We start from the raw sequence: 54,535 nt of genomic DNA on the forward strand, positions 1-54,535 counted from the left end.
ACATGTGTCGAAAAATGTGAAATAAGCCAGATATTTAATTCTGAAATCGAAATATGTCTGTACAGTCGAATTCGCCAGTATGTATAACATGCATGTACGATGTGAATCTAAATTTAGTTTAACGGTTTATTTCAAATTTCTGCAACGACAGTGCTCCAGCTAGGATTTGAAAAGGGCAGGGGGGGCTTTTTTGTCAAAAGGGCACTTTCGACGCGCAGAATTTTGTGAAAAGGGCACTTTCGACGCGCAGAATTTTGTGAAAAGGGCACGTTCGAGCGCGCGGGTGTTTCTGGAATGTTTCCTATTGCATGTTAATTTATATGTTATAAATAACTGTATTATTCCCATTATTATTAAACCATTCAAATATAATGTCTACAATGAGGATTAAAATAATTACAATGATATAAGAGATTTATGAATTATCATATGTAAAAAAAAAAAAAAAAAAAATTTTTTTTTTTTTTGAGAGTGTGGGGGGGGGGGGGCAGGGCGGGACTTCGGGGGGCAGAGCGGAGGTTCGGGAGGGCAGGGCGCGGCGCCCTTCGATTTATGCCCAGCTGGAGCACTGCAACGATATATATTCATACGACACACGAACACTTACTCCGTTCCTAATAAAAAGACGAATACTTCGGTAATTGTAGGAAAATATGTACGAAATATCTCCGTCACAATCGGCTCGGAGCGCTTATTTGTCTTTGCTGCATTTTATGAAATTCGTCTTCAATTTATAATTTTTCTTGCCTATTCTGTGTTCTTATAACATATATAGCAATATATTACAATTTGACACATATAAAAATCGTATAATCTCGCTTTAATTGTTGCTGATTTTCTTCTATATTGATGCAAACACACTCATTTGTTTTATACTTGGCTTTTGATATATTTGATAAAAACAAGTAATAAATTACACTATTTGATTTCTTGTTATGATAAGTTATCGTTACAGATACAGAATATATATTTTATTCTTCGATGATGGTGTTATTTTGTTAAATTGCATGTAGAATCCGGTAGATTATGAAAGATACGTGTAAACTCCGGCGTTTCCAATGATCCGTTCGGGTTCGTGATCAAACGTGATACATCGGCTATCTTCGGACTCCTCCGTAAGATTGATTTATGGAATGAATCGTCTGCTGCATTCTATACATGAATGGTGACGTCACTACGTTAAATTGTCACAGATCGTTTGTTGACACATTGTCGTCTGCTGATCCAGAGTGGTTCGCGATCTCAATATTTGGTACCCGGCTTTGCTTAAAAAAATTGGCTTGCCGAGAAAAGCCGAGTGGAAGAACAAAATGTAAATAACAACATGAGCACTATGAGTCATTAGTTATGGTTTGATCAGTGACATATTCCATTTTGGTAAGTAAATTTATGAACACATATTAATGTTCTTGAATGCATCTTTAATACTGACTTCATTTCTGTCACCATACATTCTTCCCCAGTAGTTCAGCTTTTAATTTCACACGAGACGCCAGACATGCCAGGCGGATTAGCTTTCTTTAGTCTGAATTAGCTTTGCTAACATTACAGGGACTTGCTCACAGATTTTGCTTTTTTGAAGTTTGTTATTGAATGTTATAAAATAATAGATGGAAATGTTAATAATAAACTCAGGTATAAATATATTATTATTATTAGGGACATTATTAAAGAAAGAAAAATAGTACAACAAAGTCTCATATAATATATTATTAAATAAAAGTTTTAGTTAGTTTTCCTATGCAGCTCTATGGCTTCAACCAAAGTAAACACAATATTGACAACTTTACAACACGTGATTATCAATTTAAAAGTATTTGTGAAAAAAAAATCAAATACACCAATTTCCCAATATGAAGAGATCACAACACAAATTCTCAAATATTTTTCCAAATGGGCTGATACATGTAGATCTACTTTTCCCAATTGGGCAAATAAAATTGCTGATATTGCATCTTGTATTTTATTCTGTATTATTACATGCAATTCATGTGCTGTCACAAAATTAAAGAAAAACAACAGAAACACTTCAAAATAGTCCATGACTTTGTAGTTTAAAGCGGGTATATACGATTTTGTCAAATATTTATGAATTTAAATAACATGTGTAAAAAACTTATTATATATATATTTAAATATAAATTAAAACAAAAGTTAAGAAGAACATGTGTCGAAAAATGCGAAATAAGCCAGATATTTAATTCTGAAATTTAAAATGGCTGTACAGCAGAATTCGCCAGCATGTATACCATACATGTACGATGTGAATCTAAACTTAGTTTAACGGTTTATTTGAATTCCTGCAACGATATCTATTCATACGTCACACGAACACTAACTCCAATCCTAATACAAAGACGAATGCTTCGGTTATTGTAGGAAAATATGTACGTCACTATCGGCTTGGGGCGCTAATTTGTCTTTGCTGCATTTTATGAAATTCGGCTTTAATGTGTAATTTTTCTTGCCTATTTTGTGTTATTATAACATATTTTATCAATATATTACAATTAAACACATATAAAAAATCGTATATACCTGCTTTAAAGCAATATAATAAACCAATAAAATCATCTCGTAAAAGTTTAAACAAATTGGAATTTTCAGTGTACCTCATACATAATTTGAAATATTTTGCACCGTTTTGTTAAGCAATCTTTTATATTTTGAGCATGCACCAAACATTTGGAAAATTTTAATTTCATCAATCAGTGATCAAGTCTCTTTAAGCAGTGCCAGATAAGCACCGTTGAGGTCCATAGGCAGTGAAACTTTTGGGGCCCACGTCCTAGTGCATGGTGCCTAATAGAATGCCAGTGCCAAGTGGTTTTTACTTGTTTAAATTACATGACATTATAATGTGACAATTTTCCTTTATAGGTATAAAATGTCATTATAATCATACATGCCATAATTTTTCAGACCAATTCCGGGACATTGAGTTAAATTGTCCGGGACTTTTGCCGATTTTCCGGGACATGTAAAAAAATGTAGCGATATTTATAGACATATGCATTTTTGGTACGTTTTTTTTTTGTTTCGCATCGTTAATTGCAAAAGTTCGAAAGCCTATCCGAAATACACTGGATCTATTAACGTCAAATTTAACATTACTACTTCCGTTACTAGATACAAGCCACGTGTTTTCAGTGTAAGCGTTCTAAACATAGATGGTGACGTCACTGCGTTATTGTTATTAAGACCGGTGTCGCGTGAGAATTGCAAGACCGTGAATTTCTTAAGATAAACCGGAAGTCTTGCATTTTTCACGTTACCTCCGTGAGAATTACAAACCCGCTGACCGTGAAAACATTAAGACCGATGTCCGATACAAGTAGCACTTATTTAATTTGAATTTGTAGTAGTTTTGTTAATATTAAAAGTACAAAATGACTTTTTACATCAAGAATGCAAAAAACTACTGTTCGGATTGTTGTTATTTCCGGACATTAATGGTGAAAATTATTGCTGGTAAAAATTAAACGGTCCCGAGGTAAAACGGCCTGACAGGTTAAAACGGTCACTGTTTAAAATCAATGTGCTTACAACCGGACCCAAATTTTTATGAATATGTTTATACTGAAGTGTTACCACAAGTGTACTTAAAACGTTTAGATATCGCACATTCTGTGAACGCTTATATGTAGAAATTATGGTTAATTCTTAAGGTATTAAGTGTCTGTAAGTGTTTAGATTGAATTATAATGATTTGTTATCTTGGTAATTTTTTTTTTTAAATCCTAACAAAATTACTTAAGATATGGGAACCAAAAAGTGAATATTGTTTTATTGTGTAATACATTTACAGTTATTTCATAATTTGTAAAGTTATTAACCAAAATAATTGTGCTGGTGTTGGAAATATTTTATATTTCTAATGGCTATTTCTAGCTTTTTCCCACTTTTTTTATTTCCAAAATATTGTTTCAAATTATAATTGTGGTGATGTGTTGTATGTATTGTCTATAGCTAGTAATACATTTATTATAATATATAATTACATTTGATTCATGTAAGACTCACTTTAATATTGACTGAAATAATGATATTGGTAACTTGGTAGCAGTGTATTATATTTTTCATTGCTTGCAAAAATATTTGCCTTTTAGATTTGCAAAACCAACATACAAACTGGCATTACCAGCTGATAATAATTGTCCTTGAGAAGTGCAAAACCTAGTAATTGTCTGAAATAATGATATTGGTGGTGGTTGTGTCTTATATTTGGCTTAAAAAGCTAATACTTATTGCACGTGAGAAGTGCAAAAACAATCATTTGTGTAAAAAAATATAATTGGTGGTGGTTTTGTCTTAATTTGCCATAATTATCTTATACTTATTGCCAGTGAGAAGTGCAATACCAAGTAATTGGCTGGAAAAATGATGTTGGCATTGTTAATGTGTCTTATCTTTGGCTTGACCAGCTGATAGGAATTGCCAGTGAGAAATGCAAGACCAATTATTTGTCTGACATATTGATGCTGGTGGTTCTGTTTTATATTTGGCTTGACTAAGCTGATACAAATTGCCCCCCCCCCCCCGAAAAGTTCAAGACCAAATAATTTTCTGAAATAAAGTTATGTTGGTTGTGGTTGTGACTTATATTTGGCTTGACCTGCTGATACTTATAATGGATCAGATGTGAGAGACAAAGTTGTTGCCTGAATTAAGGATGATGGTGGTTTTGTATTAAATTGTGCTTGACCAACTGATACTTACTTTCATTAGAAATGTGCCAGACCAACTAATTGTCTGATAATGATGTTGGTGGCAGCCGTGTCTTATATTTGGCTTAAACATCAGATATGTATTACCCATGAAAAGTACAAGACCAAGAAATTAATAAAATCATGATGTAGATTGAGGTTGTGTCTTTTTACTCTTATGTGACGCTTGACCAGCTGATACGTATTGCCCATGAGAAGCGCAAGACCAGGTAATTGTCTAAAATTAGAAATTAGTTGTGGTTGTTTCTTATATTTGGCTTGACCAGCTGATAGGTATGGCCCATGAGGAGTGCAAGACCAAGTATTTGTTTGAAATAATGATGTTAGTGGTGTTGGTGTCTTATTTTTGGCTTGACCAGCTGATATGTATTGCCCGTGAGAAGTGCAAGATCAAGTATTTGTTAGAAATAATGAGGTTGGTGGTGGTTGTGTCTTATATTATTGGCTTGAACAGCTGTTATGTTTTGCCCATGAGAAGTGCAAGACCAAGTCATTGTCTAAAATCATGAAATTGGTTGTGGTTGTGTCTTATATTTGGCTTGACCAGCTTATATGTATGGCCTGTGAGAAGTGCAAGACCAAGTATTTGTTTCAAATAATGATGTTGGTGTTGATGGTGTCTAATCTTATGCTAGACCAGCTGATATGTATGGCCGTGTGAAGTGCAAGACCAAGTATTTGTTTGAAATAAAGATGTTGGTGGTGATTGTGTGTTATTTTTGGCTTGACCAGCTGATATGTATTGCTCGTGAGAAGTGCAAGACCAAGTATATGTTAGAAATAACGATGTTGGTGGTGGTTGTGTCTTTTTATAATTGGCTTTAACAGCTGTTATGATTTGCCCGTGAGAAGTGAAAGACCAAGCAATTGTCTAAAATCATGAAATTGGTTGTGGTTGTGTCATATATTTGGCTTGACCAGCTGATATGTATTACCCTTGAGAAGTGCAAAAACAATTAATTAATAAAATCATGATGTTGATTGAGGTTGTGTCTTATGTGAGGCTTGACTAGCTGATATGTATGGCATTTGAACAGTGCAAGACCAAGTAAATGTTTTGCAAGACCAAGTATTCGTTTGAAATACTGATGTTGGCGGTGTTGGTGTCTTATATTTGGCTGACCAGCTGATATGTATTGCCCGTGAAAAGTGCAAGACCAAGTATTTGTTTGAAATAATATGTTTATGGTGGTGGTGTCTTATTTTTGGCTTGACCTGCTTATTTACCTATTGCCCATGAGAAGTACAAGAACAAGTTATTGTTGGAAATCATGAAATAGGTTGTGGTTGAGTCTTATATTTGATTTGACCAGTTAATATGTATGGCCCGTGAGAAGTGCAAGACCAAGTATTTGTTAGAAATAATGATGCTGGTTGTGGTTGTGTCTTATATAATTGGCTTAAAAGCTGATGCCTATTGCCCGTGAGAAGTGCAAGACCAAGTATTAGTTTGAAATAATGATGTTGGTGTTGGTGGTGTCTTCTCTTGTTCTTGAACAGCCGATATGCATGGCCCGTGAGAAGTGCAAAACCAAGTATTTGTTAGAAATAATGATGTTGGTGGCGGTGGTGTCTTATCTTTTGCTTTATCAGCTGATATGTATTGCCCGTGAGAAGTGCAAAACCAAGTATTTGTTAGAAATAATGATGTTGGTGGCGGTGGTGTCTTATCTTTGGCTCGACCAGCTGATATGTATTGCCTGTGAGAAGTGCAAGACCAAGTATTTGTTAGAAATAATGATGTTGGTGGTGGTTGTTTCTTATCTTTGGCTTGAACAGCTGATACCTATTGCCCGTGAGAAGTGCAAGACCAAGTAATTGTCTAAAATCATGAAATTGGTTGTGGTTGTGTCATATATTTGGCTTGACCAGCTGATATGTATTACCCGTGAGAAGTGCAAAACCAAGTTATTAATAAAATCATGATGTTGATTGAGGTTGTGTCTTATGTGAGGCTTGACCAGCTGATATGTATTGCCCATGAGAAGTGCAAGAACAAGTATATGTTTTGCAAGACCAAGTATTTGTTTGAAATACTGATGTTGGCGGTGTTGGTGTCTTATTTTTGGGTGACCAGCTGATATGTATTGCCCGTGAAAAGTGCAAGACCAAGTATTTGTTTGAACTAATATGTGTGTGGTGGTGGTGTTATATTTTTGGCTTTATCAGCTTATACCTATACCTATTGCCCATGAGAAGTACAAGACCAAGTAATTTTCTAAAATCATGAAAAATGTTGTGGTTGAGTCATATATTTGGTTTGACCAGTTAATATGTATGGCCTGTGAGAAATGCAAGACCAAGTATTTGATAGAAATAATGATGTTTGTGGTGGTAGTGACTTATATAATTTATTTGAACAGCTGATACCTATTGCCCGTGAGAAGTGCAAGACCAAGTATTAGTTTGAAATAATGATGTTGGTGTTGGTGGTGTCTTCTCTTTGTCTAGAACAGCTGATATGTATGGCTCGTGAGAAGTGCAAGACCAAGTATTTGTTAGAAATAATGATGTTGGTGGTGGTTGTGTCTTATCTTTGGCTTGAACAGCTGATACCTATTGCCCGTGAGAAGTGCAAGACCAAGTATCAGTTTGAAATAATGATGTTGGTGGCAGTGGTGTCTTATATTTGGCTTGAACATCGGATATGTATTGCCCGTGAGAAGTGCAAGACCAAGTATAATTTGGAAATATCGATGTTAATGGTGGCTGTGTCTAATCTATGGCTTGAACAGCTGATACCTATTGCCCATGAGAAGTGCAAGACCAAGTATTAGTTTGAAATAATGATGTTGGTGGCGGTGGTGTCTTATCTTTGGCTTGAACAGCTGATACCTATTGCCCGTGAGAAGTGCAAGACCAAGTATTAGTTTGAAATAATGATGTTGGTGGCAGTGGTGTCTTATATTTGGCTTGAACATCGGATATGTATTGCCCGTGAGAAGTGCAAGACCAAGTATAATATTGAAATAATGATGTTGATGGTGGTTGTGTCTTATCTTTGGCTTGAACAGCTGATACCTATTGCCCGTGAGAAGTGCAATACCAAGAATTAGTTTGAAATAATGATGTTGGTGGCGGTGGTGTCTTATATTTGGCTTGAACAGCAGATTTGTATGGCCGTGAGAAGTGCAAGACCAAATATAATTTTGAAATAATGATGTTGTTGGTGGCTGTGTCTTACATAATTGGCTTGAACAGCTGATATGTATGGCTGTGAGAAGTGCAAGACCAAGTATAATTTTGAAATAATGATGGTGGCGGTTGTGTCTTATCTTTGGCTTGAACAGCGGATATTTATTGCCTGTGAGAAGTGCAAGACCAAGTATAAGTTTGAAATAATGATGTTGGTGGTGGTGGTGTCTTATCTTTGGCATAAACAGCTGATACCTATTGCCCGTGAGAAGTGCAAGACCAAGTATTAGTTTGAAATAATGATGTTGGTGGCAGTGGTGTCTTATATTTGGCTTGAACAGCGGATATGTATTGCCCGTGAGAAGTGCAAGACCAAATATAAGTTTGAAATAATGATGTTAGTGGCGGTGGTGCCTTATCTTTGACTTAACCAGCTGATACCTATTGCCCATGAGAAGTGCAAGACCAAGTATTAGTTTGAAAAAATGATGTTTGTGTTGGTGGTGTCTTCTCTTTGTCTTGAACAGCTGATATGTATGGATTGTGAGAAGTGCAAAACCATGTATTTGTTTGAAATAATGATGTTGGTGGTGGTGGTGTATTATCTTTGGCTTGGCCAGCTGATATGTATTTCCCGTGAGAAGTGCAAGACCAAGTATTTGTTTGAAATAATGATGTTGGTGGCGGTGGTGTCTTCTCTTTGTCTTGAACAGCTGATATTTATTGCCCGTGAGAAGTGAAAGACCAAGTATTTGTTAGAAATAATGATGTTGGTGGCAGTGGTGTTTTATATAATTGGCTTGAACAGCTGATACCTGTTGCCCATGAGGAGTGCAAGACCAAGAATTAGTTTGAAATAATGATGTTGGTGGCAGTGGTGTCTTATATTTGGCTTGAACAGCGAATATGTATTGCCCGTGAGAAGTGCAAGACCAAGAATTAGTTTGAAATAATGATGTTGGTGGCAGTGGTGTCTTATATTTGGCTTGAACAGCGGATATGTATTGCCCGTGAGAAGTGCAAGACCAAGAATTAGTTTGAAATAATGATGTTGGTGGCAGTGGTGTCTTATATTTGGCTTGACAGCTGATACCTATTGCCCATGAGAAGTGCAAGACCAAGAATTAGTTTGAAATAATGATGTTGGTGGCAGTGGTGTCTTATATTTGGCTTGAACAGCGGATATGTATTGCCCGTGAGAAGTGCAAGACCAAGAATTAGTTTGAAATAATGATGTTGGTGGCAGTGGTGTCTTATATTTGGCTTGAACAGCTGATACCTATTGCCCGTGAGAAGTGCAAGACCAAGAATTAGTTTGAAATAATGATGTTGGTGGCAGTGGTGTCTTATATTTGGCTTGAACAGCGGATATGTATTGCCCGTGAGAAGTGCAAGACCAAGTATAATTTTGAAATAATGATGTTGGTAGTGGTGGTGTCTTATCTTTGGCTTGAACAGCTGATACCTATTGCCCATGAGAAGTGCAAGAAAAGCTGATATTTATTGCCAGTGAGAAGTGCAAGACCAAGTATTTGTTAGAAATAATGATGTTGATGGTGGTTGTGTCTTATATAATTGGCTTGACCAGCTGATACGTAATGCCCATGAAAAGCACAAAAACCAGGTACATGTCTAAAATCATGAAATTAGTTGTGGATGTGTCTTATATTTGACTTGACCAGCTGATATGTATGGCCTGTGAGAAGTGTAAGACCAAATATTTGTTTGAAATAATGATGATGGTAGTGGTGATGGTGTCGTATTTTAGGCTTGACCAGCTGATATGTATTGCCTGTGAGAAGTGCCAGATCAAGTATTTGTTAGAATTAATGATGTTGGTGGGGTCTTATATAATTGTCTTGAACAGCTGATATGTATGGCCTGTGCAAAGTGCAAGACCAAGTATTAGTGTGAAATAATGATCTTCGTGGCGGTGGTGTCTTATATATGGCTTTAACAGCTGATATATGTTGCCCATGAGAATTTGAAGACCAAGTAATTACTAATCATAATGTTGGTTGTGGTTGTGACTTATATTTGTCTTGTCCAGCTGATGCTTATAATATCTCAAGTTATGAATGAATGTGAGAAGCCAACAATGAATATACATTCATTATTCATACGTTCAAGCAATACAAGGTATGTGTAAGATTCGCGAGAAAGGAATTGAATTACTGAAATTTACTCAAGTTGTTATAGAAAGTATTTCTGAAATATTTTATAACATATTTTATATGCCAGGCGCATTGGCAATATTGGTGTGTTCCCAGGTATGCATAGGTGTGATTAAAACACGGGGGACATGTATATCAGTAAGTAACAAACAAGAGACAAAAGATGGTCCATATCTTGAAATTTAATTGTAGATCAAAAATGTTAATAAGTAGGTGTTCCTACATTTAATTCTTTATACACCTGATATGACAAACCTGATATGACAAATTTTAAGATAAACATAATAACATTGCAATTGATGATGATAACAATTGGGCGACTTATATGAGTATTATTTATACAAAGCAAAGTCTCTTAACGTTGTTTGGTGAAAAGAAAGTTGTTCTTTTTTGTTTTAACAACTTCAAAAATATGCTTCATTTGTTGTTTTTTTACTTGGTTTTATTTTTTTGGATAAAGACATTTGTAACTGATTTCAGCATAGTAAATTTTTTGTTTAAAGTCATTTGAATACAGTGGTGAAATAACATAATTAGCAGAAGAAAATGGAACTTCTTTTTTCCAATAAATAAACAACTGCTTTGTGTAAATTTTTAAGCATCTTTGGATATGAAGGAAAATAACAATTGTAATAAAAATACAGCATACATTTTGAATGGTCAGTCATTCTGAAAAAAACAAACACTGTATTTATTGGGATCATTAACAGAGGTTAAGAATAACAAAATGCAATGAAAGCAAATTATTGAACATTTGGTAAGTACATGTAAATTATAAGAACATGTGTTTTATGGATGAATTTTTTTCTTTATCTTTTGCTTTCACAAGTTGATTAATCATCAATACAGTGTAAATTATATGTCAGGTATTATAACTAAGTAATCATTGATTGTTCTAACCAAAATATAATAAAATATGTAAATTAAATGAAATATAAAACCTAAGATGCTATTTAAAATACAGATAAATTCCTCACTGATATCAGCCTAGTTTAACTGCACATTGTGTTAAACAGTATTATAAGGTAGTAGAAATTTATATATTGAAACAATGAATAATTATTTAAATAATACACTGTCTCCTCAGAACAATACATGTTTCATAAAACAAATAATAATAGATATTCTAAAAAAATAGCAACAACAAAAAGTTTGTTGTGAACACAACAGTCAAGTTATAATGTAGAGGCATGACTAACAAAATCAGATGGTGAGTATTTTTAAGTATACTTTTCCTGTAAAATAGCGTGGTACTTGTGGAAAAAAATGCATTCAAATAATAAGGCTGAACATAAAACAATATTAAGTCTCTTGAAAGTATTGTCTTCAATACAAAAAGAGGCAAAGTACTATCAGACAGCAACCAAATATATGGAACTAATGATTCCCTGTTGTAATATATATTTACATAAACACCAAACAGCAACATTTAAACAGAGCTTAATTTCTTACTACAATTTGATACTTTTTTTTGGAAAATATTTTATAAATCATTCAAACGATTCTTGTTAAAATATTTTCATGGAATACATTCTATTAATAGTATCAAATGTCTGGGTTTAATATACAGACAAAAAGTGATTGAGTATTTTTCTTTTTTAATTATTGAACTGTTGTTTATTAACCAGAAAACAGAGACTTTAAGGTCTACCGGTAACCATCTGTTTGTTGAATGATATGATGTACAGGCAATAACTATGCAACAATGTGTATTTTACCCTTAAAATATAAGTTCATGATTGCTTCACTACAAAACTCACATGTTTCACTGATGACTTACAATAAGTAGTTCTAAACGGATTATCATTAACAGTACAAAAACAACTTATAATCCTATCAACATAGATATTACAATGGAACAATATAACATCATAAGTTACAACTTGCTGTAACGGTAACTTCTTTCAAGAAAATAATGAAACACTGTAGACTGTTATACTTTGATATAAAAACTGTAGCACACACAATAAAACAATAAAATAAAATATGTACACGCCATTGCTGCATAACTAGCAGTTTGATACTTATTATGAAGTCATGAAGTTTAACACACTTTCAAATTCTTACTTATGATTGTAAAACCATCATATATAAATGCCTCTTTCGAAGTATCAACTGTAATCAGTATCTTATCAACTGTACTGGACATTGCAAATGTCACATCGAAAGCCTTCAGTGTCCAAACCAGTTCCAATGCACTTCTCATGCACCCAACGCCCACACACATCACAGTTCAGCCACTTAAGTTGTCCTCTGGGGTCAATACACTGCAGGGCATTACATAAATATGTGTGCCTGTCCCCAGAGGCCAACAGACGTCCCCAAACATAGTTCCGGAAAAATACTACGTGAGACTGTCCTAGTGTCAGTGCTGGGACATTCACAAGACATTCAGCCTTCTGCAAAAGAAATATTAAAGATTTTGATTGAAATCATGGATCGTCTTTGATAAATATCTTATACAATTGATGATCCAGTTATTCAAAATAATCATTGTCAATCAAATTCACAAGTGCCAAATTTATTTCATTTTGCATTTCAATGAATTGAATAATTACTTTCAAATAATTATTGCACTTAAGTTTGAATTTAAACTTTAACTTTAAAATCAAGAGGTAATTTATTATACTAAAACAGATACCTCTCTAACTGTGTGAACTGACAATGCAAGGAAGAGGTTTCTCTATTTGTATTTACTCAAATTGTTCCATTTTGTTTGATCGAATTTCTCCTGTTTTCAACAATACTAAGTTGAATTACACTTATTTTACCAACTCGTTTTTTAAGAACTTTCCTACTTGATTTTAAAGTGGAAAACAATTGTATGGCCAATCCCTGTGAAAGTGATTAGCCTTGGCTTAGGATTAATACCTTAATCTTCTGATTTGTAGTTGAGCGTTCTACTCATTGAACAAGCTTAATTTATTTAAATGGTAAATTAAATATTATTGAATGAATATCTTGGAAAACTTAATGAGATACTAAAAATACAAATATCCATACCATCAAAGTAAAGATGCCACAGCTTGTTCCATCAATATCACAAATGTGGTAAAAATAAACGGCTATTTAAGACCCAGACACAAGGAAATCAGGGAAACTGCCTTAAAAGCACACATTGTTATTTTACGGAACATAGTATATTGTCAGCCATTAGTAATATCAATTAACGAATTTGCTTGTTTTTAAAATATTTTTAAATACCCTGAATGAAAACATTCTCTTTTCTCCAGGACACCAACTGTCTGTCGACTGTCTTGACAATAGTTTCAAATATGCATTGACTATCTGCAAAATACCATTGAAAGACTTATCAGATTTAGCTACACATTAAAACTTCATATTATATATGTTTATTAAAGGAATCCTGACAGAAACAAGCAAGTTCGTAGATTCGATATCCTAGCAAAAATTCAGTTTGTTAATAGATGGTTGCAAATCCCTGGATATATGGTATAATCTTTCAAAAATATTTAAGTGTAGGGTTATTGTTGTTATGCAATGCTATTCTCCTCATTAATAACTATACACCCATGCAGTTTCATATTGAAATCTAGTAGCATGATAAAGCCCTGAAAAGTGGCACAATATAAACCAACAAAGAACTCTTGTGAAGGGTTTTGATTCACGGTCATGGTACTTCTTCTCAACAATATCTATACATCAATGAAGTTCCATGTTGATATCTTAAAACATTTGTGAGATATGGCCATTCAAACTTTTGTGACAGACGGACGGACAGACTGTCGCCGATTGACAGACGTCAAAAGGCAATATATCTATATATTTTATGTAAATTACCTGATCATCTACCCAGTTGTTGCCTTCCAGAGTTTGGAGATTTGTCTCTTCAACCCCTTCACCACACACTGTCAATCTTTCTCCTTTGGCAAGTGGTATAGGGTCAGATGGCATCTTCAAGAAATGAATTGCCTCTTCTTTTTTTGCAGTCACGTTGACAGGAGGTGTAGTTTTCACTTGAGAGGTAGCCGTGTTTACAGGAGTTGTAGTTTTCACTTGAGAGGTAGCCGTGTTGACAGGGGCTGTAGTTTTCACTTGAGAGGTAGCCGTGTTGACAGGGGGTGTAGTTTTCACTTGAGAAAGAGCCGTGTTGACAGGTGGTGTAGTTTTCATTTGAGAGGTAGCCGTGTTGACAGGGGGTGTAGTTTTCATTTGAGAGATAGCCGTGTTGACAGGAGGTGTAGTTATCACTTGAGAGGTAGCCGTGTTGACAGAATGTGTAGTTACATTAATGTCTTCATTGACAGATTCGTCAAGAAAAGGTTTGATATTATTTAAGGCAACTGATGTTTTCAGAATGGCACCATTCAATGTCTTAAGTTTTACAACCCCGCCAACAATATCATCAACTACGAATGGCCCTGTATAATTGGTTCCAAGGTCCCCTTTTGCCTTGCGTCCTGCCCTGGAGGCATTGAATTTCAACACTTTGTCTCCTATATTTACAGCTGTGTAGGGTCTTTTCTTTAAATTTGATTTCTTGAAGTCCCTTTGTTGTTTTCTTCTGGCCTCTTCACAATTTTTTTCGACTTCAGCTGATATCTGCAGGCCTGTATTTTGTCTCTTCTTAACATTTTCTTCAAGAAATTTCTCACTTGGCAATGCTCCCATTATCTCCTACGAAAAAAAAACAACAACATTATATTTCATCACTATTATCTTAATATAGATAAGTCATAAAGCTAGAAGTAATGCTACAGCCAGGAACAAGTTGTTAATTGGCCAAATTTTACCTTAATGTACGACCTTGACTTTACGTAGATGAAAGATGTAACATGCTACACATAATTTTCTCACTCACTGTTAAAATGATAAATTACAAATTTCAACAAGCACAAGTCTCAAAATGATGTTACATGGCAAAATGTTATCTAAATCTCTTAGTTGGTTCCTAAGGGGTTAGCGCATTTGATCTGAGGCTAGTGAATACCAGTTTGGGTAAGAATTGTTTTCCATCAAATTATCATGACATATTTGCATAATTATGATCAATCAAAATAAAGCAAAACAATTGTGACCTGAAGTGAATTGCAGTACCAATTAACCAAATAGAGATACTATGTTAACATACCCACAAAAAAATTGAAACTTGCTGTATTAATAGACATCGGCCCAGTAAAAGCTTCAAACATATGATTTGTCTATGCAAGCATCAAGGTAAAGAATGATACCATTGGCACTGTTTGTACTACAATATGAAGTTCCTATTCAGGTACTACAATATGAAGTTCCTATTCAGGTACTACAATATGAAGTTCCTATTCAGGTACTACAATATGAAGTTCCTATTCAGGTACTACAATATGAAGTTCCTATTCAGGTACTACAATATGAAGTTCCTATTCAGGTACTACAATATGAAGTTCCTATTCAGGTACTACAATATGAAGTTACTGGTGAGGTACTACAATATCAAATCCTGGACCTCACATTGTCTTTTACAAGTATGTCAAGTTTCTTCAAGGTATCTGACTAACTATTTGAAAAATCAAATTATACAGTTTGCAACACAACTGGGAAACTGCATACTGACTAAAAAGACCCTTGCCTGAAACTGGTGAAATCAGTAAAACTGTATGGAATTAATAATTGGTCAAAAAAGAAATCAAGGTAATGTATACTAACATCAACGTTGATTTTTGGTAGCTGACTAGGAAAAACTGCCTCCCGTCCATATAGCAGGAAGAATGGGGAAAACTTTGTGGATGACTGCTTTTTTGTCCGGATTGCAAAGAGCACTTCCTCGAGACGATCATCCCAGTTGTTTTGCTCCTCACTAACCAGTTTACTTAGTGCCCTATATAAAAATCAATAAAAAAATCAAACATGGCAGGTGGAAATACACATTGCAATGACAGATTTAAACTACAATTCTAGTAAAATTTTATTTAGATAAAAGCTCTTTGAACATAAAGAATTTTTATCTGTTTTGTTCACATATGGGCATTTTACACTATTCTCTTTTTATGAATACTATTTAAAAAGCTGGACAGAGTGACATCCAAGGTAAAGCAGTATACCGCCACTATTGCATTACGTGCATAATATAGTAATTCATTTTTATTGTTAACTTCTTGATAAATAGATGCTGAGTACTGACATCATGCAACCAATCAAATAATTTGATATTACTCAATGGTAATTAACTCCAACACAATTATAACTAATCAGCGTTTTTTTTCCCCAAAGGGGAAAGGTACCTGTACCCCTACAATTGGGAATTTTTCGAGTCGTGAAACTTTCAAATTGGGAAAAAAATGAGTCGCAAAATCAATGAATTGGGAAAAATTCGAGTCGCAAAATTGATGAATTGGGAACCTTTAAAATGCATGTAATCTATCATTAGGGGCTATATTCTGCATCACAAAGCATTTTAAACTCTAGGTTTTGACAGAAAAACTACAGTACGGTTATGATATTTTGACTATCGTATCATGTCATGTGAAAATTGTGTTATTGCCACTTCAGTTAGAATGTGCCCGTCAATTGGAAAAATATCTTCCAGTGATAGGCATAAGCACTGAGGTTGCATAAAAATTAATATTAATAATTTTGTTTTAGCCCTTAAAAGTCTTACAAGCCCTGCAATGTTTCATGTGAGTTAAATTAAAAACTTAAAAACTAAAGAAAAACAACAACAATGGATCTTGTACTGGTTTGACATCTTTTAACAATAGACAGTGAGAATAGTCACACGTAACCAAAATGAGTTTTTAGAGTGGAATGCTTTAACAATAATTTTCAAAGGTAAGTCTTATATTTTGTTTTGATTTTTTTTCAAATCATCAAATAAGATATTAAGATCATCTGCCATTAAATGCTTATGTATATGTTGTAAATAACTATAGGATTTTACACCCATGTCTCATTATTTTTAATTTTATGTTAAACTTTTATTTGTTTATATTCGTATCCGAATAGTTACTGTCCGGATTTGACACTTAAAAAACTATACATAGAAGTAATATGCGCATTTAACTCAATACGGTTACGTTTTTTTTTAATGTCAACGAAATTAGTGTTGAGAAAGTTTATTGATGTAAGGAAGACTGGTCTTAGCGATGGAATTCTTTCACGGGAAATATCGATCACTCGTCGCAGTTATGTAATCCATTCACATTTTACACAGCGGTTAGAATTGCGCCCCATTTGAAAAGTTTTGTTTACTTTCTACGCAACAATGTCCTACGAAAATAAATGGCCGAAAATGAAAGGCTCGACAATATCAAAAGATATTTCCAGCGAAAATAAAAGGCACTGGCTATTGGGAACGGCACCTAAAATCGTTCGGAACGGTAGATATCGAGATTGGGAAAGGTCCGGTGCTAAAATTGGGAAGCCTCCGGTAGGCTTTGGGAAAGGTACCGTTCCCCGGTACTAGTTGAAGAAGGAAAAAAAACGCTGCTAATACGCTATTGACTTTGGTTACTGGCAGCTATTATGTATGCACCCATTTATCTTCTGTATACCTATTTACAAGGAATTGACTCAAAATAACATCCTTTCTATGTCGTAAAATACTTAAAGTTACCAGAGACTTCTATATTAAATCTGTTGCAATTAGTCAGGCCTCGGATAGCAAAACTTTGTGATGCTCTAATATAAGCATGCTCATCTTAACTTCAAAAAAGTATGTTCTAAATAAATAATAGTATTCACCTTTTAATTGTTTGATTTGTTCTTTCATCCAAGCCATTGGTCTGTGGATGATAGGCAGCAGTGAGTTTATGGTTGATGTCCCAATTCTCGCACAATTCTTGATTAATCTGCAATAGTAATACACATGACATACGTGTTCTATAAAAATAACCAAGAGTTGTCCCTAGACAGCACGCTAGACTTGTCTTGCGCTTTATAGTAATGTACGCTTTCTTTCAGGCATATTTGAAGTAATCTGTACATTTATGACTAAACAAAAAGCTGAAAATTTATAAAGAAAGTCAATAAAATTTGTTACAATTAATTGTTGACTTTAATTAGCTTAGGTATGGGGAATAAACCTTTTTCTATTGTAAGAACAGCTTGTACCTAAAAAAATCAATTTCAGCACAATATCTCCATAAAAACTGCGGTAATTGAGAGTAGACTCTGAGCTTAAGTGAATTTCAACTTGCATGCAAGCCTCATTGTGACTTCTTAGAACATATGGGGGCATATGCATCCTAAAAGGCCAGTAAGATGTTAGTCTGGATCGGCAAAATTGTTAATTGAATACCTGAAGTAGAAAAAGTGTATGGAGGGGTTGCATGTTTACCGTAAGCACATCAATTTCAAAGTACGAAGTTAAATTTTACTTGTACCTGATTCACGAATTCTCTTCCTTGATCTGTTAAGATCGCATTCATCGCTCCATGCCGATATATCATTTTTTGGACACATTTTGACACCTCAACAGCAGTTTTGTTTGGAATTGCAAAGGCTTCCACCCATTTGGTATAGTAATCAGTCGCTGTAAATATGTACCTGTTCCCAGCTGGTGTCTCTGTGAAGGGACCCATTAAATCACAGCCAACTAATTCAAATGGTTGCTGGACCTGTAAATAGATTGTTTTTACTGAAATTGTCTGCAGAAGATGTATATAGGGCATGGACTAAATGAGTTCATTTATTAATGTAAAAAAAAATATACTTAACATTGAGTGACCAAGAATACACAGAGATGTTTTAGTTAATTATTGGAGTGTTAATTATTCATGGCAGAAGTAAACTAATGATAAGGATGAGATTACCCTTAAGGAAAGGCTTGCAGAAGAAGTGAGTTCAACAGAACTTTTTTTTCATTGTTTATACTAGTATGCAATAGCCACATCCAAATCCTATTTTATACACAGCTATTTGAACGTTTCTTACAAAAAGCTAATCATTAACTTGAAAAATTTGAATAACCATAAACAAAGCAATTGAGGCCATTATACATTCGCATGCTTCGGCAAGATGAAAATAAAGGCAATAAATGTATTATATATAACTTACATGGATTGATTTCAGTTCAGGTTTCTTTGGTGGCTTCAGTGGATCAGACTTTTGGCATTGTACACACATTCACCTATCAAATGTCATATAAAACAGCATGACAATTTCAGATTACCAACTTTTAACAAAAAGTACTTACAGATGGATATTAAGCACCGCAAATCTACTGATTAAACAAATATGCACTAACTTACAAACACTTGATTAAGTAAGCAACCATTCCCATTTTAAGACACTCATTTTTCAATTCAATGCTTGGCTAACAAAGATTTTGGCTATAATAATAACAGAATATGAGCATGCGAACCTTTTCCCATGTGCATTTATACAGAATTTGGGCAGACCTTGATCAGGCCATGAATAGTTTGGCGAAGATTCATAGACTTTATGGTCTCAACACAAAACATCAATGAAAATTTTGAATGCTATTCAATACATTCTCAGTTGAATATAATGCCCTTCTAATAATTATTGCCCACAAAATTGAGAATTATACATTTAAAAGAATTAAGTGTAATACAAATACATAAGCAGGACTTTCCATTGTGATTAATGCAAAGCTGTTTCAAAACACTGGGTTTGTATTTCATAGTAATTAGACACTCTTTATTTACAAACATTTTTCATGACTATACAACACCTAAAAACTGAAAAGTAACAGGTAGCATTCTGAAACTTACATATTCCCTGATATCATGTGTCATCTTGGGTCACCAGAACCTTATCTTCATCGTCTCATTTGTTTTATTGAAACCACTGTGGCCCCCTTTACCACTGGCATGGAATTCCTTCAAGAGATCAGCCGTCTCTCCCATCCGAACCACTTTAACCCCATTAAGCACCCCTGGTACATATTTGAAGAGTTCTGCAAAGTAGGATATCAAAATTAAAACAAGGGCTGTTTGTAAAACATGCATGCCCCCCATATGGGCTCTTCGTTGTAGTGACAGCCATTGTGTGAGTATGTTTTTGTCACTGTGACCTTGACCTTTGACCTAGTGACCTGAAAATCAATAGGGGTCATCTGCCAGTCATGATCAATGTACCTTTGAAGTTTCATGATCCTAGTCATAAGCGTTCTTGAGTTATCATCCGGAAACCATTTTACTATTTCGGTTCACCGTGACCTTGACCTTTGACCTAGTGACCTGAAATCAATAGGGGTCATCTGCGAATAGGGGTCATCTGCGAGTCATGATCAATCTACCTATCAAGTTTATGATCCTAGGCCTAAGCGTTCTTTAGTTATCATCCGGAAACCATTTTACTATTTCAGGTCATTGTGACCCTGACCTTTGATATAGTGACCTGAAAATAATTAGGGGTCATCTGCGAGTCATGATCAATGTACCTATGAAGTTTCATGATCCTAGGCATAAGTGTTCTTGAGTTATCATCCAGAAACCATTTTACTATTTCGGGTCACTGTGACCTTGACCTTTGACCTAGTGACCTGAAAATCTATAGCGGTCATCGGCGAGTCAAGATCAATGTACCTATGAAGTTTCATGATCCTAGGCATAAGCGTTCTTGGGTTATCATCCGGAAACCATTTTACTATTTCGGGTCACTGTGACCTTGACCTTTGACCTAGTGACCTGAAAATCTAAAGCGTTCATCTGCGAGTCAAGGTCAATGTACCTATGAAGTTTCATGATCCTAGGCATAAGCGTTTTTGAGTTATCATCTGGAAACCACCTGGTGGACGGACCGACTGACAGACCGACATGTGCAAAGCAATATACCCCCTCTTCTTCGAAGGGGGGGGGCATAAAAAAAATTGACACCACTACCATCATTCTTTGTATTTGAGAGCTGGTCTTGCACGTTTGAGGCTTGCCTTGATCAGGACAACAACATCATGATCAAAATCATTAATGCCATCAGTGAGTGGGTCTTGGAAATATAACTGCTATACTTAACAAGAGTTGGCAGAAGACAGTGCTTGACAGTATTACCTAAGCCATCATGGGGAAATAGTTCACATTCAATAAGGTCAAGGTAATATACCATAATTAACATATTGATCGCTTATGTTTTAAAGAAGTTGTATGTTATAGATGATTCTGAGTTCAGGTATATTTTCCACAATATATTGAACATTTGTAAAGACTTAAAATACACTAATAAGATTTTATCTCAAGTTTGATAGCAATAGCTTGGATGAAATGGTTGGACAGTCCTTCAAAAATAAAATAAATATTTGTGTGTTGTTTTACCATGTTTGAAAAAAATGGTTTGGGTGGGGGATGGGGTAGGGGTGGTGGTCGAGATGGGGGTATAATGTGGGGGTGTGGTCATTTATTATCAGATCTTTCAAAAATAAGAAAAATAGGAAAATACAATATTTTTTTTTGGGGGGGGGGGATTCTGGGGTTGGGTGTGGGGGATGGTTTGAGTGGAGTCCATTGTGGTATGTCAGGTTAGTGTTGTTTTGTCAAAGTATGAATCAAATCTGATCATAAATAAAGAAGTTTTGGCAATTTAAGCAAAATTTATTAATTTGACCTTGAGATTCAAGGTCATTCAATGGTAAAGGTCAAATTTAACTTGCCAGGTACAGTACCCTCATGATAGTAAGAAAGTATTTGAAGTTTCAAAGCAATTACCTTGATTCTTTAGAAGTAAAGTGGATCGAAACACAAAATTTAACCATATATTAAAAGTTACTAAGTCAAAAAAGGGCCATAATTCCGTAACAATGACAACCAGAGTTATGCAACTTGTCCTTTTACTGTACCCTTATGATAGTTTTTGAGTGTTCCAAGTATGAAAGCAATATCTATGATACTTTAGGGGTAAAGTGGCCCAAAACATAAATCTTAACCAAATTTTCAATTTTCTAAGTATAAAGGGCCCATAATTCCGTCCAAATGCCAGTCAGAGTTATATAACTTTGCCTGCACGGTCCCCTTATGATAGTTAATAAGTGTTGCAAGTATGAAAGCAATAGCTTTGATACTGTAGGAATAAAGTGGACCTAAACACAAAACTTAATCAAATTTTCAATTTTCTAAGTATAAAAAGGGCACATAATTCTGTCAAAATGCCAGTCAGAGTTACATTACTTTGCCTGCACAGTCCCCTTATGAAAGTTAGTAAGTGTTGCAAGTATGAAAGCAATAGCTTTGATGCTTAAGGAATAAAATGGACCTAAACACAAAACTTAACCAAAATTTTCAATTTTCTAAGTATAAAAAGGGCACATAATTCTGTCAAAATGCATGCCAGAGTTATCTAACTTTGCCTGCCCAGTCCCCTCATGATAGTAAGTAAGTGTAACAAGTTTGAATGCAATAGCATTGATACTCACTGAGAAAAGTGGACCTAAACGCAAAACTTAACCAAAATTTTAAATTTTCTAAGTATAAAAAGGGCACATAATTCTGTCAAAATGCATGCCAGAGTTATCTAACTTTGCCTGCCCAGTCCCCTCATGATAGTAAGTAAGTGTACCAAGTTTGAATGCAATAGCATTGATACTTTCTGAGAAAAGTGGACCTAAACGCAAAACTTAAACGGACGCCAACGCCGACGCCAAGGTGATGACAATAGCTCATATTTTTTTTTCCAAAAATAGATGAGCTAAAAATGGCCCTAATTCCGTTAAAATGTCAACCGCCAGAGTAACTTGCCCTGTACATTCCCTTTATGATAGTTAGCGAGTTTTCCATGTCTGAAAGCAAAAGCTATGATACTTAGGTAAAATGGACCAAATATTCAATTATCTACGTATAAAAGGGGCCATTATTCTATCAACATGCCAGTCAGAGTTACATAACTTTGCTTGCACAGTTCCCTCATGAAAGTAAGTGTTGCAAGTATGATAGCAATTTAAAGCTTTGATACTTTAGGAATAAAGTGAACATAAACACAAAAGTTTACAAAATTTTCAATTTTCTAAATATAAAAAGGGAACATAATTTTTACAAACTGCTTGATACAGTTGTCTGTTCTTGTTTGAGGTGGTACGCAAACTTTAACATATATTTTTCAAAAATATGCATATTCATAGTGGAAAAAGGGCCATAATTCTAAAAAAATGCTTGAAACAGTTTTCTGCTCTTGTTAATTGATTGGAGTCATGTCGGTTAAGATGTATGCAAAATATAAAAGCAAAATGTCAAGGGACATAAAATTTAGAGGTGGTACACAAACTTTAACATAGATTTATCAATACCGGGTAATATGCATATTCTAGGTGGAAAGAGGGTCATAAGTCTTACAAAATGCTTTATACAGTTGTCTGCTTTTGTTTATAGATTGGGGTTATGCTGGTAAAGAAGTATGCAAAATATAAAAGCTAAACGTCCAATTTATGACACAATACTGTATAATGTGAGGTTGGAATAAGATGTCAATGCGGGAATAAATTGTGATTTTTCAACAGTGCATAATATGAAGTTTTACATGTTGTATTTATTAAGTTTGAAATATTATAATTCAAATAGATACTTGCATATATAATAGCATTATTTAAATTTATTTTACTACACTACACAACTGGATTTTTTATTGAATTTGTTTTTAATACCCATAAAATAATACCTTGCCCTTGCAGTGCATGAACACATTTTAAAAATACATTAAAAGGGATAAAAATACAATCACTGTTAATAAAGTCATGGAAAATTGCTTATTAAGCTTGAAGTATAGATAAAATATTACAAAAATTAATTGAGATCATGAATAGTTTTGTTTGAGAAAATCACCAAAATGATGTCCATTACCAAATTGATGTCTTATTCCAAATTCACATAATACAGTGTTCCACATATTATTTCATATTAACAATTACACTAATTGATAATTGATGTGTCATTTAACGATGAAATAATAGAACAATTGCCATTCAAATTCAAAGAAGTATGTTGTCATTAATGCCATTGCAACCACTTTAACCCTTTGCATGCTGGGAAATTTGTCGTCTGCTTAAATGTCGTCTGCTGAATTCTATAATTAGCATTTTCTTCGATTTTCAGGATAGCAAACAGTTTGGATCCTGATGAGACGCCACGTTCTGTGGCGTCTCATCTGGATCCAAACTGTTTGCAAAGGCCTTCAAAATCCAGTTCCAGCGCTCAAAGGGTTAAAATTTAAACAACTATGTTGTAATTAATGGCATTACAGCCACTTTAATATTTAAATTGATTTATTGATACAATATTGAAAAAAGCGGAACACGAAATGAATATTAATTCAGAAAATCTGTATGGTCCTCAAATCTGTACCATATAGACTGCTAATCTGGGCCGTATAGTCCGCTAAGCTGGACCGTATGGTCTGGGCCATATGATCAAGAAATGTTCAAATTCAAACAAGTATGTTTTCATTTATGTTATAAAAACAACTTTTAATAATTTCATTAAATGTATTGATATATTATTGAAGGATGTGGGGCATGAAATGCATATTAATGTAGACATGGTTAACATCATTTGCTATCTGAGAGTTAGTCTAAAGGCTAGACATTTTGTACAATGTACACAACACCACTACCATCAGCAACATTATTATAGCTACCTGAGAGTCTAGTCTCCAAAATCTCTGATAGCTACACTTAACCAGGATCACAACACCTATACCCATGTCAATTTAATTTACATCACAATTGGTCTTTAAAATGTCACTTCTGAGCTTAACTATTTGTTAACTACCACAAGGTCCTCGGATGTTTCGCCCCCAAGACGTTTCCGCCCTGGTCGATTCGCACCTGGTCGTTTCGCCCCCATATTAGCGGAACACTAGGTGTTGAGTAGTTTAATTGGTGACCATTATATAATCATCAAAGAAAGTACAAATGTCATGCTACACATAACCATGAACAAACAGAACTACCACCATATTATTTTGTTCATTATTTTCATCTTAAAATATTAATTTAAATTGCCAGTTTTCATAAAGAAATATGCAACCTGACTAAGGGTAATTTATAACTTAAAACAAACACTATGATCACATCTGGGAGCTATTCTGGAAACCGTTACTTGTAGTTAATTATTGATCTGAGAAATTCAGGGAGAAAATGCAATTTTGAAATATCCTACCCTTCAAGAAGAATTTCTTTGCCTTAATTTTGAACTGGTGACACCTGTTGATATTTACACGATCAGTTCCCTTCATAAGCACAGGAAAAGTTTCCAAAGTGAGAAAGTTCACTAAATCAACATATTCATTATCCTCCATTATTTTATGAAGAGTATTACTAACACAGTTTTAAACAAAATCAAATTTATTATAACATACAATAAATGTTGACAGCACTTCAAAAATCTGACTGAACAATAGCAAAAAGCTAAGAAATCAAGTAATTTATCTCTTAACATTACAATTAATAGATTTCATTAGCCATTTGGTTCACCAATAAAAAATAAATAAATAAATCGTATAATTCTATGTTTTTTAAGCTAACCTGTCAATATTGTTATTTTTCTTAGAAGACACTTTATGACCCCTAACTTTATGGCAGAAAGGTCATCTTAGCTTTTTATGACAGGTCCCATGTTTTTATAGCATCTTCTCAGAGTCTATGATAACGAGCTCATCACTTGATAATTGTACCCCTATGACTGGGTCCATTTCCTGTCCACTGTACCAGATCTATACTTGTTAGTCTGTTTAATTGTTAGGATTTTAATTGTTTGCATAGCTGTTTGTTTTTAAAAAAACAATAAACACAAAATAATGATAACAATTATTATCATATTACATCCATATTACCTATGAGCACTAATAATCTTTCAAAATCAATCCAAATATTTGTTTATTGTGTCATTTGTGTAGGCGAGTTAGAGCATGTATTAAGTTTATTAGCAAGAAAATGTAATTCTTTTATGAATATATAATTAACATAGGTATTATAACCATAAATGATACATGACTGACAGTTATTATTATATTATATTTTATTTTGGAAATGGACTGAAGATGAACCAAATAATATACTTAATTTCTTTCAGCATTGCATTTACTGTAGTTCCCCATGCATTATACTACTTATTCTTTTTTTCACAATTTCAAAGCTTAAGTTCACAATTGTTCATGGATAAAATGGTTCAATGGTTGTATGAGTGATAGTGTAACATTTGACAGGTTTCTGTTAATTATATGTATATAAATATATGACTGTCACCAGTAATAAATATATATTATTAATAGGGTACAGACATTAGCCCTCTGGGACGTTAGCCCCTAGAACATTAGCACCTTCAAAAAAGTGCACGCTAGGACATTAGCCCCTAGGTGATTTAAAACGTTTATAACAATTTTTAAAGTAAGTATTTTTATTCCTTTTTTTAATTTCATATGTTAAAACATACAGTTATTTATATGTTGAAGTCTTATATATTTTCTTTTCAATACATAGATTGTACCACACACACACATTTTAGTGTTCTTTTTTCACAATTTCTTTACTTTTCTTTCTTTTATATGGATGGCAAACCTATTATTAATTTATTTAAATTGTGAGATTGTTACCTAATATAATTAGTTTATTCTGTCCTCTCATTTTTGCATTATATATTATATTGTATTAGGACTATTGAAACCAAAAATGTTATTCATTTGCATTAAAATGTTGCGTGATAGTTGGAGTAACAAAAAAAAGAACACGAGCTGTCAGAGGACAGCCGCTGGACTACTTGAGTGCTTGACAGTATAACGTAAGCCATCATGAAGAGGGGGTATAGGTAAGCCGGGGGTATAATGTGGGTGTGTGGTCATTGTTTTGAGTCAAAGTATGAATCAAATGTGATCATAAATGACTGACTAATGGGGTTGTTTACCTTCGGGACTTTGGTTAATAAACCATTGCCCGAGCACACTGCTTAACATAAAACTCTGGATAAAAAGGTTGAAAACAGCCATAAAATGGACAGCCCGATTTTACTGGGCTGTACCATTGATATAAATAGAAAACTTTGCAGTGTTGGTGCGGTGCCTTAATAAAAAGCTATTGGTTAAAAAATATCTATACTTATTCAAGAAGCGTTAAAAACGCAGTACTTAATAAAATTAATAATCAATGTCTAGCCTAATGCTGTAAGAAAGGCGTGTTTTAATTGGTTGACTGTATTTAAAAGCATAGCTCTGATTGGTTATCTCTGTCACGTCCGCGCAAAAGCAAGTAGGTCAATCCGTTTTGGGATAAAAATTTCGCACAAAGAACGACCTTGAAATGGCGTCTGCTCTTGCACAGACGTCTGCCCTTTTGCACTTTTGGAATGTAAACAAAGCATATGAAACAAGAAGGAATATTACTACTTGAATCTGTTTGAATTTAATATAATTGGTATATGTTATTTAAACTATTATGATGAAGTTATATTAATATTAATAATTAAGTATTGATGGCAAAAACACATACTATTACAGTGCTCCAGCTAGGCCTAACTGGCCTAACCGAACCTCCGCCCTGCCCTTCCTAGGGCCCCCCCTTCCCTTAAAAAAAAAAAAAAAAAAATTTTTTTTTTTTACATATGATGATGAATAAATCTCTTATTACTTTATTACAATACATTGTAATTAATTTATTCCTCATTGTAGACATTATATTTAAATTGTTTAATAATAATGGGAATAATATATTCTAACAATTATTAATAATATATATATTAATATGCAAGAGGAAGCATTCCAGAAATGCCCGCGCGCTCGAAAGTGCCCTTTTGACAAAATACTACGCGACCAAAGTGCCCTTTTGACAAAAAAGCCCCCCCTGCCCTTTCCAAATCCTAGCTGGAGCACTGTATTACATATTATGGTATCATCATTACTAGACCCATTGTTCAGTATTTACTGCAATGCGTTGTTGGAGTGTTTAAACTTTGTGATCTGTGTTTTAAATGTTAAAATCCAAATAGGATTATTTTTAGTATAATGCCTATAGAAAAGTAAAGGAATACACAGATGTGTAATATGTTTGAAAAAAAAAAAAAAATTATATTTAAGGATTTTCCAGATCACAAAGTGGTTTAACATTGCCACTATATATTTACATACATAGTAAAGTACCAGAATTAGGTGTATATTTAATGTTTAAACGAAATGTCATACAACAAGATCTAATCGATGGGAAAATATGCTTATCTACGAACATTAATTAGTAGGAATGCTAGAGCCTGATTTAATAGCTCTCAAATGTAAAGTGAATTTGCATGTAGACATGCAATTATATGGAAAAAAAGGAAAAAGATAATATATAATAACACATAGGGAGTATCTATAGGGAGAATCTATATTATTGTTGCAATTGAGTATTGAGTTATTAAAAATTGTAATGTGTATAAATTTATGTATGTGGCTCAATGTTAAACACTTGCAGACAGGGAATATAGCCGTAATGCTCCAACATTAGACCCTGTCTGTATGGAACTTTAATCCAATAGAGGATTGGGCTATGGAGAAGAGAAGTCCCCCCCCCCCAGAGTGGCGTTAAAACAATATTTAAAAGTGAGATTAGTAAAAAACCCTTATATGTTAAGGGTAATGACTTACGTGTCTCCAAACGGTCACCTTTATAGGGCCACATAAAAATAAAAGGGTAAAACAATGTGCTTTACAGGTAAAAATGTGACAAAACAACTAAATTTGTACAAAAAGTACATTATTTACAATATGTACAGTACTGTAAGCGTTTATATATTTAATTTACAAGTTTCCACCCTGGAGGGTTGAAAGAAGAAGAGATTTTGGGAGTGTAGGCCGGTGTGAGTGGGGGAGAAAAGCCAGCAGGGGTGATGTCACTTAGTTGAACTAAGGGAGGTAATTGTGGGGATGGAGTCTACAAAGGTTGTTTCCCCAGGACCAGAGGGAGTACACGGTAAATGAAAAATAGTTTGTATGCAATTGAAAGAATTGGAAAAAGGTATGATGTAAAATGGTAAAAAGACCAAATATTGCCTAGATGCAGTAAAACAAACCCAAAAAGCTCTTATCCAATCAATATTATTTGTATATTGTTGAAAACAATGGAGGAAATAGTACTAAAGTACCTTGTATGGTATGTAAAATGGCAATTAAACAGAAAAACCGAGGCACTTTGCTATATAAAATAGCAATTTAACATAAAATTAAGGAAATTTGCTATATAAAATAGCAATTTTAACATGAATTAGTGTAATACAGAGTAAAAAGTTTGCTATGGTGTAGAAATAGCAGTATTGAGAAAAAATTAAGGCAATTTACTATATAAGATAGCAGTTTTACACAAAAATAAGGAAATTTGCTACACAAATTAGCAGTTATAACAAGATTTAATGTACTACAAGGTACAAAATTTGCTATGATCGAAAATTAGCAATATCATCAACATAGACAATAATACCAAGGGATTGGTATTACCCTGGATAGGGCTAAATAAGGGTTTTTCATGGTATAAGGCCCTGCACCGTGCACTCCAGTCCGACATGGCTCTTCGAGTTTGAAGGGGAAAGGGTGGGGTGTCAAAGGGGAAGAGAGGGGGTGCAATGCAGCCAACAATCCCAGGTAACTGGACAGCCTCGTCCTTTCTTGTAATAAGAAATGCCATAAAATATGATTATATTAAGATACTGAAAAATGTAAATGGTGGACTAACGTCATACTCTCATAAAAAATGTATTAAAATAAAGAAGACCAGGTCAATACCATTGGCCTGATTTAGAAAGGGCAGCGTAAAACAATAAAACCATTAAAAGATAAAATAAAAGTTGTGTAAAGGAGACACAAATCCAACACAATTACTAGATTACGTCAGTTTTGTGCAAAGATTACACAGTTTAAAGGACAAACAGTCACAAGACTGAATAATTGGGTGGGTGTTGGCTGCTCTTCCTCCCCCAATGACCTAGATTTTGTCAGTTATCTGACAATCCAGAAGGTATTTGGCGAGGGCAGAGAAGACCGGGCCCCTAGCTGCTCCCTTGGGGTCTAGCACTTTGGAAAGGTTTAAAACTAGTCCATGGGAGTGCAATGCAGCTTTGAGGTGGTCGCTCTGCGCCTTATGGTTAGGACAGTGCAGCAGCATGTGGGGCGCAGTATGGGGTTCCTGGCACCTAGAACATGCGGGGTCTATACCGAGGACATACTTTGCTGAGTATCTGTCAGGCGGCCTGAGGGTTTTCGCGGTTCTGGTAAAAGTATGTCGATGGGAAGACAAATTGTCGGTCCGGAGATTCCACTCACCCACTACAAATTTCTTTGTCAGGGAGTAGATCTCAGTAGGTGCCAGGGGTTCCCCAGGATCTACGGCCCCCCTCAAGTGGCCCTCCTTTGCCCCCCTGTCGGCCTGCTCATTCCCGCTGATGTTGACATGTGCTGGACACCATACTTATGTGACCTTTAAAGATTTATCTAGGCACTGTTGATGAAGTTCCAAAATGCTAGCTTAAATGTCAGGCCTAGATCTGCTATTTTTGTTTTTTATAGACTCAAGAGATGACATTGAGTCTGATAAAATAGCAGTTTTAGTAGGTTTATTGACCAATATCAAGCACAAAGAGTATTTAATTGCCAAACGTTCTGCTGTTAAAATAGAGAGATTGTTGCTGAGCCTGTGCGTTTTGGTAATATTTTTTTAGGGAATTACAAAAGAGTTGGCTACCAAACCAGAGTTAGGGCATTTGGAGCCGTTAGTGTAGATTTTTAGATACATCATTAGATAGATCAGCATACAAATTATCTATAAGGGAGAGAGCTTCTGACTTGATGAGTTGTGGCAAGTCAGTTTTTGTTATTTTATTAGAGAGTGATAGGTCAACATCAATGGGTCCAAGCGTCCAGGGGGGGGGGGGAGCTCAGGTCTGCCTCAGGTACCTTGATCATAAATAAAGAAGTTAAGGCAATATAAGCAAATTTATTAATTTGACCTTGAGAGTCAAGGTCGTTCAAAGGTCAAAATCTCATTACCAGGTACAGTTCCATCATGATAGTAAGAAAGTATTGGAAGTTTGAAAGCAATAGCCTTGATACTGTAGAAGTAAAGTGGATCTAAACACAAAATTTAACAAAATATTTAAAGTTACTAAGACAAAAAAGGGCAATAATTCCATTAAAAAGCCAACCAGAGTTATGCAACTTGCCCTGTACAGTCCCCTTATGATAGTTAGCGAGTTTTCAAATTTTGAAAGCAATAGCTATGCTACTTTAGGAGTAAATTGGACCAAAAGACAAAACTTAACCAAATGTTCAATTATTTAAGTATAAAGGGGCCATAATTCTGTCAAAATGCTTGATAGAGTTGTCTACTCTTGTTTATAGATTGAGATCATGTTGGTAAAGAAGTATGCAAAATGTTTAAGCAATATGTCAAGGGAAAATATTGAGGTGGTACGCAAACTTTACATAGATTTATAAATAATATGCATATTATAAGTAAAAAAGGGCCATAATTCTTACAAAATGCTTGATACAGTGTTCTGCTCTTGTTTATAGGTTGGGGTCATGTTGGTCAAGAAGTATGCAAAATATTAAAGCAGTATGTAAAGGGACATGGGAAATAATTGGGGTGGTACGCAAACTTTAACATTTGCACGCTATCGCTTATGCTAACGCCGACACCGGGGTGAGTAGGATAGCTCCACCATATATATTTCATATATAATAGAGGAGCTAAAATGATTTCAGTTCATAAGTTTTATGTCTTTTCATTTATGCATTATCAAAGATTATTGTCAATGCATTTGCATGATGCTTTGGTTGAGTTTAAGGATAACGTTAAGCAAATAAAATTATTAGTCCCAAAATGAATGTCCTCTGAAGCCCCTGTTGGGATATGAACCCAAACCTCTTTCCTCTGGCCTGGAAAGTATTCTTCCTTGAAATACAAGGGCATGTTAGAGGAAAATGAGCAACTTGCAGACTATTTACCTTCAACAATATTTTATCTGTGGTATTATTTACAAATTCCATGAAGAATATTTTTACAGGATCTATCTTACACAACATAACAATATCACATTACACGCCTCTGTGAATCTGCAACACATTACAGCTTAAGTTCATTTTTGTATGATTTTGCATGGTTCATATATTTTCCATTATTAAAAATTAAGTCATTTTTGTTTGAATACAAAAAATGAAATATCAATATACTAAAACTATCAATATTATTAACTAAAACCCCAAATTAATAATATGAATCTTATAAGAAAATAAATTGCTTTAATATCTCTGTCTGAGAACAATTCTGAATAAAGATACATTGTATACATTGGCTAGTATCAAACCTGTTCAATACAAGTACAACATAATAAATAATTCAAGGGAGGAATTTCCTGTTACATGTAGATCAGATAATGATTGGACATAAATGAAGGGGTCAAAGTTTCCCTACAATCATGGGTGGTGGTATTTCATTGTAAAATGTTTTCTATTCTCAATGTGCAATTAAATATACTTTGAATATGTTTGTTCGGTTTAAACACGGTTCTTGTTCTAATAGATGCTGAGCCCGTTGCAGAGGTGTATGTGAGAGCAAGGAACAACTCTGCATTGAGATTGATTCACTCTCATTAATAATAACACTAGAATAACAATTTTATCAAAGATACTGACAATACAGATTATGGCTTATACATAATATCATAACCATACTAACAATCATTTATAATATTAATTATTGTTATCAGTTATAAGAAAGTTTGATCCCTGATGGAAGAATGTTTACATACTTTCAACCATTCCTTGTATAAACATTATTAAAAAACAACAAAAACAAACAACTGCCACAAAAAACTAATATGAGGTTTTAATTAGTCAATTCATTTTTAGAATGATTGTGCAATACGTTGTCATCTTTTGTAGAGATTTACATATACCTAGTCCTTTACTGCTGCATAATTTGTTTTAAATTTCTAAAATACATTTATATTTAAATTTGTTATGATTTTTTCACTGAAAAATACGTAATATACAAAATGCCAGCAACAAGTTAGTTTGGGTAGGCCCAGTTTTCTGGCTCGCTCTAATATCAGAAACTGACCACACTGGATGACATAATACAAATTGTCAGTGTGTTACAGTACAATACTATTCCCATGGTCATATGTCTGCCTATGCTTAAAATATTTGAAGCTTTCTTTTTCTTCACTTTAATTGCAAAGCTCCTCTAGGGCATTGACACACTGCGCCTATACTGGGAGTCTGTCTCACATTGATTTTCAATTTTTTTTTTTAAATATGTATTTTTTTAAGCAATCCTAGTAGTTAATGTTGACATTTTTTAACAAATTCTGTCTGAACATTTGCAAAATAAACAACACGCCTGCATGTGAACATCTTGGAATACCAAGTAAAACGACGCATCACAACGACTATTTGAAACTAAAACTTGGTAGTTATAATAAGCTTTAATAATAAATGACCCAGATTATATCCCCAACTAAATAACCGAAATTGCTTGGGGCCGAATCAATCTGCTTACATTATAATAACAATGTTATTTTTTGTGTTCACGCAATAAGAAAACTAACGAGCACAAATCGTGACGATCTTGTTCGGGGGTTTTTAGTGTACTTTCAGCATCTAAATCATTCACCATTTGCAATAATTATAAAATAGGGTAAGAATCGTTGATATAATACAAGGATACGGTCTTGCATTCCTCACGAACATGTTTATATCACACTACGCATGCGCAAAACCTGTTGTCTTCCTGTATATCTTAACTGCCTCACGGTCTTGCAATTCTCACGCGACACCGGTGTGTAACGCGTAGTTGTTGATACGCCTTTATTCATTTATAACATTTATATAATAAAAAATACAACAATACAGTACGGTTTGATCGTCAACTCAAATCAATTCACAATACATACAATCAATCACAATAAAACAAATACAACAAAACAGTACCGGAAGACCGTCAACTTAAAATCCGGACAGTCAGATGTGTGAACAACTATCCTTTGCCCTTACGCAGCGGGAAATAATGACGTAGTAGATTAAAGTCAATTAACAACCACATTAAACAATGCCGCCTTTTCGGTTTGACTGCGAACGTGAGACAATCGATATGATAACAGGACCCCTGTTAATTGATCGATTTTGACACGTAGCGTAGTGTGCCTATTCGGGTAGGCATTGTCATGGAGACGCTGCAGATATACACAGATTCGAGGTGCAGTTAAGCCTAAGATAAGGTACATGTATATATGGATTTTGTCAATTCCGGGACATTTGACAGATTTCTGGGACAGCGGGACATTTGACAGATTTCCGGGACTGTCCCGGACAATCCGGGACGTATGGCATGTATGTTATAATACAGTAATACCAAAACAACAAGTCGTGGGGTCCATTATAAGGCAGTTGCCTACTCTACCTTATGGGTAATCCAGGACTGTCTTTAAGCATGTGAATCCTGCCCTAGGACTCTGCCTCTGCAAATAAATTGGTAAATAACAGGACACTACAGAAAAAGGTTTCCTCTCACCATACAGGACACAACAGATGGGGTTTCCTTTCACCATACAGGACACTTCAGATGAGGTTTCCTATCACCATACAGGACACTACTGATGGGGTTTCCTCTCACCTTGGCTTACCGGACACTACAGGTGGGGTTTCCTCTCACCATACAGGACACTTCAGATAGGGTTTCCTCTCACAATACTGGACACTACAGATGGGATTTCCTCTCACCATACAGGACACTACAGATGAGGTTTCCTTTCACTATACAGAACACTTCAGATGGGGTTTCCTTTCACCATACAGGACAATTCAGATGTAGTTTCCTCTCACCAAACCGGACACTACAGAAGGGGTTTCCTTTCAACGTACAGGACACTTCAGATGGGGTTAACTCTCTCACCTAACCAGACACTACAGAAGGGGTTTCCTCTCACCATACCTGACATTAGTCACATTACAGATGGGGTTTCCTTTCACAATACAGGACACTACAGATGGGGTTTCCTCTCACCTAACCAAACACTACAGATGGGGTTTCCTCTCACCATACAGGACACTACAGATAGGGTTTCCTTTCACAATTAAGGACACTTAAGATGGAATTTCCTTTCACCATACAGGAAAAATCAGATATGGTTTCCACTCACCTAACGGAGCACTACAAAAGGGGTTTCCTCTCGCCATACAAGACACTACAGATCGGGTTTCCTTTCATCATACAGAACACTTCAGATGACGTTTCCTTTCACCATACAGGACACTTCAGATGGGTTTTCATTTCACCTAACCGGACACTACAGAAGGGGTTTCCTCTTACCATACAGGACACTACAGATGGGGTTTCCTTTCGCCACACAGGACATTACAGATGGGGTTTTCTTTCACCATCGAGAACACTACGGATGGGGTATCCTTTCACCATACAGGACACTTTAGATGGGTTTTCTTCTCACCATACAGGACATTACAGATGGGATTTCCGTTCACCATACAGGACACTTCAGATGTGGTTTCCTCTCACCATACCTGGCACTACAGATGGGGTTTCCTCTCACCATACAGGACACTACAGATGGGGTTTCCTCTCACCATACAGGACACTACAGATAGGGTTTCTTTTCACCATACAGGACACTACAGATGGGGTTTCCTCTCACCATACAGGACGCTACAGATAGGGTTTCTTTTCACCATACAGGACACTACAGATGAGGTTTCCTCTCACCATACAGGACACTACAGATAGGGTTTCTTTTCACCATACAGGACACCTCAGATGGGGTTTCCTCTCACCATACAGGACCCTACAGATGGGGTTTCCTCTCACCATCCAGGACACTACAGATAGGGTTTCTTTTCACCATACAGGACACTTCAGATGGGGTTTCCTCTCACCATACCATACACTACTGATGGGGTTTCCTCTCACAATACTGGACACTACAGATTGGGTTTCCTTTCACCATACAGGACTCTACAGATTGAGTTTCCTCTCACCAATCACGAAACTACATATGGGTTTCCTCTCACCAAACAGGACACTACAGATGGGGTTTCCTTTCACCATACAGGACTCTACATATGGGGTTTCCTGTCACCCTACAGGACACTACAGATGGGTTTCCTCTCACCATTTAGGACACTACAGATGGGGTTTCTTCTCACCACACAGGACACTACAGATGGGGTTTCCTCTCACCATACAGGACCCTACAGATGGGTTTCCACTATCCATATAGGACACTACAGATGGGGTTTCCTCGCACCATACTGGACACTTCAGATGGGGTTTCCTCTCACCATACAGGACACTACAGATTGGGGTTCCTCTCACCATTCTGAACTCTACAGATAGGGTTTCCTCTCACCATACTGGACACTACAGAATGATTGGGTTTCCTCTCACCATACAGGACACTACAGATGGGGTTTACTCTCACCGTACAGGACACTTCAGATGGGGTTTCCTCTTCCCATACCTGACACTGCAGATGGGGTTTCCTTTCACCATACAGGACACTACATATGGGGTTTCCTTTCACCATATAGGACTGGACACTACAGATGGGGTTTCCTCTCACCATACTGGACACTACAGGTGGGGTTTCCTCTCACCCTACAAGACACTACTGATGGGGTTTCCTCTCACCGTAACAGACACTATAGATGTGGTTTTCTCTCACCATACAGGACACTACAGATTGGCTTTCCTCTCACCATACTTGACACTACAGATGGGGTTTCCCCTCACCATACAAGACACTTTAGATGGGATTTCCTCTCACCATACAGGACACAACATATGGGATTTCCTCTCACCATACTGGACACTACAGATGTTGTTTTTTTCACTGTACAGGACACTTCAGATAGGGTTTTCTCTCACCATACCTGACACTACAGATGGGGTTTCCTCTCACCATACGGGACACTACAGATGGGGTTTCCTCTCACCATATCAGGCAATACTCAAGTTTCCCCAGATAAATGGAATATAATTTATTTTAATACACAATAGCTGGAAATTTGCTTTTAATTCAAATTAGGCCCAAGTCAGTGCTTTGAAACACTGCTTTGAAACACTCATGGCACTCACAAAATGCAGTCTCAGGCTCTGACAGAACTCATAATTTATATATAATATGTATGCTATATTTATATATATATATATATATATATATATATATATATATATATATATATATATATATATATATATATATATATATATATATATATATTATTTGTTTATATTTTTTTTTTACTTTATTCAAGTTAGAAAAAATATATACAAATATATATGAATAGCATTCCACCTTTTATAATCTGTTAAGGTCTGCATGCAAGTTGAAATTCAGGTTAAAGCTTGCATGCAATAAGTACATATCTCTGTACCTACTACAGATATAATCACTTAAAACTTCACACATGTCTTTGGGTTCAACATGCCAGTTAATAGACAAAGGCTTATAAATCTGATCTGTAATAATGGAAAAATTTGCTCCTTATTGCATTTTTTTGTAATTTACGTCTAACTTCTATCTCTAGCTGACATACAAATATGGGGCAAGTTAGTCGCTGTTCCTTAAAATAAATAAAAAGTGTTCGCTCAATAAATTCAGTTAGGATGGACATATTGTGTTGAAATCATTTGTATTGATAGGTAACAGGCTGATCAAGGGAGGGGTTCATTTTGGGCCAGTGGGGTCAAGGTCACTGAAAATTAAAATAGGAAACAGTTTTCGCTCAATAACTTTAGTTTAGATGGAGGTGTTGTGATATTTGTGTAGAAACTGAAAGCGTTCATACGGATGTAAGATGGGATTGCATTAAGGGTCAGTGGTCAAGGTTATTGTAACTAAAAATAGAATACTAGTTTCTGCTCAATACTGGATACTGCATTTTGATGAAGGTATTGTGCTGTTACTATTTTGTGCATAGGTAGTTTTGATGCAGACCCTGCATTCCAAGTTAATTAAATTTATCTTAATTAATTGTTCAACATTGAAAATCTACTTTCCTATCAAATTAATATTTCTTATTTTAATTTATAAATTTTAAGCTTTTAGTTAACATAATTATTATACTGTACAACTCCTACAGATATTCAACATCCAATATTTATTTTTTTATCTTAATAATATATTAGGTGACAGACAGAAAATGTACAGTATACCATTAAGTTGGAACATTAGCTTTGGGGGACAACTCTTCTTTTTCTGATTATTATTCAGCAATGATTTGATTTTGTGATTATGTTTTGGTAATTATTAAATATAAGCAATACTTTTCATCAGCTATGTAAGTTTCTTTGTGTGATATTTGTCTGCTATGTTAACATTTTCTTGTGAATGTTTGTTTTGCCATTTGACCAGTTTTTAATGATTTTTTTTAAGCCATGTGAACAATTTCTTGTAGATTTTTTACACTACATGAATGCTTTTTAGCTCACCTGAGCGATAGCTCGGGGTGAGCTATTGTGATCACTCACCGTCCGGCGTCCGTCCGTCCGTCCGTCTGTCTGTCTGTCTGTCTGTAAACAATTTGTAAACATCTTCTTCTACTAAACCATTGAGCCAATTTCAACTAAATTTCATGTGGAGCATCCCTAGGTCATGGGATAAAAAGAGTTTAAAAAAAATTTGATCACATAACCAAGATGGCCGCCATGACTATATATGGTAAAAACCTTAAAAAAAATTCTTGTCAGAAACCGCTCATCAGATTTTCAAAAAATTTCACAGGGATGACCTTTGAAGGCTCCCCTGAAAAAGTTGTTCAAAGAAATTTGATTCGTCAAAAAACATGGCCGCAGGAGCTCGTTGAACTTTGCATGTTTATTCGTTTTTGCCTATTTTGTGAAAACTTTCAAAAATCTTCCACATTTTTTGTCCGATCCTTTCCAAATTTGCACAGTGTCTTTTTATCAATGAGGACACGAACCCTACAAAAAAATGAGCATTATTGGTCCATGAAGTACAGAATTACCTCCCCTTGAATTAAGAAAATGGTGTTTATGCAATAAAGTCCAAATTTTTCATCCAATTCTTTCCAAACTTGTAAGGATTTAGCATGGTTCAAACAAGGGAAACAACTACAGTTTATGCATGTTCTTTTTATTACAGATTTGCCTCCCTTTAATTCATTCAAAATCTCATTTTACAGCAGAGATTCCAAATCTGAGCTGTAAATGAGCCCCATATTTACTGCCAGTGCAAGGTTACCTTTTCCCATTTGATCATTCTTAAGTATTGGTCTTGTAATGCTGCTACTGCTTCTGCTACTGCTACTGCTACTACTTCTACTACTACTACTACTACTACTACTACTACTACTACTACTACTACTACTACTACTACTACTACCACTACTTCTACTACTACTACTACTACTACTACTACTTCTACTACTACTACCACTACTTCTACTACTACTACTACTACTACTACTACTACTACTACTACTACTACTACTACTACTACTACTACTACTACTACTACTTCTACTACTACCACTAGTACTACTACTACTAGTTCTACTACTACTACCACCACCAACCACCACCACCACCACCACCACCACGTCTACTATTACTACTTCTACTACTACTGCCACTACTACTACTACTTTTACCACTACTACTACTACTACTACTACGACTACTACTACTACCACTACTACTACTACTACTACTACTACTACTACTACTTACTACTACTACTACTACTACTACTTCTAGACTACTACTACTTCTACTACTACTACTACTACTACTACTACTACTACTACTACTACTACTACTACTACTACAACTACTATTACTACTACTACTACTACTACTACTACTACTACTACTACTACTACTACTACTACTACTACTACTACTACTACTACTACTACCACCACCACCACCACCACCACCACCACCATTCACAGTGACAAAAAACGTATTCACACAATGGCTGCTACTACAACTTATAGCCCATATAGGGGGGCATGCATGTTTTACAAACAGCCCTTGTTTCTATGGGATTTTAACCACAACTGTTCATGTTTATCTCCGACACATATTTTTAGGTCACCTGTCATGAAGTGACACGGTGAGCTAATGTGATCGTGTGATGTCCGGCGTCCGTTGTGCGTGCCTGCGTGTGTCCGTGCGTCCGACCGTCAACAATTTGTTTGTGTAGACAGTAGAGGTCACAGTTTGCATCCAATCTTGATGAAATTTGGTCAAAATGTTTATCTTGATGAAATCCGGTTTGGGATTGTATTTGGGTCATCTGGGGTCAAAAACAAGGTCACTAGGTCAAATAATAGAACAACCTTCTGTAGACAATAGAGGTCACAGTTTTCATCCAATCTTTATGAAATTTGGTCAGAATGTTTATCTTGATGAAATCTGGGTTGGGATTTTATTTGGGTCATCTGAGGTCAAAAACTAGGTAACTAGGTCAAATAATAGAAAAACCTTGTGTAGACATTAGAGATCACAGTTTTCATCCAACCTTTATGAAATTTGGTCAGAATACTTGATGAAATCTGGGTGGGATTGTATTTGGGTCATCTGGGGTAAAAATCTAGGTCAAATAAATAGAAAAACCTTGTGTTGACAATAGAGGTCACAGTTTTCATCCAATATTTATGAACTGTGGTCAGAATGTTTATCTTGATGAAATCTGGATTGGGATTGTATTTGGGTCATCTAGAGTCAGGAACTAGGTCACTAGGTCAAATCATAGAAATCATTGTGTAGACAATAGAGGTCATAGTTTTCATCTGATCTTAATGAGTCAGGTGAGCGATTCAGGGCCATCATGGCCCTCTTGTTTGTTATTGTAATTATGTCTTCAACATTTTCATGGTTTCTCACTGTTTTGCTGCATACTATCAGGTTCTTTATATTATTTTCAGTGATGATTTTTGGCTGCCATGGACGATTCCTCCAAGCCACTTTTACCCAGCAGGTTTGAACATGATGCTGATAACCAGCAACAGAAAGGTCCATGGAACAAGGAGCATGACTTTTATGGAAGCATTGACAGACTGCCATTGGGTAACGCAAACAGGGAGCGTGAGGTTAACATAAACACAGATGAAACTGTCTTGATGAAAGTTGACTACAAAGGATTCAATTGTCACAGCTTCATGGTTGTGCCAATGATTATTCTGTACTTTTTCAGTGGAGGAGTTATCACTTATCTCATACCGCAGTACACACAGTTTGTTAAAAAAGAAGAAATAACAAGGAACAACCCTGAATTCTCAAAAACTGACTTTGATGCATGCGCTCATGTAAACCATTCAGATCCTGGATACCAGATTTATGTTGAAATACAGCAAGAAACTGCCAAGTGGACCATATACTTATCAATGGCCTCTCTAGTGCCCACCTTATTGGGAAACATAATATTCATTCCGTTGTCAGACATTTATGGACGAAAGCTTGTGTTCATGTTGACATTGGTCGGTGCAATAGTAAGATTGGGTCTTTCCTCATTTGTTGTTTACTACAAGTTGGATTTGATCTACCTGGTGATTGGTCATGTAATCGATGGAATTTCCGGGTCTTTTATGACCTTCCTGGCAATGATGTTTTCCTACACTTGTGACCTTCTGAGTAGCGGTAAACAGCGCACCCTTGGAATTGTAATGATGGAGGTTCTGCTTGGCATAATAGGCACAGCTGCGTCAATTTTAACTGGCTATCTATTGGACAAGATAGGATTTTTCTGGCCCCTTGCCCTTTCAACTTTCTTGTTGGTACTGGCCCTGATAGTGCTTGTTTTCTGTGTACCAGAAACGTTAGGGATCTCAAACCAACGCTCCGAGACCACTACGACACCCTGTGCAAGAGTGGAGGAGGTCTTTCAAAGCATGCTTGAGGCATTTAAGTTCTATTTTACCCACAAGTCAAAGGTGAAGCGACTGAAATATATACTGCTTATCTGTGTTTTCACGTTCATGTGCATACCTTACCTAAACCGTGGAACTATGGAGGTCTTGTATCAACTCGGGCAACCATTTTGTTGGTCGGCCACGAGGATCGGTTGGTTTGCAGCTATCAGGACAGCAATAGTCAATTGTTACACTGCTTGGCACCTTTCTTATGCAAAAGTAAGTCAGATAGTGTGTTACTGAAGTATAAACTGCATAGATTTACCAACTATTATATTGATTAAACAAAACTATAAGCCGGTTTCTAGGCATACCGGGCTAAATGTATATTCATAAAGAGTCCTCCCAGATTAGCCTGTGCAGTCCGCACACACTAATCAGAGATTGCTCTTTTCGCTTGGTTTCCAGAATTTTTTGTTTAAAGCACTTTGAAATTACATATATATCCATATTTAATGTCTAGCAAAAACTGACTTTTGAGTGACGTCATCAATGTCATTAGCATAATGACCTCATGATGATACATATATATTTGGGTAGTTTAATACATGATTGTATAATGCATTTTTTATCGCAACTTACATGTATGTATGGCAAACCTTGACTGTCTTATAAGAATACCATGAACAATGATGTGTGCTAATAGCAAGATATATAGTCACTATGTCTATACATTTAGCCAATCTGTTATTATTCAATATGAATATATCATGAGTTAGCAGCATTACATTGATCCAACAGGACAATATATAATGCCAATAGTATGTTATATAAAATGAATGTTTAATGATATGATTTCTTTTTATCAATATATAATGTAACACCATCTGTATATATAAAGGCACTATATGAAGATGAACAACCTTATATAAAATCTAGCTGTCATTATGCAATGTGCATTATAAATATTTTATGTGAAACCATAATTATGTAGATAAAACAAGATAATATATATTGCTGATGTTACCTTATTTTAAGTAAATCTGTCATACATTCATTTAAATTGGGTCAAAGTCAAACTGTATGAAGTTCATAGGTCAATATAGCTCTATTAAGTGAGTGTGTTATGAACCATTATATCTGGTTGAATCAACATTGTTTTGAGTCAATGTGCTTAATTGTGGAGTGACAGCATCTTTCTGTAACCTCTGCCTCCTTAGTGCAAATGATGTTAAGTTAATAGTTCCTGCTTACAAAAGAAACTGCTTCATATAAATGATCAGGTATTCATTCAGATAGGTCAGTGGCCTACCGTTTAGACTCTCTTCATGGACAGTATGTAACCCTGCTCCTTTTTTAAAGAGTTTATTGTGTAAGGGACGCGCCATTTAGTTGTTGTTTAGAGATCAATTAAAGTCTCTATAACGCTCAAAATCAACGAAAATTTCGTAAAGTATTTCGTAAAATAAAGTTAACACCTAAACAATCAGTGTTCCTTATAGCAAAAGCCACAATTTCAACGCTAGATGTGGTCTGATTACATAGATTTTTGTAGATACAAAATGCTCGTTTTTATTAATTTGTGACACAATTAATTCCATTTTAATTTTCCGCAAATATATCTATTCATACGACACACAAACACCATGTTAGTGTTCATGTGTCGTATGAATAGATATCACTGCGTGAAATTAAAATGGAAACACAATGAGCATTTTGTATCTACAAACATCTATTTTACCAGACCACATCTGGCGTTGAAATTTCGACAATTGCCATTAGGAACACTGAGTTTATTTTACGAAATATTGTTCGAAATTTTCGTTGATTTTGAGTAGTAATGTTACTTTAAGCATATGCAAAAAAGGTGTGATAAATAAATGTCCATTTTACACAGGACACGCAGGTGTTGTCATAGGAATCAATTCAATCACTTAAATGCTTCACATAACCCTAATCAATTTTTTGACAGACTAGTACAAAGTGCATCTTGACAGGACACAAATCATCTTGCTTATTGATGATAACTGTTATAATATCATTGACTAATACAAGAAAAATGTCTGCACATGTCAATACTTAAATGGGACTTGGTTAGTTGAACCAACTTCATTTTTGAAGATCAATTATTTTCATTGGAACTTTAATTGGAATATTTACAGGGCAAGATTAATCAATTTATATATCACTCTGCGTCCATCCCATTTTCAAGGTTGCATACTACTGAACTATTGTAAATCATTTCCTGGTCGAAAGCAGATGTCTTAATTGTTTGTTTTCTCTGCTGGCATAAGGCAATTAATAAACTGCATATATTACTTTATAAAGACACATTTACATCAGATAAAGAAGTAACCACACCATATAAAGAAAAAAACAGCATATAAAGACCTATGTACAAGGATATTCCTTGATATGATGTGTGTAGTTCTTTTTATGATGTTATCATAGAAAAAAGAACACACATCATATCAAGGAATATCCTCATCATATTAAGATTTATTCCATCATCATGAAGAATCCACAATATATCAGGAAGTACCCTTGCCATATAATGAAGTAACCACTCCATAAAAAGAAGTAATCACAATCATAGTAAGAAGTATCTCAGGGCATTTTTTCCATCTTTCTGAACAGCCCCATCTTCAAAACTGTTTAAAAAAATGAGCTGCTAACTGTTTGAAAATCATTAATGTGAAAATTTGTTATTTTTCGCCAAATTTGGTATAGAAGAAAAAAAACCTGTTTACACAGCATAAAATGCAGTTTACATATACAAATGTATATTATCAATGAGGCAAAATATATTGCTATTTGGACAGAACAACCATCATAGAAATTATATGTTATAAATATACCATCCTTATGAAAATACTCAGTTTCCATTAATATTAATTTTGTAGGTGTGTGGCCGATGACAGTATAGCGATGGTTGGTATATCCGTAGTGGTGATATCATACATAGTAGAAGGACTTGCCACATCAGACTTTGTTTTGTACATGGGTAAGAAAAATATTGGTATTTCTGGCTTCTTGTAGTTATCTGAAAAAAATTACCCTGCTGTAATTATTTGTAGCTCATCTTAGCTAAAAAATTAAAATGCTGAATGTGAGGTTTTGTACTCAGTATGTCTTCCCTTGCACAATAATTCATTAACAAGTTCAAGAACTTTGTTCAAGAACATACATGGATGACAAATTGCTGTTTTGGCACATGTTCAATACCTGTTCATGAACATGTATATTTTTCATGAATGTGTACAAAAACTGTTCATACAAAAATCCAAAACTGGCCATGAACCAGTTCAAGAAATTTGTTCAAGAATGGGAATGGATGACACATGGCCATTCATGAACTCTTTGCTGTTATTGAATGTGTGCTGTTCATTAAGGTGTTCAAGTTTATGATAGTGTTCAAGAACTATTCATGAAAATGTTCAAGAACAATTTATGTCATTTATGAATGTTTTCATGAACTTATTTGAAAAAAGTTCATGAATATGTTCAAGAGATATAAAAGATCAATATCAAAATTGTGTGAGTCAGTTTGTTAAAAATCTGTTTTAGAAACGGATTAATACAATACTTAAACTTAACAGAAAGCAACAGATGAATTAAACCAAATTGCAAAATTGTTAAATCAAAAACAATTGTATGCTAACATTTATTTATTTAATTAAAATTCATTTAAATATAGAGAAAACATGTTTGATAAAGTAGCCATTAATTATTGCTTCTACAAACAATGGATTCTTGTCCAACATATTTTCACTGTTATTATTGTTGCCAAGCATTCAAAGAAACCGAATCATAACCAAAGAGAAACAGGAAATATTATTGATTTCGTGAGATTATAGTAACAGTACTGCAATCTCTTGCTGCCAAGTTGCCATGATTGTCATAATAACGCTGCTGCTGCTTTTGTTGTTTATGATGATCATGACAAACATGACAATTGTGGTGGTGGTGGTGGTGGTTGCTGCTGCTTTTGCTGTTGTGATGATAATTATGATGATGGTGGTGACAATGATAATGTTGATGATGATTATAATGATATAGACCAATCAGAAACAATGTACATAAACAGGTAGATAAATAGCCAATAAGGAACAGTGTAATGAAACTCTAAGTAATAACTTTCTGAGGATGATGAATATTAATGTTTATGCTTTTGAACTCAGTATTATTATGCCCCCCTTCGAAGAAGAGGGGGTATATTGCTTTGCACATGTCGGTCGGTCGGTCGGTCTGTCGGTCGGTCCGTCCACCAGGTGTTTTCCGGATGATAACTCAAGAACGCTTAGGCCTAGGATCATGAAACTTGATAGGTAGATTGATCATGACTCGCATTTGACCCCTATTGATTTTCAGGTCACTAGGTCAAAGGTCAAGGTCACAGTGACCCGAAATAGTAAAATGGTTTTCGGATGATAACTCAAGAACGCTTATGCCTAGGATCATGAAACTTGATAGGTAGATTGATCATGACTTGCAAATGATCCCTATTGATTTACAGGTCACTAGGTCAAAGGTCAAGGTCACAGTGACCCGAAATAGTAAAATGGTTTCCGGATGATAAATCAAGAATGCTTATGCTTTGGATCATGAAACTTCGTAGGTAGATTGATAATGGCTGGCAGATGACCCCTGTTGATTTTTAGGTCACTAGGTCAAAGGTCAAGGTCACGGTGACCTGAAATAGTAAAATTGTTTCCGGATGATAACTCAAGAACGCTTATGCCTAGGATCATGAAATTTCATAGGAACATTGATCATGACTCGCAGATGAACCCTATTGATTTTCAGGTCACTAGGTCAAAGGTCAAGGTCACGGTGACCCAAAATAGTAAAATGGTTTCCGTATGATAACTCAAGAACGCTTATGCCTAGGATCATGAAACTTGATAGGTAGATTGATCATGACTCGCAGTTGACCCCTATTGATTTTCAGGACACTATATCAAAGGTCAAGGTGACTCGAAATAGTAAAATGGTTTCCGGATGTTAACTCAAGAACTCTAACGGCTACGATCATGAAACTTCATAGGTACATTGATCATAACTCGCCGATGACCCCTATTTATTTGAGTTCACTAGGTCAAAGGTCATGGTCATGGTGACCCAAAATAGTAAAATGGTTTTGGGATGATAACTCAAGATCGCTTATGCCTAGGATCATGAAACTTCATAGGTACATTGATCATGACTCGCAGATGACCCCTAAGGATTTTGAGGTCACTAGGTCAAAGGTCAAGTTCACGGTGACCCGAAATAGTAAAATGGTTTCTGGATGATAACTGAAGAACGCTTATTCTTAGGATCATGAAACTTGATTGGTAGATTGATCATGACTCGCAGATGACCCCTATTGATTTTCAGGTCACTAGGTCAAAGGTCTAGGTTACGGTGACCCGAAATAGTAAAATGGTTTCGGGATGATAACTCAAGAACGCTCATGGCTAGGATCATGAAACCTCAAAGGTACATTGATCATGACAGGCAGATGACCCCTATTGATTTTCAGGTCACTAGGTCAAAGGTCAAGGTCACAGTGACAAAAAACATATTCACACAATGGCTGTCACTACAACGGAGAGCCCATATGGGGGGCATACATGTGTTACAAACAACCCTTGTTATGATATCATTTTATGCAGAATCCTTGAAATTCATTTCTCATAAAGTAATAGAAATTCTTATGAACTGAAAGTTAATGAACCAAATGTTCATGAATATCTGGTTATGCTCAAGACAAAAATTCATGAACTACACAGTTGATGAATGTTTATATAATGAGCTTCAGTTCATGAACTTTTCTGATTTTTTTCTGTAAATCTTGCAAATAAAATACATGGCATAACCTAATTTCAATTAGACATACATGTTACAATGCACCATGTAGGGTCCCTATTTTTTCTTGAGTGTTTTTTCCAAACATTGTGACCTAGGATAATTTTGCTCATAATAAAGACTTCCTAATCTTTTGTCGCGAAGTTTTAAAGCAGCTTAAAATTTGTGATAAATTACATAATGTAGCCAAGAATTTAGTGTCAGAAATGTTAAACTGCATTATTGACATTCTTTCAGCTTAATTGTTTAAGTAAACATATTATTTAAACTCTGTTGGCTGTTTTTAGTTTTGTTCATTCACTTCATTGTTCAGATGCTTGTTCAGATGTTGCATTTCAATCATGAACTAAAGTTTCTTGAATATGCGTTCCTTAACTTGTATTCAAAATCATTTCTTTAATATGTCATCTCAGTGTTGTGAGTTCATGAACTGTTTATGAACAATTCATTAACAGTCATTGGATCTTTTGCAGGGGAATTGTCCATAGCCATGGATTGCTTGCAATGTTTAATGTCAAACATACCTTTGATTTCATGATTCAGTCCCTGTGTTGGCATGCACGGCAGGTCTTCCTATCCCAATGATCCGAAGCCTCATGTCCTCTCTCACTCCTGCTGACAAACAAGGTTGGTTCATACAGGGATTTACTCAACCTTTGTATTGTGCACACATTTGCTTTGAGGGCAAGTTGTTTCTTTAACATACACTTGCCTCCAAAGCAAATGGGTTGCACAAAAGGTCAGTGCATAAACTTATTTACACAAACACATGCATGATATATTAAGGTACGGTTTATGAATAATTGTATGCACTGTTTGCAAAAGTATTTGAGAACTGTTTACACTTGACTTACCCGATGAGCTACCTGTAGACATGTACTTTTCAAAATAAGCAGATTATGAATTATCATTGTTTTAGTTTTTAAACACAATTTCAAAATATAAACACTTGATTTCAATAGAATCTAAGTACATGTACTACATTTAAATGCTTTGTTTACACAGAATCTAGAACTATTAACATTTGATTAGGGGAAATATATCTTAAAATTCACCTTACTCAGTTTCACATCCCTACGTGCAGGCGCCTTACTTGTAGCACATTCTAAGACTATCACTATCAATATGAGCAACATCATTAAATGAGTCTTTTGTGCATCAGTGCAGTTCAAACAATATGTTCACTGATTGAAACCGATAAGCAGATACAATTAAGATCCCAAATAGGACCCATATTGTGGGAATGTCCATACAGGACCGAAAATCGTCTATGCCCATACAGAGTCCTTATCCCTATTTTAGGGAATACCTATGTACCACTCTGTTTAAAGGTCATGATGACCATGAATTGCATTAATGTACTATGTAACCATTAGGTTTGTTTGCTGTTATTAGGTAATTATCATTATAATAAATAGAGATAAATGAAAAATGTGTAATGCAACATTCCTTAGCAGGAGTTCATTCTTATCACTAGCTTAAGTATAACAACCAGAAACAGACTTTGGAAAGTCAATGCATATACAATTGGGGTTTTAACCATTTTTACCACGCCCAAAACCTCACACTTGTTCAAATAAATAAAAATACCAAACCTGCTAATTTATGTTTGTCACTTTTAAGTCCCTAATTGACACGCATCCTTGGAAAATGAAAATGGCTTGTCTTTAAAAATGAACTTAAATGTTAATTTAGATATCAAATCATGTGTATGCAATAGATCTTTTCCATTTAAAGGTGCTGTATTTGGGAGCATAGGTGCAGTGGAGACGTTTTGCTCTCTGATTGGAGCCCTTAGCAATAATGTGATCTACCTGGGAACAATCAAGATCATGAATGGACTCGTCTTCCTTATTATGGGTGCCATCACCTGCATTGGCGTGGTCTTCATACTGTATGTAGCTGTTACCTCGAGACTTTGTTTGTTTAAGGGACTTGCACACAGATTGGCAAAATGACAATTTGCAATTAAAGTGATATTATGGGCATCTAACAGTTTATAGGTGTCTATCGCAACCGTTTTTTATTTTTTGGTGTTTTCACTTCATATACACTTATATTTGTTAATGCGGCATCAACATACTAAAACAATATCCCGGAAAGAGAAAAATTATGCATTTGAATATCAACCGTACTTTCGTTTGACAACTGATCAGGCATGTACAATGTGAACCTAAATTTAGTTTTAATGCAGATTTGTTTATACGACACAAAGACACCATTTTGTTTTACAGATCATTTTGGCTTACAGGACTTGGTGGGTCACATAAAATCTATAATAGAATATATTTTTATAAACAACTGGTAGCAAAATGAGTTGTAGATAATTGGTCAGTAACCACATTTTAACTAACTCTTTTGACCTGTTAATTCTTTTCAGCTCAATTCAACTGTGAAAAATGCCCATAATATCACTTTAATTGTCATATAGTCAAAATTGTGATGCAAACATAAATCACATGCTACACCTTCTTTTGTATTAAAATAGCTTTATCTTAAAGATGTGTATAGCAGCTCTTTGAGTGTTTTCATTGGCTGATTTTTTTTACTGACCTATCACGTTATGTTATTTTGCTGGAATGAAGTTGAATTTTCAATAACATCATGCCATATTAACAACTAATTAGTTTAATCATGATTATGCGCTTGATTATTTATTTAATTATGCTAATTTAATAACATGCAATTTAAAAGATCTGATGTTCTTTGTCATTTCATACCATAATTTATCGAATTTATGTGGGAAATGTGTTTGTAATCTCCAAGGTTAATAAGAAAAAAGATCTATAAAATGACAACACATGTAAGATCTTATACATAAATTATCTTTATACTAGCAAAATAAAATTCATTAGTAGCAAATATTTAAAAACACAACTGTTATGTTTTTTGCTACCGGTACTTTGCCATAAAATTCATAATATTTTTAAGCATGAAATTGTATTGTCACTTAATGTGTTAAAGAATTAGTTTTAAAAGGTGCACTACAAATTGTGGTGTATGGCTATATGAGACAAGAGTCTGTTTTTAAAAATTGTTCAAGTCTTCTCCGCTTGATTTCAGAGCGTACATGTATGTTGCAAGGACCCGACCTCCGGATGATGGAGATGAAAGAACTACAAAAGAAGTCATTATTGATGCTCCTTGAAAAACTATTGCATGTCTAATTAGAATGTATGCTTAATTTAAAGATACCTAGCTTTGACTGCATGTTTGCTTATGACATATGATAACCTCTTTACCCTTTACCACTTAGATACTTATTTTGATGCATTTGTAGTCCCTAAGAAAGTTGAATTTAATTAAAGACCTTTCTTACTAGATTCAAGTTTTAAAGGCTTCATTTCCAACCCTTAGATACTGGTGAGCAGCAAACAGTATAAAACCTGAACAGTCTGTGAGTTACTCGCTGGCTGTTCTGGTTTTATTCTGGTTACAAAAGCCATTTTCATTTTGCTTATTCTGGGAAAACGTTTAATACAATTCTTAAAAGGCATTTCCTTGTTTTTAAGTGTTCATGAATTTCCTTTGAAAGGTTTATTTTTTATCGTAGCTTAACTATTGATTGTCATCATTTAAATCAATCATGGATGTAAAAATAGGGTGATGTTTATATATTGTAAAGTGTTCTTGAATTTCACTTGAGAAATGGATTAGTATTTTACATGATGTTTTTAACATTTAATGATATTTTTATAAATTTTTCAAATGTAATTGTTATAAGCAAGGTAAATAATGTTTTTTAAACCGAATTTCTGTCTTTCAAGGTATTTGTTTTTTCATCTGCAGAGTTATTAAATGTTTTTAAAAAGTTATATATACATGTAGTATATACTACATTATTTACTGAAAAGATCTATTTGAAGAAAAGCCTCTGCTGAGTAGAGTCATTTTGTTGACATGTTTAAGTTAACAGTGTTCAAACTATGTGAGTCATTAGGCCTTTCTCATTATTGTTACATTATTATTAACTATATTGTGTATGTTATTGTTTTATTTTTTAATTATCGGATATTCAAATGGTATGTATCCTTGTGATGCTGAGGCATATAACTTTTAAAATTATTTTAGATTTAAGTATGTATTTAATAATGTGATATTGCATGAATATTTAAGCAATCAGCAGTGTATTTTAATATATTTTTTACAAATTATAAATTAATGTAGGGCATATTTCATTCATATCAATATTTGCACAATGATTTCCAAATAAATATTTCTCATGTACAAGTATACTTTCTTATAGCAAAAGTATGTTTAGACAACATTTATTGTTGCTTTGCAGTATACATAATTCCAGGTTAGATTAATGTTTGTGTAAGAATAATCATATTTGATTGTTATTATAAATGGAAAATCATTAGATATAAAGATACACTTTTCTAAAACACATTAATACATCATTTGTTTCTGACATATATGTATATAGTTAATATTTATGTATTCTAGTTTTTTTAATGATAAAATATAATATTTGTGACTACTCAAATAAATTTTTATGTTTGAAAGAGCATAAATATGAGTGCCTTTTTATGGTTCAAACAATTGTGATGCAAAATTCCCCTGTGTTTTCAGAATCCTTAAAATTACAAGGAGGTTGTATTTTTTTATTATTAATACATTATTATTAAATGGCTGTAGTTGTCAACCAAATATATATGGGTTTTTAAAAATATTTTTATAATGTATTTGTGTGTGTTTTTAAATACATGTTATTGTTAGTATTTTTTTAAATAAACTTCTAATTTATTATTGTCAGAAGTTTGCACTTATAGTTGCTGAAATAGATCTCATCACATTAACATTCCAGTGTTATGTGCACAGTGTTTTCCTTACTGGTTTTGTATTTATGATTTTTATAGTGGGCACAGTTCAATTCGCATATGTTGTTGTTGTTTAAAGTATTTCAAGTGCATTTCCTCGAAGTCCGAATATTACAATTCTAACTTCATTTTTGTATAGCTTTTAGCTTGTATGAAACCAAATGTTTACCTGGGTAGCATGGAAGACCACATAATTATTGCAATAAATCGCTTACTGTTATTGGTTTGAAAAGTACTATTCCTCGTTAATCTAAGATTGATGATAATCATAATGAGAGCGGTCTTAAATAAATATTAAATACAAACATTTAATGACAGTAAGCAAACTTTAAAAATATGACATCATTACAATCTCGTTTTTCCTATTTTGTACATATACATGCATACTTTGCTTGCTTTACTTTCTGGTCTACCCACTTTCGTTTTTTGCTGTCAGCATTTTGATTTTTTATAAGTATTGGTTAGTTTAAGATGCAGGAAAATGATCTAACACATGCTGAGTTACATGTGTTATAACCTGTTGAAACAGGTCCCAATGTAAGCTATTTATCTAGTCTTAATTTCTCAAAATTCTAAGAATAACAGTTTTAAGAATTACTGGGTTAAGCTATACATTTCATTGATTCAAATTACTATTTTAGATTTGTTTACAAAGTATCCATTATAATTTGAGGTATTTATTTAACTTAAAATTAAATTTCAGTTAATCCTTTTAAAACATACTTAAGAATATTCGAGAAGTATATTCCAGGTAACTTCATCTGGATCCTTTTTTGCCCTTGTTTTTTGTATACTATGATTTAATATTTTTAATTAGTCCCTTTTGTGCTTGTATTGATAATTTATGCAATGTTTTATTTTTGTTCAAAGAATTATAAATATTCGACCTACTGTTACTATACTATGTTTTTGTAATTTCTTACAGTAACATAAATACTCAAAATCAACAAAAATTTTGAAACATATTTCCTGAAATAAAGTAAACCCATCAAAAATGAGTGTACTTTATTGCAATAGCCAAAATGTCAACGCTTTATGTATATATATATATATATATATATTTATTTTTATATATATATATATATATATATATATATATATATATATATATATATTCCATTTTAATTTCCTGCAACGATATCAATTCACTAACTTGGTACATGAACAAGTGTTGAATACAATGTCCCACAAAAACGAGCATTTTGTATCATGTTAAATCTATGTTACCAGGCCACATCTAGCGTTAAAATTTGGGCTATTGCTATAAGGAACATTGATCTTTCATGTGTTAACTTTATTTTTTGAAATATTGTACGAAATATTCGTTGATTTTTAGTGTATATGAGCTTTTAAGCGTTTAATTGTTTTTTTTTAATTATTTCGTATGTTGTGCCTTCTATATGTTTACTACAGATTTATTGACGTTAGTTTTGTTAAGAGTCATTTTATTTTGAATAATACTTTTTGTTATTCGTTCAGTACTATTCACATTTTTTTCATAAAGCATGGTTAACTTCGTTGTTTTTCATGAGGTAAAGATCTGCAAAAGATCTGCAATAAAAGTGTATGTATGTTGCTTCAATTTGTTAATGGATCTGAAAGACGAGATTTATGTATGTTTATTACATTGATTAAATTGCTTGAATTAAACTGGTTGAAGACATTGTTTTGTTTCATTTTTCATATAAATAATATTATACGTCTTTTAAAAATATGGAGAGTATTATGGGAACACCTGTGGCTTGAGGGCTGCGTCAAGGAGTTTCCCTTGATTTGTTTGTTTGCCAGTACAACATGCACATACTTATGTAAGTAACTGACAACTGCCATACTTGAATCAGAGGCAGGGAAGAATGACGGGCGTTATACATTCATGATTAATGCTGCACGAGGTATGGGGCCGGGTCGAAAATCTAACCCGCTACCCGGATATTTGAAGTCCAGTGCTTTTTCAACTAAACTAGTCGGTCCAGTTCAAAACACAGTTTTCAATCACTTTTTCGAGGACCGACGAAACGGCTGCCTCAGTTCATAGACAATCTCCATAGATCAGCGCTTTTAAAATGGGGCGCACACACATGTGAACCCACCTATTAAC

At 34.5% G+C, this 54,535-nt stretch overlaps 1 protein-coding gene across 1 annotated transcript; it reads left to right on the forward strand.

The window, feature by feature from the left end:
• Window positions 1-1,227: 1,227 nt before the first annotated feature.
• On the forward strand, window positions 1,228-53,497 carry LOC127867727 (solute carrier family 46 member 3-like). The gene is made up of 6 exons (XM_052409075.1): window positions 1,228-1,377; window positions 40,841-42,043; window positions 44,668-44,768; window positions 48,158-48,241; window positions 49,352-49,508; window positions 50,678-53,497. Exons 2-3 carry the CDS (start codon window positions 40,859-40,861, stop codon window positions 44,680-44,682), a joined length of 1,200 nt encoding a protein of 399 aa, XP_052265035.1. The 5' UTR covers window positions 1,228-1,377; window positions 40,841-40,858; the 3' UTR covers window positions 44,683-44,768; window positions 48,158-48,241; window positions 49,352-49,508; window positions 50,678-53,497.
• The last annotated feature ends 1,038 nt before the right edge of the window (window positions 53,498-54,535 follow it).

This window comes from Dreissena polymorpha, chromosome 2 (assembly GCF_020536995.1).
Source record: "Dreissena polymorpha isolate Duluth1 chromosome 2, UMN_Dpol_1.0, whole genome shotgun sequence".
Taxonomy (NCBI): domain Eukaryota; kingdom Metazoa; phylum Mollusca; class Bivalvia; order Myida; family Dreissenidae; genus Dreissena; species Dreissena polymorpha.

What these genes read in the sequence shown, in the direction of transcription:
- LOC127867727 (XM_052409075.1), top strand. Translation starts at nt 40,859, where the DNA reads ATGGACGATTCCTCCAAGCCACTTTTACCCAGCAGGTTTGAACATGAT.